Genomic DNA, 68317 nt, shown 5'->3' with positions numbered 1-68317 from the left:
GTCCCCCTGGGCTGGGCAGCGCTGCGGCCACAGCTGGGAGTGCTGTGCCCAGTTGTGGGCCCTTGTGAAGCAGAAAGTCCTTGAGGGGCTGGAGCATGTGCAGAGGAGGACACGGGAGCTGGGGAAGGCTGTGGAGTTCAAGGCCAAGGAGGAGGTGCTGAGGGAGCTTTAGCCTGGACAACGGGAGGCTCGTCAGGGCCCTTCAGGCACACTTCCATAGATCCATAGAGGACAGCGCTCACCCCAAGGCCTGCTTCCCTGCCAAACATCCCCGCTCTGCATCCATGTGCTTTAGCCACCTGAGCAGGTGACACTTCCAATTTGTGGTTTCTTGGCTTGCTAGGAGGAGAAGCCCTGCTCATTTTCTCTCTTCCCAGCAAGCAAAGATGCTTCTGCACAAGCTTTCCTGCCCTTTTCCTGCACCGAATGGGATTCTGATCCACTTTTAGTTTTCCATGTCTGCCGCAGCAATAGCAAAGGCCTTGCTGGCTATTTCCTACTTTTCCATTTCACAGCTTTCAAGAGCTAAAAGCTCCCTTGTGCAGAGGCACTGTGCCTTGCAGATAGCAGCCAGGGAGGACTATCAAATTCCTAGGCAAACAGAGTTCTCTTGAATTAGCCCATTTTAATCTGGCCGGAGTGACTTAGAATGCCATTGCTAAGAAAGCTGATGATTTCTCCTTCAAAGAGGTAGTTGTAGATGCCAGGAGAAAGGAGGTGCTAAACGATAGGTAACGGCCTGTCCCTCATGTTTCTCTCTTGCCACAGATGACAGAAGCAGCAGCAGTCTCCGCCCCGGCTCCCTCTGCTCCTGGAGAAGAAGCCAAAGAGGAGCAAAAGGAGCAAGACGACCACGAGCCTGCAGCTGTGGTCACAGCAGAGCCTGATGCTTCCAAGGGAGTAAGTGCCAGTTGTGGGTGCTGCTGTCTTTAGTGCAAGGCAGAGCTGCAAGTTTCTGAGCAGCCAGCACTTGCTGTTGCTGGCTGAGGATGCTGAGTGCTGGAATCCCGCAGGACGCGGCCATTTCCTGCAGGCAGGGACAGCTAGAAATTGGCCTTTGGCCTGTCACCTTCAGGCACCCAAGAGCTGGGGGCTGCGGCTCAGCTTCTACCTGCTTGGCTCAGTGAAGTTCTGTCTCTGGGCTTCTGCAGGGCCGTGGCCAAGGGCACAGGTGCTCGTGCTGGAGGTCACAGGGCTTTCTTTAATTGTTTTCCCTTTGTGCAAAGGTGTGTTTGGCTTGTGGAAGTGTTCTGCAGTTTTCTGCAGCAGTTCTTCACTTGTACAGTCTCTTTTGGCTTTTGATAAGCTGCAAGAAGATATTTGCGTTGTCCATGAAGCTGGGGTAGGCCATTCTTGTGGGGTGAGGCCAAAGGAAGCAAGTGCCTTGTAGGGAAGGCTTCTTGCCAGGCAAAAAGCAGAAGGGGCGAGTTTCTGTGGATGCGTTTTGGGATGAAGCCTGCAGCGTTGGAAATGGCATTAGTGCCTCGCGTGAGGGTGAAGCTGCAAGTCCTTGACTGCTGTCTTGTGTTGCTGAGAAGAGGAAGGACATCTTGAAATTGTGGCTGTTGTATTTGACATCAAAGGGGCAAGTTTGTGGTGGGGGAGCTGCGTGGGCCCAAAGGACCCAGGGGTGCCGGTCAAGAGCAGCTGAAGGTGGGCCAGCGCGTGGCCAGGGAGCCAAGAAGGCCAAGGGCGTCCTGGCCTGTGTCAGCAAGAGTGGGGCAGCAGGAGCAGGGCAGTGAGCGTCCCCCTGGGCTGGGCAGCGCTGCGGCCACAGCTGGGAGTGCTGTGCCCAGTTGTGGGCCCTTGTGAAGCAGAAAGCCTTGAGGGGCTGGAGCGTGTGCAGAGGAGGACACGGGAGCTGGGGAAGGCTGTGGAGCGCAAGGCCAAGGAGGAGGTGCTGAGGGAGCTTTAGCCTGGACAACGGGAGGCTCGTCAGGGCCCTTCAGGCACACTTCCATAGATCCATAGAGGACAGCGCTCACCCCAAGGCCTGCTTCCCTGCCAAACATCCCCGCTCTGCATCCATGTGCTTTAGCCACCTGAGCAGGTGACACTTCCAACTTGTGGTTTCTTGGCTTGCTAGGAGGAGAAGCCCTGCTCATTTTCTCTCTTCCCAGCAAGCAAAGATGCTTCTGCACAAGCTTTCCCGCCCTTTTCCTGCACCGAATGGGATTCTGATCCACTTTTAGTTTTCCATGTCTGCCGCAGCAAGAGCAAAGGCCTTGCTGGCTATTTCCTACTTTTCCATTTCACAGCTTTCAAGAGCTAAAAGCTCCCTTGTGCAGAGGCACTGTGCCTTGCAGATAGCAGCCATGGAGGACTATCAAATTCCTAGGCAAACAGAGTTCTCTTGAATTAGCCCATTTTAATCTGGCCGGAGTGACTTAGAATGCCGTTGCTAAGAATGCTGATGATTTCTCCTTCAAAGAGGTGGTTGTAGATGCCAGGAGAAAGGAGGTGCTAAACGATAGGTAACGGCCTGTCCCTCATGTTTCTCTCTTGCCACAGATGACAGAAGCAGCAGCAGTCTCTGCCCCGGCTCCCTCTGCTCCTGGAGAAGAAGCCAAAGAGGAGCAAAAGGAGCAAGACGACCACGAGCCTGCAGCTGTGGTCACAGCAGAGCCTGATGCTTCCAAGAGAGTAAGTGCCAGTTGTGGGTGCTGCTGTCTTTAGTGCAAGGCAGAGCTGCAAGTTTCTGAGCAGCCAGCACTTGCTGTTGCTGGCTGAGGATGCTGAGTGCTGGAATCCCGCAGGACGCGGCCATTTCCTGCAGGCAGGGACAGCTAGAAATTGGCCTTTGGCCTGTCACCTTGAGGCACCCAAGAGCTGGGGGCTGCGGCTCAGCTTCTGCCTGCTTGGCTCAGTGAAGCTCTGTCTCTGGGCTTCTGCAGGGCCGTGGCCAAGGGCACAGGTGCTCATGCTGGAGGTCATGGGGCTTTCTTTAGTTGTTTTCCCTTTGTGCAAAGGTGTGTTTGGCTTGTGGAAGTGTTCTGCAGTTTTCTGCAGCAGTTCTTCACTTGTACAGTCTCTTTTGGCTTTTGATAAGCTGCAAGGAGATATTTGCGTTGTCCATGAAGCTGGGGTAGGCTATTCTTGTGGGGTGTGGCCAAAGAAAGCAAGTGCCTCGTTGGGAAGGCTTCTCGTCAGGCAAAAAGCAGAAGGGGCGAGTTTTTGTGGATGCGTTTTGGGATGAAGCCTGCAGCTTTGGAAATGGCATTAGTGCCTCGCGTGGGGGTGAAGCTGCAAGTCCTTGACTGCTGTCTTGTGTTGCTGAGAAGAGGAAGGACATCTTGGAATTGTGGCTGCTGTATTTGAAGTCAAAGGGGCAAGTTTGTGGTGGGGGAGCTGCGTGGGCCCAAAGGACCCAGGGGTGCCGGTCAAGAGCAGCTGAAGGTGGGCCAGCGCGTGGCCAGGGAGCCAAGAAGGCCAAGGGCGTCCTGGCCTGTGTCAGCAAGAGTGGGGCAGCAGGAGCAGGGCAGTGAGCGTCCCCCTGGGCTGGGCAGCGCTGCGGCCACAGCTGGGAGTGCTGTGCCCAGTTGTGGGCCCCTGTGAAGCAGAAAGTCCTGGAGGGGCTGGAGCGTGTGCAGAGGAGGACACGGGAGCTGGGGAAGGCTGTGGAGCGCAAGGCCAAGGAGGAGGTGCTGAGGGAGCTTTAGCCTGGACAACGGGAGGCTCGTCAGGGCCCTTCAGGCACACTTCCATAGATCCATAGAGGACAGCGCTCACCCCAAGGCCTGCTTCCCTGCCAAACATCCCCGCTCTGCATCCATGTGCTTTAGCCACCTGAGCAGGTGACACTTCCAACTTGTGGTTTCTTGGCTTGCTAGGAGGAGAAGCCCTGCTCATTTTCTCTCTTCCCAGCAAGCAAAGATGCTTCTGCACAAGCTTTCCTGCCCTTTTCCTGCACCGAATGGGATTCTGATCCACTTTTAGTTTTCCATGTCTGCCGCAGCAAGAGCAAAGGCCTTGCTGGCTATTTCCTACTTTTCCATTTCACAGCTTTCAAGAGCTAAAAGCTCCCTTGTGCAGAGGCACTGTGCCTTGCAGATAGCAGCCATGGAGGACTATCAAATTCCTAGGCAAACAGAGTTCTCTTGAATTAGCCCATTTTAATCTGGCCGGAGTGACTTAGAATGCCATTGCTAAGAATGCTGATGATTTCTCCTTCAAAGAGGTGGTTGTAGATGCCAGGAGAAAGGAGGTGCTAAACGATAGGTAACGGCCTGTCCCTCATGTTTCTCTCTTGCCACAGATGACAGAAGCAGCAGCAGTCTCTGCCCCGGCTCCCTCTGCTCCTGGAGAAGAAGCCAAAGAGGAGCAAAAGGAGCAAGACGACCACGAGCCTGCAGCTGTGGTCACAGCAGAGCCTGATGCTTCCAAGAGAGTAAGTGCCAGTTGTGGGTGCTGCTGTCTTTAGTGCAAGGCAGAGCTGCAAGTTTCTGAGCAGCCAGCACTTGCTGTTGCTGGCTGAGGATGCTGAGTGCTGGAATCCCGCAGGACGCGGCCATTTCCTGCAGGCAGGGACAGCTAGAAATTGGCCTTTGGCCTGTCACCTTGAGGCACCCAAGAGCTGGGGGCTGCGGCTCAGCTTCTGCCTGCTTGGCTCAGTGAAGCTCTGTCTCTGGGCTTCTGCAGGGCCGTGGCCAAGGGCACAGGTGCTCATGCTGGAGGTCACGGGGCTTTCTTTAGTTGTTTTCCCTTTGTGCAAATGTGTGTTTGGCTTGTGGAAGTGTTCTGCAGTTTTCTGCAGCAGTTCTTCACTTGTACAGTCTCTTTTGGCTTTTGATAAGCTGCAAGGAGATATTTGCGTTGTCCATGAAGCTGGGGTAGGCTATTCTTGTGGGGTGTGGCCAAAGAAAGCAAGTGCCTCGTTGGGAAGGCTTCTTGTCAGGCAAAAAGCAGAAGGGGCGAGTTTTTGTGGATGCGTTTTGGGATGAAGCCTGCAGCTTTGGAAATGGCATTAGTGGCTCGCGTGGGGGTGAAGCTGCAAGTCCTTGACTGCTGTCTTGTGTTGCTGAGAAGAGGAAGGACATCTTGGAATTGTGGCTGCTGTATTTGACGTCAAAGGGGCAAGTTTGTGGTGGGGGAGCTGCGTGGGCCCAAAGGACCCAGGGGTGCCGGTCAAGAGCAGCTGAAGGTGGGCCAGCGTGTGGCCAGGGAGCCAAGAAGGCCAAGGGCGTCCTGGCCTGTGTCAGCAAGAGTGGGGCAGCAGGAGCAGGGCAGTGAGCGTCCCCCTGGGCTGGGCAGCGCTGCGGCCACAGCTGGGAGTGCTGTGCCCAGTTGTGGGCCCCTGTGAAGCAGAAAGTCCTTGAGGGGCTGGAGCGTGTGCAGAGGAGGACACGGGAGCTGGGGAAGGCTGTGGAGCGCAAGGCCAAGGAGGAGGTGCTGAGGGAGCTTTAGCCTGGACAACGGGAGGCTCGTCAGGGCCCTTCAGGCACACTTCCATAGATCCATAGAGGACAGCGCTCACCCCAAGGCCTGCTTCCCTGCCAAACATCCCCGCTCTGCATCCATGTGCTTTAGCCACCTGAGCAGGTGACACTTCCAACTTGTGGTTTCTTGGCTTGCTAGGAGGAGAAGCCCTGCTCATTTTCTCTCTTCCCAGCAAGCAAAGATGCTTCTGCACAAGATTTCCTGCCCTTTTCCTGCACTGAATGGGATTCTGATCCACTTTTAGTTTTCCATGTCTGCCGCAGCAATAGCAAAGGCCTTGCTGGCTATTTCCTACTTTTCCATTTCACAGCTTTCAAGAGCTAAAAGCTCCCTTGTGCAGAGGCACTGTGCCTTGCAGATAGCAGCCATGGAGGACTATCAAATTCCTAGGCAAACAGAGTTCTCTTGAATTAGCCCATTTTAATCTGGCCGGAGTGACTTAGAATGCCATTGCTAAGAATGCTGATGATTTCTCCTTCAAAGAGGTGGTTGTAGATGCCAGGAGAAAGGAGGTGCTAAACGATAGGTAACGGCCTGTCCCTCATGTTTCTCTCTTGCCACAGATGACAGAAGCAGCAGCAGTCTCTGCCCCGGCTCCCTCTGCTCCTGGAGAAGAAGCCAAAGAGGAGCAAAAGGAGCAAGACGACCACGAGCCTGCAGCTGTGGTCACAGCAGAGCCTGATGCTTCCAAGAGAGTAAGTGCCAGTTGTGGGTGCTGCTGTCTTTAGTGCAAGGCAGAGCTGCAAGTTTCTGAGCAGCCAGCACTTGCTGTTGCTGGCTGAGGATGCTGAGTGCTGGAATCCCGCAGGACGCGGCCATTTCCTGCAGGCAGGGACAGCTAGAAATTGGCCTTTGGCCTGTCACCTTCAGGCACCCAAGAGCTGGGGGCTGCGGCTCAGCTTCTGCCTGCTTGGCTCAGTGAAGCTCTGTCTCTGGGCTTCTGCAGGGCTGTGGCCAAGGGCACAGGTGCTCATGCTGGAGGTCACGGGGCTTTCTTTAGTTGTTTTCCCTTTGTGCAAAGGTGTGTTTGGCTTGTGGAAGTGTTCTGCAGTTTTCTGCAGCAGTTCTTCACTTGTACAGTCTCTTTTGGCTTTTGATAAGCTGCAAGGAGATATTTGCGTTGTCCATGAAGCTGGGGTAGGCTATTCTTGTGGGGTGTGGCCAAAGAAAGCAAGTGCCTCGTTGGGAAGGCTTCTCGTCAGGCAAAAAGCAGAAGGGGCGAGTTTTTGTGGATGCGTTTTGGGATGAAGCCTGCAGCTTTGGAAATGGCATTAGTGCCTCGCGTGGGGGTGAAGCTGCAAGTCCTTGACTGCTGTCTTGTGTTGCTGAGAAGAGGAAGGACATCTTGGAATTGTGGCTGCTGTATTTGAAGTCAAAGGGGCAAGTTTGTGGTGGGGGAGCTGCGTGGGCCCAAAGGACCCAGGGGTGCCGGTCAAGAGCAGCTGAAGGTGGGCCAGCGCGTGGCCAGGGAGCCAAGAAGGGCAAGGGCGTCCTGGCCTGTGTCAGCAAGAGTGGGGCAGCAGGAGCAGGGCAGTGAGCGTCCCCCTGGGCTGGGCAGCGCTGCGGCCACAGCTGGGAGTGCTGTGCCCAGTTGTGGGCCCCTGTGAAGCAGAAAGTCCTTGAGGGGCTGGAGCGTGTGCAGAGGAGGACACGGGAGCTGGGGAAGGCTGTGGAGCGCAAGGCCAAGGAGGAGGTGCTGAGGGAGCTTTAGCCTGGACAACGGGAGGCTCGTCAGGGCCCTTCAGGCACACTTCCATAGATCCATAGAGGACAGCGCTCACCCCAAGGCCTGCTTCCCTGCCAAACATCCCCGCTCTGCATCCATGTGCTTTAGCCACCTGAGCAGGTGACACTTCCAACTTGTGGTTTCTTGGCTTGCTAGGAGGAGAAGCCCTGCTCATTTTCTCTCTTCCCAGCAAGCAAAGATGCTTCTGCACAAGCTTTCCCGCCCTTTTCCTGCACCGAATGGGATTCTGATCCACTTTTAGTTTTCCATGTCTGCCGCAGCAAGAGCAAAGGCCTTGCTGGCTATTTCCTACTTTTCCATTTCACAGCTTTCAAGAGCTAAAAGCTCCCTTGTGCAGAGGCACTGTGCCTTGCAGATAGCAGCCATGGAGGACTATCAAATTCCTAGGCAAACAGAGTTCTCTTGAATTAGCCCATTTTAATCTGGCCGGAGTGACTTAGAATGCCATTGCTAAGAATGCTGATGATTTCTCCTTCAAAGAGGTGGTTGTAGATGCCAGGAGAAAGGAGGTGCTAAACGATAGGTAACGGCCTGTCCCTCATGTTTCTCTCTTGCCACAGATGACAGAAGCAGCAGCAGTCTCTGCCCCGGCTCCCTCTGCTCCTGGAGAAGAAGCCAAAGAGGAGCAAAAGGAGCAAGACGACCACGAGCCTGCAGCTGTGGTCACAGCAGAGCCTGATGCTTCCAAGAGAGTAAGTGCCAGTTGTGGGTGCTGCTGTCTTTAGTGCAAGGCAGAGCTGCAAGTTTCTGAGCAGCCAGCACTTGCTGTTGCTGGCTGAGGATGCTGAGTGCTGGAATCCCGCAGGACGCGGCCATTTCCTGCAGGCAGGGACAGCTAGAAATTGGCCTTTGGCCTGTCACCTTGAGGCACCCAAGAGCTGGGGGCTGCGGCTCAGCTTCTGCCTGCTTGGCTCAGTGAAGCTCTGTCTCTGGGCTTCTGCAGGGCCGTGGCCAAGGGCACAGGTGCTCATGCTGGAGGTCACGGGGCTTTCTTTAGTTGTTTTCCCTTTGTGCAAAGGTGTGTTTGGCTTGTGGAAGTGTTCTGCAGTTTTCTGCAGCAGTTCTTCACTTGTACAGTCTCTTTTGGCTTTTGATAAGCTGCAAGGAGATATTTGCGTTGTCCATGAAGCTGGGGTAGGCTATTCTTGTGGGGTGTGGCCAAAGAAAGCAAGTGCCTCGTTGGGAAGGCTTCTCGTCAGGCAAAAAGCAGAAGGGGCGAGTTTTTGTGGATGCGTTTTGGGATGAAGCCTGCAGCTTTGGAAATGGCATTAGTGCCTCGCGTGGGGGTGAAGCTGCAAGTCCTTGACTGCTGTCTTGTGTTGCTGAGAAGAGGAAGGACATCTTGGAATTGTGGCTGCTGTATTTGAAGTCAAAGGGGCAAGTTTGTGGTGGGGGAGCTGCGTGGGCCCAAAGGACCCAGGGGTGCCGGTCAAGAGCAGCTGAAGGTGGGCCAGCGCGTGGCCAGGGAGCCAAGAAGGGCAAGGGCGTCCTGGCCTGTGTCAGCAAGAGTGGGGCAGCAGGAGCAGGGCAGTGAGCGTCCCCCTGGGCTGGGCAGCGCTGCGGCCACAGCTGGGAGTGCTGTGCCCAGTTGTGGGCCCCTGTGAAGCAGAAAGTCCTTGAGGGGCTGGAGCGTGTGCAGAGGAGGACACGGGAGCTGGGGAAGGCTGTGGAGCGCAAGGCCAAGGAGGAGGTGCTGAGGGAGCTTTAGCCTGGACAACGGGAGGCTCGTCAGGGCCCTTCAGGCACACTTCCATAGATCCATAGAGGACAGCGCTCACCCCAAGGCCTGCTTCCCTGCCAAACATCCCCGCTCTGCATCCATGTGCTTTAGCCACCTGAGCAGGTGACACTTCCAACTTGTGGTTTCTTGGCTTGCTAGGAGGAGAAGCCCTGCTCATTTTCTCTCTTCCCAGCAAGCAAAGATGCTTCTGCACAAGCTTTCCCGCCCTTTTCCTGCACCGAATGGGATTCTGATCCACTTTTAGTTTTCCATGTCTGCCGCAGCAAGAGCAAAGGCCTTGCTGGCTATTTCCTACTTTTCCATTTCACAGCTTTCAAGAGCTAAAAGCTCCCTTGTGCAGAGGCACTGTGCCTTGCAGATAGCAGCCATGGAGGACTATCAAATTCCTAGGCAAACAGAGTTCTCTTGAATTAGCCCATTTTAATCTGGCCGGAGTGACTTAGAATGCCATTGCTAAGAATGCTGATGATTTCTCCTTCAAAGAGGTGGTTGTAGATGCCAGGAGAAAGGAGGTGCTAAACGATAGGTAACGGCCTGTCCCTCATGTTTCTCTCTTGCCACAGATGACAGAAGCAGCAGCAGTCTCTGCCCCGGCTCCCTCTGCTCCTGGAGAAGAAGCCAAAGAGGAGCAAAAGGAGCAAGACGACCACGAGCCTGCAGCTGTGGTCACAGCAGAGCCTGATGCTTCCAAGAGAGTAAGTGCCAGTTGTGGGTGGTGCTGTCTTTAGTGCAAGGCAGAGCTGCAAGTTTCTGAGCAGCCAGCACTTGCTGTTGCTGGCTGAGGATGCTGAGTGCTGGAATCCCGCAGGACGCGGCCATTTCCTGCAGGCAGGGACAGCTAGAAATTGGCCTTTGGCCTGTCACCTTGAGGCACCCAAGAGCTGGGGGCTGCGGCTCAGCTTCTGCCTGCTTGGCTCAGTGAAGCTCTGTCTCTGGGCTTCTGCAGGGCCGTGGCCAAGGGCACAGGTGCTCATGCTGGAGGTCACGGGGCTTTCTTTAGTTGTTTTCCCTTTGTGCAAATGTGTGTTTGGCTTGTGGAAGTGTTCTGCAGTTTTCTGCAGCAGTTCTTCACTTGTACAGTCTCTTTTGGCTTTTGATAAGCTGCAAGGAGATATTTGCGTTGTCCATGAAGCTGGGGTAGGCTATTCTTGTGGGGTGTGGCCAAAGAAAGCAAGTGCCTCGTTGGGAAGGCTTCTTGTCAGGCAAAAAGCAGAAGGGGCGAGTTTTTGTGGATGCGTTTTGGGATGAAGCCTGCAGCTTTGGAAATGGCATTAGTGCCTCGCGTGGGGGTGAAGCTGCAAGTCCTTGACTGCTGTCTTGTGTTGCTGAGAAGAGGAAGGACATCTTGGAATTGTGGCTGCTGTATTTGACGTCAAAGGGGCAAGTTTGTGGTGGGGGAGCTGCGTGGGCCCAAAGGACCCAGGGGTGCCGGTCAAGAGCAGCTGAAGGTGGGCCAGCGTGTGGCCAGGGAGCCAAGAAGGCCAAGGGCGTCCTGGCCTGTGTCAGCAAGAGTGGGGCAGCAGGAGCAGGGCAGTGAGCGTCCCCCTGGGCTGGGCAGCGCTGCGGCCACAGCTGGGAGTGCTGTGCCCAGTTGTGGGCCCCTGTGAAGCAGAAAGTCCTTGAGGGGCTGGAGCGTGTGCAGAGGAGGACACGGGAGCTGGGGAAGGCTGTGGAGCGCAAGGCCAAGGAGGAGGTGCTGAGGGAGCTTTAGCCTGGACAACGGGAGGCTCGTCAGGGCCCTTCAGGCACACTTCCATAGATCCATAGAGGACAGCGCTCACCCCAAGGCCTGCTTCCCTGCCAAACATCCCCGCTCTGCATGCAAGGGCTTTAGCCACCTGAGCAGGTGACACTTCCAACTTGTGGTTTCTTGGCTTGCTAGGAGGAGAAGCCCTGCTCATTTTCTCTCTTCCCAGCAAGCAAAGATGCTTCTGCACAAGATTTCCTGCCCTTTTCCTGCACCGAATGGGATTCTGATCCACTTTTAGTTTTCCATGTCTGCCGCAGCAAGAGCAAAGGCCTTGCTGGCTATTTCCTACTTTTCCATTTCACAGCTTTCAAGAGCTAAAAGCTCCCTTGTGCAGAGGCACTGTGCCTTGCAGATAGCAGCCATGGAGGACTATCAAATTCCTAGGCAAACAGAGTTCTCTTGAATTAGCCCATTTTAATCTGGCCGGAGTGACTTAGAATGCCATTGCTAAGAATGCTGATGATTTCTCCTTCAAAGAGGTGGTTGTAGATGCCAGGAGAAAGGAGGTGCTAAACGATAGGTAACGGCCTGTCCCTCATGTTTCTCTCTTGCCACAGATGACAGAAGCAGCAGCAGTCTCTGCCCCGGCTCCCTCTGCTCCTGGAGAAGAAGCCAAAGAGGAGCAAAAGGAGCAAGACGACCACGAGCCTGCAGCTGTGGTCACAGCAGAGCCTGATGCTTCCAAGAGAGTAAGTGCCAGTTGTGGGTGCTGCTGTCTTTAGTGCAAGGCAGAGCTGCAAGTTTCTGAGCAGCCAGCACTTGCTGTTGCTGGCTGAGGATGCTGAGTGCTGGAATCCCGCAGGACGCGGCCATTTCCTGCAGGCAGGGACAGCTAGAAATTGGCCTTTGGCCTATCACCTTCAGGCACCCAAGAGCTGGGGGCTGTGGCTCAGCTTCTGCCTGCTTGGCTCAGTGAAGCTCTGTCTCTGGGCTTCTGCAGGGCTGTGGCCAAGGGCACAGGTGCTCATGCTGGAGGTCACGGGGCTTTCTTTAGTTGTTTTCCCTTTGTGCAAAGGTGTGTTTGGCTTGTGGAAGTGTTCTGCAGTTTTCTGCAGCAGTTCTTCACTTGTACAGTCTCTTTTGGCTTTTGATAAGCTGCAAGGAGATATTTGCGTTGTCCATGAAGCTGGGGTAGGCTATTCTTGTGGGGTGTGGCCAAAGAAAGCAAGTGCCTCGTTGGGAAGGCTTCTCGTCAGGCAAAAAGCAGAAGGGGCGAGTTTTTGTGGATGCGTTTTGGGATGAAGCCTGCAGCTTTGGAAATGGCATTAGTGCCTCGCGTGGGGGTGAAGCTGCAAGTCCTTGACTGCTGTCTTGTGTTGCTGAGAAGAGGAAGGACATCTTGGAATTGTGGCTGCTGTATTTGACGTCAAAGGGGCAAGTTTGTGGTGGGGGAGCTGCGTGGGCCCAAAGGACCCAGGGGTGCCGGTCAAGAGCAGCTGAAGGTGGGCCAGCGCGTGGCCAGGGAGCCAAGAAGGGCAAGGGCGTCCTGGCCTGTGTCAGCAAGAGTGGGGCAGCAGGAGCAGGGCAGTGAGCGTCCCCCTGGGCTGGGCAGCGCTGCGGCCACAGCTGGGAGTGCTGTGCCCAGTTGTGGGCCCCTGTGAAGCAGAAAGTCCTTGAGGGGCTGGAGCGTGTGCAGAGGAGGACGCGGGAGCTGGGGAAGGCTGTGGAGCGCAAGGCCAAGGAGGAGGTGCTGAGGGAGCTTTAGCCTGGACAACGGGAGGCTCGTCAGGGCCCTTCAGGCACACTTCCATAGATCCATAGAGGACAGCGCTCACCCCAAGGCCTGCTTCCCTGCCAAACATCCCCGCTCTGCATCCATGTGCTTTAGCCACCTGAGGAGGTGACACTTCCAACTTGTGGTTTCTTGGCTTGCTAGGAGGAGAAGCCCTGCTCATTTTCTCTCTTCCCAGCAAGCAAAGATGCTTCTGCACAAGCTTTCCTGCCCTTTTCCTGCACCGAATGGGATTCTGATCCACTTTTAGTTTTCCATGTCTGCCGCAGCAAGAGCAAAGGCCTTGCTGGCTATTTCCTACTTTTCCATTTCACAGCTTTCAAGAGCTAAAAGCTCCCTTGTGCAGAGGCACTGTGCCTTGCAGATAGCAGCCATGGAGGACTATCAAATTCCTAGGCAAACAGAGTTCTCTTGAATTAGCCCATTTTAATCTGGCCGGAGTGACTTAGAATGCCATTGCTAAGAATGCTGATGATTTCTCCTTCAAAGAGGTGGTTGTAGATGCCAGGAGAAAGGAGGTGCTAAACGATAGGTAACGGCCTGTCCCTCATGTTTCTCTCTTGCCACAGATGACAGAAGCAGCAGCAGTCTCTGCCCCGGCTCCCTCTGCTCCTGGAGAAGAAGCCAAAGAGGAGCAAAAGGAGCAAGACGACCACGAGCCTGCAGCTGTGGTCACAGCAGAGCCTGATGCTTCCAAGAGAGTAAGTGCCAGTTGTGGGTGCTGCTGTCTTTAGTGCAAGGCAGAGCTGCAAGTTTCTGAGCAGCCAGCACTTGCTGTTGCTGGCTGAGGATGCTGAGTGCTGGAATCCCGCAGGACGCGGCCATTTCCTGCAGGCAGGGACAGCTAGAAATTGGCCTTTGGCCTGTCACCTTCAGGCACCCAAGAGCTGGGGGCTGCGGCTCAGCTTCTGCCTGCTTGGCTCAGTGAAGCTCTGTCTCTGGGCTTCTGCAGGGCCGTGGCCAAGGGCACAGGTGCTCATGCTGGAGGTCACGGGGCTTTCTTTAGTTGTTTTCCCTTTGTGCAAATGTGTGTTTGGCTTGTGGAAGTGTTCTGCAGTTTTCTGCAGCAGTTCTTCACTTGTACAGTCTCTTTTGGCTTTTGATAAGCTGCAAGGAGATATTTGCGTTGTCCATGAAGCTGGGGTAGGCTATTCTTGTGGGGTGTGGCCAAAGAAAGCAAGTGCCTCGTTGGGAAGGCTTCTTGTCAGGCAAAAAGCAGAAGGGGCAAGTTGCTGTGGATGCGTTTTGGGATGAAGCCTGCAGCTTTGGAAATGGCATTAGTGCCTCGCGTGGGGGTGAAGCTGCAAGTCCTTGACTGCTGTCTTGTGTTGCTGAGAAGAGGAAGGACATCTTGGAATTGTGGGTGCTGTATTTGACGTCAAAGGGGCAAGTTTGTGGTGGGGGAGCTGCGTGGGCCCAAAGGACCCAGGGGTGCCGGTCAAGAGCAGCTGAAGGTGGGCCAGCGCGTGGCCAGGGAGCCAAGAAGGGCAAGGGCGTCCTGGCCTGTGTCAGCAAGAGTGGGGCAGCAGGAGCAAGGCAGTGAGCGTCCCCCTGGGCTGGGCAGCACTGCGGCCACAGCTGGGAGTGCTGTGCCCAGTTGTGTGCCCCTGTGAAGCAGAAAGTCCTTGAGGGGCTGGAGCGTGTGCAGAGGAGGACACGGGAGCTGGGGAAGGCTGTGGAGCGCAAGGCCAAGGAGGAGGTGCTGAGGGAGCTTTAGCCTGGACAACGGGAGGCTCGTCAGGGCCCTTCAGGCACACTTCCATAGATCCATAGAGGACAGCGCTCACCCCAAGGCCTGCTTCCCTGCCAAACATCCCCGCTCTGCATCCATGTGCTTTAGCCACCTGAGCAGGTGACACTTCCAACTTGTGGTTTCTTGGCTTGCTAGGAGGAGAAGCCCTGCTCATTTTCTCTCTTCCCAGCAAGCAAAGATGCTTCTGCACAAGCTTTCCTGCCCTTTTCCTGCACCGAATGGGATTCTGATCCACTTTTAGTTTTCCATGTCTGCCGCAGCAATAGCAAAGGCCTTGCTGGCTATTTCCTACTTTTCCATTTCACAGCTTTCAAGAGCTAAAAGCTCCCTTGTGCAGAGGCACTGTGCCTTGCAGATAGCAGCCATGGAGGACTATCAAATTCCTAGGCAAACAGAGTTCTCTTGAATTAGCCCATTTTAATCTGGCCGGAGTGACTTAGAATGCCATTGCTAAGAATGCTGATGATTTCTCCTTCAAAGAGGTGGTTGTAGATGCCAGGAGAAAGGAGGTGCTAAACGATAGGTAACGGCCTGTCCCTCATGTTTCTCTCTTGCCACAGATGACAGAAGCAGCAGCAGTCTCTGCCCCGGCTCCCTCTGCTCCTGGAGAAGAAGCCAAAGAGGAGCAAAAGGAGCAAGACGACCACAAGCCTGCAGCTGTGGTCACAGCAGAGCCTGATGCTTCCAAGAGAGTAAGTGCCAGTTGTGGGTGGTGCTGTCTTTAGTGCAAGGCAGAGCTGCAAGTTTCTGAGCAGCCAGCACTTGCTGTTGTTGGCTGAGGATGCTGAGTGCTGGAATCCCGCAGGACGCGGCCATTTCCTGCAGGCAGGGACAGCTAGAAATTGGCCTTTGGCCTGTCACCTTCAGGCACCCAAGAGCTGGGGGCTGTAGCTCAGCTTCTGCCTGCTTGGCTCAGTGAAGCTCTGTCTCTGGGCTTCTGCAGGGCCGTGGCCAAGGGCACAGGTGCTCATGCTGGAGGTCACGGGGCTTTCTTTAGTTGTTTTCCCTTTGTGCAAAGGTGTGTTTGGCTTGTGGAAGTGTTCTGCAGTTTTCTGCAGCAGTTCTTCACTTGTACAGTCTCTTTTGGCTTTTGATAAGCTGCAAGGAGATATTTGCGTTGTCCATGAAGCTGGGGTAGGCTATTCTTGTGGGGTGAGGCCAAAGGAAGCAAGTGCCTCGTTGGGAAGGCTTCTTGTCAGGCAAAAAGCAGAAGGGGCGAGTTTTTGTGGATGCGTTTTGGGATGAAGCCTGCAGCTTTGGAAATGGCATTAGTGCCTCGCGTGGGGGTGAAGCTGCAAGTCCTTGACTGCTGTCTTGTGTTGCTGAGAAGAGGAAGGACATCTTGGAATTGTGGCTGCTGTATTTGAAGTCAAAGGGGCAAGTTTGTGGTGGGGGAGCTGCGTGGGCCCAAAGGACCCAGGGGTGCCGGTCAAGAGCAGCTGAAGGTGGGCCAGCGCGTGGCCAGGGAGCCAAGAAGGGCAAGGGCGTCCTGGCCTGTGTCAGCAAGAGTGGGGCAGCAGGAGCAGGGCAGTGAGCGTCCCCCTGGGCTGGGCAGCGCTGCGGCCACAGCTGGGAGTGCTGTGCCCAGTTGTGGGCCCCTGTGAAGCAGAAAGTCCTTGAGGGGCTGGAGCGTGTGCAGAGGAGGACACGGGAGCTGGGGAAGGCTGTGGAGCGCAAGGCCAAGGAGGAGGTGCTGAGGGAGCTTTAGCCTGGACAACGGGAGGCTCGTCAGGGCCCTTCAGGCACACTTCCATAGATCCATAGAGGACAGCGCTCACCCCAAGGCCTGCTTCCCTGCCAAACATCCCCGCTCTGCATGCAAGGGCTTTAGCCACCTGAGCAGGTGACACTTCCAACTTGTGGTTTCTTGGCTTGCTAGGAGGAGAAGCCCTGCTCATTTTCTCTCTTCCCAGCAAGCAAAGATGCTTCTGCACAAGATTTCCTGCCCTTTTCCTGCACCGAATGGGATTCTGATCCACTTTTAGTTTTCCATGTCTGCCGCAGCAAGAGCAAAGGCCTTGCTGGCTATTTCCTACTTTTCCATTTCACAGCTTTCAAGAGCTAAAAGCTCCCTTGTGCAGAGGCACTGTGCCTTGCAGATAGCAGCCATGGAGGACTATCAAATTCCTAGGCAAACAGAGTTCTCTTGAATTAGCCCATTTTAATCTGGCCGGAGTGACTTAGAATGCCATTGCTAAGAATGCTGATGATTTCTCCTTCAAAGAGGTGGTTGTAGATGCCAGGAGAAAGGAGGTGCTAAACGATAGGTAACGGCCTGTCCCTCATGTTTCTCTCTTGCCACAGATGACAGAAGCAGCAGCAGTCTCTGCCCCGGCTCCCTCTGCTCCTGGAGAAGAAGCCAAAGAGGAGCAAAAGGAGCAAGACGACCACGAGCCTGCAGCTGTGGTCACAGCAGAGCCTGATGCTTCCAAGAGAGTAAGTGCCAGTTGTGGGTGCTGCTGTCTTTAGTGCAAGGCAGAGCTGCAAGTTTCTGAGCAGCCAGCACTTGCTGTTGCTGGCTGAGGATGCTGAGTGCTGGAATCCCGCAGGACGCGGCCATTTCCTGCAGGCAGGGACAGCTAGAAATTGGCCTTTGGCCTGTCACCTTCAGGCACCCAAGAGCTGGGGGCTGTGGCTCAGCTTCTGCCTGCTTGGCTCAGTGAAGCTCTGTCTCTGGGCTTCTGCAGGGCTGTGGCCAAGGGCACAGGTGCTCATGCTGGAGGTCACGGGGCTTTCTTTAGTTGTTTTCCCTTTGTGCAAAGGTGTGTTTGGCTTGTGGAAGTGTTCTGCAGTTTTCTGCAGCAGTTCTTCACTTGTACAGTCTCTTTTGGCTTTTGATAAGCTGCAAGGAGATATTTGCGTTGTCCATGAAGCTGGGGTAGGCTATTCTTGTGGGGTGTGGCCAAAGAAAGCAAGTGCCTCGTTGGGAAGGCTTCTCGTCAGGCAAAAAGCAGAAGGGGCGAGTTTTTGTGGATGCGTTTTGGGATGAAGCCTGCAGCTTTGGAAATGGCATTAGTGCCTCGCGTGGGGGTGAAGCTGCAAGTCCTTGACTGCTGTCTTGTGTTGCTGAGAAGAGGAAGGACATCTTGGAATTGTGGCTGCTGTATTTGACGTCAAAGGGGCAAGTTTGTGGTGGGGGAGCTGCGTGGGCCCAAAGGACCCAGGGGTGCCGGTCAAGAGCAGCTGAAGGTGGGCCAGCGCGTGGCCAGGGAGCCAAGAAGGGCAAGGGCGTCCTGGCCTGTGTCAGCAAGAGTGGGGCAGCAGGAGCAGGGCAGTGAGCGTCCCCCTGGGCTGGGCAGCGCTGCGGCCACAGCTGGGAGTGCTGTGCCCAGTTGTGGGCCCCTGTGAAGCAGAAAGTCCTTGAGGGGCTGGAGCGTGTGCAGAGGAGGACACGGGAGCTGGGGAAGGCTGTGGAGCGCAAGGCCAAGGAGGAGGTGCTGAGGGAGCTTTAGCCTGGACAACGGGAGGCTCGTCAGGGCCCTTCAGGCACACTTCCATAGATCCATAGAGGACAGCGCTCACCCCAAGGCCTGCTTCCCTGCCAAACATCCCCGCTCTGCATGCAAGGGCTTTAGCCACCTGAGCAGGTGACACTTCCAACTTGTGGTTTCTTGGCTTGCTAGGAGGAGAAGCCCTGCTCATTTTCTCTCTTCCCAGCAAGCAAAGATGCTTCTGCACAAGCTTTCCTGCCCTTTTCCTGCACCGAATGGGATTCTGATCCACTTTTAGTTTTCCATGTCTGCCGCAGCAAGAGCAAAGGCCTTGCTGGCTATTTCCTACTTTTCCATTTCACAGCTTTCAAGAGCTAAAAGCTCCCTTGTGCAGAGGCACTGTGCCTTGCAGATAGCAGCCATGGAGGACTATCAAATTCCTAGGCAAACAGAGTTCTCTTGAATTAGCCCATTTTAATCTGGCCGGAGTGACTTAGAATGCCATTGCTAAGAATGCTGATGATTTCTCCTTCAAAGAGGTGGTTGTAGATGCCAGGAGAAAGGAGGTGCTAAACGATAGGTAACGGCCTGTCCCTCATGTTTCTCTCTTGCCACAGATGACAGAAGCAGCAGCAGTCTCTGCCCCGGCTCCCTCTGCTCCTGGAGAAGAAGCCAAAGAGGAGCAAAAGGAGCAAGACGACCACGAGCCTGCAGCTGTGGTCACAGCAGAGCCTGATGCTTCCAAGAGAGTAAGTGCCAGTTGTGGGTGGTGCTGTCTTTAGTGCAAGGCAGAGCTGCAAGTTTCTGAGCAGCCAGCACTTGCTGTTGCTGGCTGAGGATGCTGAGTGCTGGAATCCCGCAGGACGCGGCCATTTCCTGCAGGCAGGGACAGCTAGAAATTGGCCTTTGGCCTGTCACCTTGAGGCACCCAAGAGCTGGGGGCTGCGGCTCAGCTTCTGCCTGCTTGGCTCAGTGAAGCTCTGTCTCTGGGCTTCTGCAGGGCCGTGGCCAAGGGCACAGGTGCTCATGCTGGAGGTCACGGGGCTTTCTTTAGTTGTTTTCCCTTTGTGCAAAGGTGTGTTTGGCTTGTGGAAGTGTTCTGCAGTTTTCTGCAGCAGTTCTTCACTTGTACAGTCTCTTTTGGCTTTTGATAAGCTGCAAGGAGATATTTGCGTTGTCCATGAAGCTGGGGTAGGCTATTCTTGTGGGGTGTGGCCAAAGAAAGCAAGTGCCTCGTTGGGAAGGCTTCTTGTCAGGCAAAAAGCAGAAGGGGCGAGTTTTTGTGGATGCGTTTTGGGATGAAGCCTGCAGCTTTGGAAATGGCATTAGTGCCTCGCGTGGGGGTGAAGCTGCAAGTCCTTGACTGCTGTCTTGTGTTGCTGAGAAGAGGAAGGACATCTTGGAATTGTGGCTGCTGTATTTGACGTCAAAGGGGCAAGTTTGTGGTGGGGGAGCTGCGTGGGCCCAAAGGACCCAGGGGTGCCGGTCAAGAGCAGCTGAAGGTGGGCCAGCGCGTGGCCAGGGAGCCAAGAAGGCCAAGGGCGTCCTGGCCTGTGTCAGCAAGAGTGGGGCAGCAGGAGCAGGGCAGGGAGCGTCCCCCTGGGCTGGGCAGCGCTGCGGCCACAGCTGGGAGTGCTGTGCCCAGTTGTGGGCCCCTGTGAAGCAGAAAGTCCTTGAGGGGCTGGAGCGTGTGCAGAGGAGGACACGGGAGCTGGGGAAGGCTGTGGAGCGCAAGGCCAAGGAGGAGGTGCTGAGGGAGCTTTAGCCTGGACAACGGGAGGCTCGTCAGGGCCCTTCAGGCACACTTCCATAGATCCATAGAGGACAGCGCTCACCCCAAGGCCTGCTTCCCTGCCAAACATCCCCGCTCTGCATCCATGTGCTTTAGCCACCTGAGCAGGTGACACTTCCAACTTGTGGTTTCTTGGCTTGCTAGGAGGAGAAGCCCTGCTCATTTTCTCTCTTCCCAGCAAGCAAAGATGCTTCTGCACAAGCTTTCCTGCCCTTTTCCTGCACCGAATGGGATTCTGATCCACTTTTAGTTTTCCATGTCTGCCGCAGCAAGAGCAAAGGCCTTGCTGGCTATTTCCTACTTTTCCATTTCACAGCTTTCAAGAGCTAAAAGCTCCCTTGTGCAGAGGCACTGTGCCTTGCAGATAGCAGCCATGGAGGACTATCAAATTCCTAGGCAAACAGAGTTCTCTTGAATTAGCCCATTTTAATCTGGCCGGAGTGACTTAGAATGCCATTGCTAAGAATGCTGATGATTTCTCCTTCAAAGAGGTGGTTGTAGATGCCAGGAGAAAGGAGGTGCTAAACGATAGGTAACGGCCTGTCCCTCATGTTTCTCTCTTGCCACAGATGACAGAAGCAGCAGCAGTCTCTGCCCCGGCTCCCTCTGCTCCTGGAGAAGAAGCCAAAGAGGAGCAAAAGGAGCAAGACGACCACGAGCCTGCAGCTGTGGTCACAGCAGAGCCTGATGCTTCCAAGAGAGTAAGTGCCAGTTGTGGCTGCTGCTGTCTTTAGTGCAAGGCAGAGCTGCAAGTTTCTGAGCAGCCAGCACTTGCTGTTGCTGGCTGAGGATGCTGAGTGCTGGAATCCCGCAGGACGCGGCCGTTTCCTGCAGGCAGGGACAGCTAGAAATTGGCCTTTGGCCTGTCACCTTGAGGCACCCAAGAGCTGGGGGCTGTAGCTCAGCTTCTGCCTGCTTGGCTCAGTGAAGCTCTGTCTCTGGGCTTCTGCAGGGCCGTGGCCAAGGGCACAGGTGCTCATGCTGGAGGTCATGGGGCTTTCTTTAGTTGTTTTCCCTTTGTGCAAAGGTGTGTTTGGCTTGTGGAAGTGTTCTGCAGTTTTCTGCAGCAGTTCTTCACTTGTACAGTCTCTTTTGGCTTTTGATAAGCTGCAAGGAGATATTTGCGTTGTCCATGAAGCTGGGGTAGGCTATTCTTGTGGGGTGAGGCCAAAGGAAGCAAGTGCCTCGTTGGGAAGGCTTCTTGTCAGGCAAAAAGCAGAAGGGGCGAGTTTTTGTGGATGCGTTTTGGGATGAAGCCTGCAGCTTTGGAAATGGCATTAGTGCCTCGCGTGGGGGTGAAGCTGCAAGTCCTTGACTGCTGTCTTGTGTTGCTGAGAAGAGGAAGGACATCTTGGAATTGTGGCTGCTGTATTTGACATCAAAGGGGCAAGTTTGTGGTGGGGGAGCTGCGTGGGCCCAAAGGACCCAGGGGTGCCGGTCAAGAGCAGCTGAAGGTGGGCCAGCGCGTGGCCAGGGAGCCAAGAAGGCCAAGGGCGTCCTGGCCTGTGTCAGCAAGAGTGGGGCAGCAGGAGCAGGGCAGTGAGCGTCCCCCTGGGCTGGGCAGCGCTGCGGCCACAGCTGGGAGTGCTGTGCCCAGTTGTGGGCCCTTGTGAAGCAGAAAGCCTTGAGGGGCTGGAGCGTGTGCAGAGGAGGACACGGGAGCTGGGGAAGGCTGTGGAGCGCAAGGCCAAGGAGGAGGTGCTGAGGGAGCTTTAGCCTGGACAACGGGAGGCTCGTCAGGGCCCTTCAGGCACACTTCCATAGATCCATAGAGGACAGCGCTCACCCCAAGGCCTGCTTCCCTGCCAAACATCCCCGCTCTGCATCCATGTGCTTTAGCCACCTGAGCAGGTGACACTTCCAACTTGTGGTTTCTTGGCTTGCTAGGAGGAGAAGCCCTGCTCATTTTCTCTCTTCCCAGCAAGCAAAGATGCTTCTGCACAAGCTTTCCCGCCCTTTTCCTGCACCGAATGGGATTCTGATCCACTTTTAGTTTTCCATGTCTGCCGCAGCAAGAGCAAAGGCCTTGCTGGCTATTTCCTACTTTTCCATTTCACAGCTTTCAAGAGCTAAAAGCTCCCTTGTGCAGAGGCACTGTGCCTTGCAGATAGCAGCCATGGAGGACTATCAAATTCCTAGGCAAACAGAGTTCTCTTGAATTAGCCCATTTTAATCTGGCCGGAGTGACTTAGAATGCCATTGCTAAGAATGCTGATGATTTCTCCTTCAAAGAGGTGGTTGTAGATGCCAGGAGAAAGGAGGTGCTAAACGATAGGTAACGGCCTGTCCCTCATGTTTCTCTCTTGCCACAGATGACAGAAGCAGCAGCAGTCTCTGCCCCGGCTCCCTCTGCTCCTGGAGAAGAAGCCAAAGAGGAGCAAAAGGAGCAAGACGACCACGAGCCTGCAGCTGTGGTCACAGCAGAGCCTGATGCTTCCAAGAGAGTAAGTGCCAGTTGTGGGTGGTGCTGTCTTTAGTGCAAGGCAGAGCTGCAAGTTTCTGAGCAGCCAGCACTTGCTGTTGCTGGCTGAGGATGCTGAGTGCTGGAATCCCGCAGGACGCGGCCGTTTCCTGCAGGCAGGGACAGCTAGAAATTGGCCTTTGGCCTGTCACCTTGAGGCACCCAAGAGCTGGGGGCTGTAGCTCAGCTTCTGCCTGCTTGGCTCAGTGAAGCTCTGTCTCTGGGCTTCTGCAGGGCCGTGGCCAAGGGCACAGGTGCTCACGCTGGAGGTCACGGGGCTTTCTTTAGTTGTTTTCCCTTTGTGCAAAGGTGTGTTTGGCTTGTGGAAGTGTTCTGCAGTTTTCTGCAGCAGTTCTTCACTTGTACAGTCTCTTTTGGCTTTTGATAAGCTGCAAGGAGATATTTGCGTTGTCCATGAAGCTGGGGTAGGCTATTCTTGTGGGGTGTGGCCAAAGAAAGCAAGTGCCTCGTTGGCAAGGCTTCTTGTCAGGCAAAAAGCAGAAGGGGCGAGTTTTTGTGGATGCGTTTTGGGATGAAGCCTGCAGCTTTGGAAATGGCATTAGTGCCTCGCGTGGGGGTGAAGCTGCAAGTCCTTGACTGCTGTCTTGTGTTGCTGAGAAGAGGAAGGACATCTTGGAATTGTGGCTGCTGTATTTGACGTCAAAGGGGCAAGTTTGTGGTCGGGGAGCTGCGTGGGCCCAAAGGACCCAGGGGTGCCGGTCAAGAGCAGCTGAAGGTGGGCCAGCGCGTGGCCAGGGAGCCAAGAAGGGCAAGGGCGTCCTGGCCTGTGTCAGCAAGAGTGGGGCAGCAGGAGCAGGGCAGTGAGCGTCCCCCTGGGCTGGGCAGCGCTGCGGCCACAGCTGGGAGTGCTGTGCCCAGTTGTGGGCCCCTGTGAAGCAGAAAGTCCTTGAGGGGCTGGAGCGTGTGCAGAGGAGGACACGGGAGCTGGGGAAGGCTGTGGAGCGCAAGGCCAAGGAGGAGGTGCTGAGGGAGCTTTAGCCTGGACAACGGGAGGCTCGTCAGGGCCCTTCAGGCACACTTCCATAGATCCATAGAGGACAGCGCTCACCCCAAGGCCTGCTTCCCTGCCAGACATCCCCGCTCTGCATCCATGTGCTTTAGCCACCTGAGCAGGTGACACTTCCAACTTGTGGTTTCTTGGCTTGCTAGGAGGAGAAGCCCTGCTCATTTTCTCTCTTCCCAGCAAGCAAAGATGCTTCTGCACAAGCTTTCCTGCCCTTTTCCTGCACCGAATGGGATTCTGATCCACTTTTAGTTTTCCATGTCTGCCGCAGCAAGAGCAAAGGCCTTGCTGGCTATTTCCTACTTTTCCATTTCACAGCTTTCAAGAGCTAAAAGCTCCCTTGTGCAGAGGCACTGTGCCTTGCAGATAGCAGCCATGGAGGACTATCAAATTCCTAGGCAAACAGAGTTCTCTTGAATTAGCCCATTTTAATCTGGCCGGAGTGACTTAGAATGCCATTGCTAAGAATGCTGATGATTTCTCCTTCAAAGAGGTGGTTGTAGATGCCAGGAGAAAGGAGGTGCTAAACGATAGGTAACGGCCTGTCCCTCATGTTTCTCTCTTGCCACAGATGACAGAAGCAGCAGCAGTCTCTGCCCCGGCTCCCTCTGCTCCTGGAGAAGAAGCCAAAGAGGAGCAAAAGGAGCAAGACGACCACGAGCCTGCAGCTGTGGTCACAGCAGAGCCTGATGCTTCCAAGAGAGTAAGTGCCAGTTGTGGGTGCTGCTGTCTTTAGTGCAAGGCAGAGCTGCAAGTTTCTGAGCAGCCAGCACTTGCTGTTGCTGGCTGAGGATGCTGAGTGCTGGAATCCCGCAGGACGCGGCCATTTCCTGCAGGCAGGGACAGCTAGAAATTGGCCTTTGGCCTGTCACCTTCAGGCACCCAAGAGCTGGGGGCTGCGGCTCAGCTTCTGCCTGCTTGGCTCAGTGAAGCTCTGTCTCTGGGCTTCTGCAGGGCCGTGGCCAAGGGCACAGGTGCTCATGCTGGAGGTCACGGGGCTTTCTTTAGTTGTTTTCCCTTTGTGCAAAGGTGTGTTTGGCTTGTGGAAGTGTTCTGCAGTTTTCTGCAGCAGTTCTTCACTTGTACAGTCTCTTTTGGCTTTTGATAAGCTGCAAGGAGATATTTGCGTTGTCCATGAAGCTGGGGTAGGCTATTCTTGTGGGGTGTGGCCAAAGAAAGCAAGTGCCTCGTTGGGAAGGCTTCTTGTCAGGCAAAAAGCAGAAGGGGCGAGTTTTTGTGGATGCGTTTTGGGATGAAGCCTGCAGCTTTGGAAATGGCATTAGTGCCTCGCGTGGGGGTGAAGCTGCAAGTCCTTGACTGCTGTCTTGTGTTGCTGAGAAGAGGAAGGACATCTTGGAATTGTGGCTGCTGTATTTGACGTCAAAGGGGCAAGTTTGTGGTGGGGGAGCTGCGTGGGCCCAAAGGACCCAGGGGTGCCGGTCAAGAGCAGCTGAAGGTGGGCCAGCGCGTGGCCAGGGAGCCAAGAAGGCCAAGGGCGTCCTGGCCTGTGTCAGCAAGAGTGGGGCAGCAGGAGCAGGGCAGGGAGCGTCCCCCTGGGCTGGGCAGCGCTGCGGCCACAGCTGGGAGTGCTGTGCCCAGTTGTGGGCCCCTGTGAAGCAGAAAGTCCTTGAGGGGCTGGAGCGTGTGCAGAGGAGGACACGGGAGCTGGGGAAGGCTGTGGAGCGCAAGGCCAAGGAGGAGGTGCTGAGGGAGCTTTAGCCTGGACAACGGGAGGCTCGTCAGGGCCCTTCAGGCACACTTCCATAGATCCATAGAGGACAGCGCTCACCCCAAGGCCTGCTTCCCTGCCAAACATCCCCGCTCTGCATCCATGTGCTTTAGCCACCTGAGCAGGTGACACTTCCAACTTGTGGTTTCTTGGCTTGCTAGGAGGAGAAGCCCTGCTCATTTTCTCTCTTCCCAGCAAGCAAAGATGCTTCTGCACAAGCTTTCCTGCCCTTTTCCTGCACCGAATGGGATTCTGATCCACTTTTAGTTTTCCATGTCTGCCGCAGCAAGAGCAAAGGCCTTGCTGGCTATTTCCTACTTTTCCATTTCACAGCTTTCAAGAGCTAAAAGCTCCCTTGTGCAGAGGCACTGTGCCTTGCAGATAGCAGCCATGGAGGACTATCAAATTCCTAGGCAAACAGAGTTCTCTTGAATTAGCCCATTTTAATCTGGCCGGAGTGACTTAGAATGCCATTGCTAAGAATGCTGATGATTTCTCCTTCAAAGAGGTGGTTGTAGATGCCAGGAGAAAGGAGGTGCTAAACGATAGGTAACGGCCTGTCCCTCATGTTTCTCTCTTGCCACAGATGACAGAAGCAGCAGCAGTCTCTGCCCCGGCTCCCTCTGCTCCTGGAGAAGAAGCCAAAGAGGAGCAAAAGGAGCAAGACGACCACGAGCCTGCAGCTGTGGTCACAGCAGAGCCTGATGCTTCCAAGAGAGTAAGTGCCAGTTGTGGCTGCTGCTGTCTTTAGTGCAAGGCAGAGCTGCAAGTTTCTGAGCAGCCAGCACTTGCTGTTGCTGGCTGAGGATGCTGAGTGCTGGAATCCCGCAGGACGCGGCCATTTCCTGCAGGCAGGGACAGCTAGAAATTGGCCTTTGGCCTGTCACCTTGAGGCACCCAAGAGCTGGGGGCTGTAGCTCAGCTTCTGCCTGCTTGGCTCAGTGAAGCTCTGTCTCTGGGCTTCTGCAGGGCCGTGGCCAAGGGCACAGGTGCTCATGCTGGAGGTCATGGGGCTTTCTTTAGTTGTTTTCCCTTTGTGCAAAGGTGTGTTTGGCTTGTGGAAGTGTTCTGCAGTTTTCTGCAGCAGTTCTTCACTTGTACAGTCTCTTTTGGCTTTTGATAAGCTGCAAGGAGATATTTGCGTTGTCCATGAAGCTGGGGTAGGCTATTCTTGTGGGGTGAGGCCAAAGGAAGCAAGTGCCTCGTTGGGAAGGCTTCTTGTCAGGCAAAAAGCAGAAGGGGCGAGTTTTTGTGGATGCGTTTTGGGATGAAGCCTGCAGCTTTGGAAATGGCATTAGTGCCTCGCGTGGGGGTGAAGCTGCAAGTCCTTGACTGCTGTCTTGTGTTGCTGAGAAGAGGAAGGACATCTTGGAATTGTGGCTGCTGTATTTGACATCAAAGGGGCAAGTTTGTGGTGGGGGAGCTGCGTGGGCCCAAAGGACCCAGGGGTGCCGGTCAAGAGCAGCTGAAGGTGGGCCAGCGCGTGGCCAGGGAGCCAAGAAGGCCAAGGGCGTCCTGGCCTGTGTCAGCAAGAGTGGGGCAGCAGGAGCAGGGCAGTGAGCGTCCCCCTGGGCTGGGCAGCGCTGCGGCCACAGCTGGGAGTGCTGTGCCCAGTTGTGGGCCCTTGTGAAGCAGAAAGCCTTGAGGGGCTGGAGCGTGTGCAGAGGAGGACACGGGAGCTGGGGAAGGCTGTGGAGCGCAAGGCCAAGGAGGAGGTGCTGAGGGAGCTTTAGCCTGGACAACGGGAGGCTCGTCAGGGCCCTTCAGGCACACTTCCATAGATCCATAGAGGACAGCGCTCACCCCAAGGCCTGCTTCCCTGCCAAACATCCCCGCTCTGCATCCATGTGCTTTAGCCACCTGAGCAGGTGACACTTCCAACTTGTGGTTTCTTGGCTTGCTAGGAGGAGAAGCCCTGCTCATTTTCTCTCTTCCCAGCAAGCAAAGATGCTTCTGCACAAGCTTTCCCGCCCTTTTCCTGCACCGAATGGGATTCTGATCCACTTTTAGTTTTCCATGTCTGCCGCAGCAAGAGCAAAGGCCTTGCTGGCTATTTCCTACTTTTCCATTTCACAGCTTTCAAGAGCTAAAAGCTCCCTTGTGCAGAGGCACTGTGCCTTGCAGATAGCAGCCATGGAGGACTATCAAATTCCTAGGCAAACAGAGTTCTCTTGAATTAGCCCATTTTAATCTGGCCGGAGTGACTTAGAATGCCATTGCTAAGAATGCTGATGATTTCTCCTTCAAAGAGGTGGTTGTAGATGCCAGGAGAAAGGAGGTGCTAAACGATAGGTAACGGCCTGTCCCTCATGTTTCTCTCTTGCCACAGATGACAGAAGCAGCAGCAGTCTCTGCCCCGGCTCCCTCTGCTCCTGGAGAAGAAGCCAAAGAGGAGCAAAAGGAGCAAGACGACCACGAGCCTGCAGCTGTGGTCACAGCAGAGCCTGATGCTTCCAAGAGAGTAAGTGCCAGTTGTGGGTGCTGCTGTCTTTAGTGCAAGGCAGAGCTGCAAGTTTCTGAGCAGCCAGCACTTGCTGTTGCTGGCTGAGGATGCTGAGTGCTGGAATCCCGCAGGACGCGGCCGTTTCCTGCAGGCAGGGACAGCTAGAAATTGGCCTTTGGCCTGTCACCTTGAGGCACCCAAGAGCTGGGGGCTGTAGCTCAGCTTCTGCCTGCTTGGCTCAGTGAAGCTCTGTCTCTGGGCTTCTGCAGGGCCGTGGCCAAGGGCACAGGTGCTCACGCTGGAGGTCACGGGGCTTTCTTTAGTTGTTTTCCCTTTGTGCAAAGGTGTGTTTGGCTTGTGGAAGTGTTCTGCAGTTTTCTGCAGCAGTTCTTCACTTGTACAGTCTCTTTTGGCTTTTGATAAGCTGCAAGGAGATATTTGCGTTGTCCATGAAGCTGGGGTAGGCTATTCTTGTGGGGTGTGGCCAAAGAAAGCAAGTGCCTCGTTGGCAAGGCTTCTTGTCAGGCAAAAAGCAGAAGGGGCGAGTTTTTGTGGATGCGTTTTGGGATGAAGCCTGCAGCTTTGGAAATGGCATTAGTGCCTCGCGTGGGGGTGAAGCTGCAAGTCCTTGACTGCTGTCTTGTGTTGCTGAGAAGAGGAAGGACATCTTGGAATTGTGGCTGCTGTATTTGACGTCAAAGGGGCAAGTTTGTGGTCGGGGAGCTGCGTGGGCCCAAAGGACCCAGGGGTGCCGGTCAAGAGCAGCTGAAGGTGGGCCAGCGCGTGGCCAGGGAGCCAAGAAGGGCAAGGGCGTCCTGGCCTGTGTCAGCAAGAGTGGGGCAGCAGGAGCAGGGCAGTGAGCGTCCCCCTGGGCTGGGCAGCGCTGCGGCCACAGCTGGGAGTGCTGTGCCCAGTTGTGGGCCCCTGTGAAGCAGAAAGTCCTTGAGGGGCTGGAGCGTGTGCAGAGGAGGACACGGGAGCTGGGGAAGGCTGTGGAGCGCAAGGCCAAGGAGGAGGTGCTGAGGGAGCTTTAGCCTGGACAACGGGAGGCTCGTCAGGGCCCTTCAGGCACACTTCCATAGATCCATAGAGGACAGCGCTCACCCCAAGGCCTGCTTCCCTGCCAGACATCCCCGCTCTGCATCCATGTGCTTTAGCCACCTGAGCAGGTGACACTTCCAACTTGTGGTTTCTTGGCTTGCTAGGAGGAGAAGCCCTGCTCATTTTCTCTCTTCCCAGCAAGCAAAGATGCTTCTGCACAAGCTTTCCTGCCCTTTTCCTGCACCGAATGGGATTCTGATCCACTTTTAGTTTTCCATGTCTGCCGCAGCAAGAGCAAAGGCCTTGCTGGCTATTTCCTACTTTTCCATTTCACAGCTTTCAAGAGCTAAAAGCTCCCTTGTGCAGAGGCACTGTGCCTTGCAGATAGCAGCCATGGAGGACTATCAAATTCCTAGGCAAACAGAGTTCTCTTGAATTAGCCCATTTTAATCTGGCCGGAGTGACTTAGAATGCCATTGCTAAGAATGCTGATGATTTCTCCTTCAAAGAGGTGGTTGTAGATGCCAGGAGAAAGGAGGTGCTAAACGATAGGTAACGGCCTGTCCCTCATGTTTCTCTCTTGCCACAGATGACAGAAGCAGCAGCAGTCTCTGCCCCGGCTCCCTCTGCTCCTGGAGAAGAAGCCAAAGAGGAGCAAAAGGAGCAAGACGACCACGAGCCTGCAGCTGTGGTCACAGCAGAGCCTGATGCTTCCAAGAGAGTAAGTGCCAGTTGTGGGTGCTGCTGTCTTTAGTGCAAGGCAGAGCTGCAAGTTTCTGAGCAGCCAGCACTTGCTGTTGCTGGCTGAGGATGCTGAGTGCTGGAATCCCGCAGGACGCGGCCATTTCCTGCAGGCAGGGACAGCTAGAAATTGGCCTTTGGCCTGTCACCTTCAGGCACCCAAGAGCTGGGGGCTGCGGCTCAGCTTCTGCCTGCTTGGCTCAGTGAAGCTCTGTCTCTGGGCTTCTGCAGGGCTGTGGCCAAGGGCACAGGTGCTCATGCTGGAGGTCACGGGGCTTTCTTTAGTTGTTTTCCCTTTGTGCAAAGGTGTGTTTGGCTTGTGGAAGTGTTCTGCAGTTTTCTGCAGCAGTTCTTCACTTGTACAGTCTCTTTTGGCTTTTGATAAGCTGCAAGGAGATATTTGCGTTGTCCATGAAGCTGGGGTAGGCTATTCTTGTGGGGTGTGGCCAAAGAAAGCAAGTGCCTCGTTGGGAAGGCTTCTCGTCAGGCAAAAAGCAGAAGGGGCGAGTTTTTGTGGATGCGTTTTGGGATGAAGCCTGCAGCTTTGGAAATGGCATTAGTGCCTCGCGTGGGGGTGAAGCTGCAAGTCCTTGACTGCTGTCTTGTGTTGCTGAGAAGAGGAAGGACATCTTGGAATTGTGGCTGCTGTATTTGACGTCAAAGGGGCAAGTTTGTGGTGGGGGAGCTGCGTGGGCCCAAAGGACCCAGGGGTGCCGGTCAAGAGCAGCTGAAGGTGGGCCAGCGCGTGGCCAGGGAGCCAAGAAGGGCAAGGGCGTCCTGGCCTGTGTCAGCAAGAGTGGGGCAGCAGGAGCAGGGCAGTGAGCGTCCCCCTGGGCTGGGCAGCGCTGCGGCCACAGCTGGGAGTGCTGTGCCCAGTTGTGGGCCCCTGTGAAGCAGAAAGTCCTTGAGGGGCTGGAGCGTGTGCAGAGGAGGACACGGGAGCTGGGGAAGGCTGTGGAGCGCAAGGCCAAGGAGGAGGTGCTGAGGGAGCTTTAGCCTGGACAACGGGAGGCTCGTCAGGGCCCTTCAGGCACACTTCCATAGATCCATAGAGGACAGCGCTCACCCCAAGGCCTGCTTCCCTGCCAAACATCCCCGCTCTGCATGCAAGGGCTTTAGCCACCTGAGCAGGTGACACTTCCAACTTGTGGTTTCTTGGCTTGCTAGGAGGAGAAGCCCTGCTCATTTTCTCTCTTCCCAGCAAGCAAAGATGCTTCTGCACAAGATTTCCTGCCCTTTTCCTGCACCGAATGGGATTCTGATCCACTTTTAGTTTTCCATGTCTGCCGCAGCAAGAGCAAAGGCCTTGCTGGCTATTTCCTACTTTTCCATTTCACAGCTTTCAAGAGCTAAAAGCTCCCTTGTGCAGAGGCACTGTGCCTTGCAGATAGCAGCCATGGAGGACTATCAAATTCCTAGGCAAACAGAGTTCTCTTGAATTAGCCCATTTTAATCTGGCCGGAGTGACTTAGAATGCCATTGCTAAGAATGCTGATGATTTCTCCTTCAAAGAGGTGGTTGTAGATGCCAGGAGAAAGGAGGTGCTAAACGATAGGTAACGGCCTGTCCCTCATGTTTCTCTCTTGCCACAGATGACAGAAGCAGCAGCAGTCTCTGCCCCGGCTCCCTCTGCTCCTGGAGAAGAAGCCAAAGAGGAGCAAAAGGAGCAAGACGACCACGAGCCTGCAGCTGTGGTCACAGCAGAGCCTGATGCTTCCAAGAGAGTAAGTGCCAGTTGTGGGTGCTGCTGTCTTTAGTGCAAGGCAGAGCTGCAAGTTTCTGAGCAGCCAGCACTTGCTGTTGCTGGCTGAGGATGCTGAGTGCTGGAATCCCGCAGGACGCGGCCATTTCCTGCAGGCAGGGACAGCTAGAAATTGGCCTTTGGCCTGTCACCTTCAGGCACCCAAGAGCTGGGGGCTGTGGCTCAGCTTCTGCCTGCTTGGCTCAGTGAAGCTCTGTCTCTGGGCTTCTGCAGGGCTGTGGCCAAGGGCACAGGTGCTCATGCTGGAGGTCACGGGGCTTTCTTTAGTTGTTTTCCCTTTGTGCAAAGGTGTGTTTGGCTTGTGGAAGTGTTCTGCAGTTTTCTGCAGCAGTTCTTCACTTGTACAGTCTCTTTTGGCTTTTGATAAGCTGCAAGGAGATATTTGCGTTGTCCATGAAGCTGGGGTAGGCTATTCTTGTGGGGTGTGGCCAAAGAAAGCAAGTGCCTCGTTGGGAAGGCTTCTCGTCAGGCAAAAAGCAGAAGGGGCGAGTTTTTGTGGATGCGTTTTGGGATGAAGCCTGCAGCTTTGGAAATGGCATTAGTGCCTCGCGTGGGGGTGAAGCTGCAAGTCCTTGACTGCTGTCTTGTGTTGCTGAGAAGAGGAAGGACATCTTGGAATTGTGGCTGCTGTATTTGACGTCAAAGGGGCAAGTTTGTGGTGGGGGAGCTGCGTGGGCCCAAAGGACCCAGGGGTGCCGGTCAAGAGCAGCTGAAGGTGGGCCAGCGCGTGGCCAGGGAGCCAAGAAGGGCAAGGGCGTCCTGGCCTGTGTCAGCAAGAGTGGGGCAGCAGGAGCAGGGCAGTGAGCGTCCCCCTGGGCTGGGCAGCGCTGCGGCCACAGCTGGGAGTGCTGTGCCCAGTTGTGGGCCCCTGTGAAGCAGAAAGTCCTTGAGGGGCTGGAGCGTGTGCAGAGGAGGACACGGGAGCTGGGGAAGGCTGTGGAGCGCAAGGCCAAGGAGGAGGTGCTGAGGGAGCTTTAGCCTGGACAACGGGAGGCTCGTCAGGGCCCTTCAGGCACACTTCCATAGATCCATAGAGGACAGCGCTCACCCCAAGGCCTGCTTCCCTGCCAAACATCCCCGCTCTGCATGCAAGGGCTTTAGCCACCTGAGCAGGTGACACTTCCAACTTGTGGTTTCTTGGCTTGCTAGGAGGAGAAGCCCTGCTCATTTTCTCTCTTCCCAGCAAGCAAAGATGCTTCTGCACAAGATTTCCTGCCCTTTTCCTGCACCGAATGGGATTCTGATCCACTTTTAGTTTTCCATGTCTGCCGCAGCAAGAGCAAAGGCCTTGCTGGCTATTTCCTACTTTTCCATTTCACAGCTTTCAAGAGCTAAAAGCTCCCTTGTGCAGAGGCACTGTGCCTTGCAGATAGCAGCCATGGAGGACTATCAAATTCCTAGGCAAACAGAGTTCTCTTGAATTAGCCCATTTTAATCTGGCCGGAGTGACTTAGAATGCCATTGCTAAGAATGCTGATGATTTCTCCTTCAAAGAGGTGGTTGTAGATGCCAGGAGAAAGGAGGTGCTAAACGATAGGTAACGGCCTGTCCCTCATGTTTCTCTCTTGCCACAGATGACAGAAGCAGCAGCAGTCTCTGCCCCGGCTCCCTCTGCTCCTGGAGAAGAAGCCAAAGAGGAGCAAAAGGAGCAAGACGACCACGAGCCTGCAGCTGTGGTCACAGCAGAGCCTGATGCTTCCAAGAGAGTAAGTGCCAGTTGTGGGTGCTGCTGTCTTTAGTGCAAGGCAGAGCTGCAAGTTTCTGAGCAGCCAGCACTTGCTGTTGCTGGCTGAGGATGCTGAGTGCTGGAATCCCGCAGGACGCGGCCATTTCCTGCAGGCAGGGACAGCTAGAAATTGGCCTTTGGCCTGTCACCTTCAGGCACCCAAGAGCTGGGGGCTGCGGCTCAGCTTCTGCCTGCTTGGCTCAGTGAAGCTCTGTCTCTGGGCTTCTGCAGGGCTGTGGCCAAGGGCACAGGTGCTCATGCTGGAGGTCACGGGGCTTTCTTTAGTTGTTTTCCCTTTGTGCAAAGGTGTGTTTGGCTTGTGGAAGTGTTCTGCAGTTTTCTGCAGCAGTTCTTCACTTGTACAGTCTCTTTTGGCTTTTGATAAGCTGCAAGGAGATATTTGCGTTGTCCATGAAGCTGGGGTAGGCTATTCTTGTGGGGTGTGGCCAAAGAAAGCAAGTGCCTCGTTGGGAAGGCTTCTCGTCAGGCAAAAAGCAGAAGGGGCGAGTTTTTGTGGATGCGTTTTGGGATGAAGCCTGCAGCTTTGGAAATGGCATTAGTGCCTCGCGTGGGGGTGAAGCTGCAAGTCCTTGACTGCTGTCTTGTGTTGCTGAGAAGAGGAAGGACATCTTGGAATTGTGGCTGCTGTATTTGACGTCAAAGGGGCAAGTTTGTGGTGGGGGAGCTGCGTGGGCCCAAAGGACCCAGGGGTGCCGGTCAAGAGCAGCTGAAGGTGGGCCAGCGCGTGGCCAGGGAGCCAAGAAGGGCAAGGGCGTCCTGGCCTGTGTCAGCAAGAGTGGGGCAGCAGGAGCAGGGCAGTGAGCGTCCCCCTGGGCTGGGCAGCGCTGCGGCCACAGCTGGGAGTGCTGTGCCCAGTTGTGGGCCCCTGTGAAGCAGAAAGTCCTTGAGGGGCTGGAGCGTGTGCAGAGGAGGACACGGGAGCTGGGGAAGGCTGTGGAGCGCAAGGCCAAGGAGGAGGTGCTGAGGGAGCTTTAGCCTGGACAACGGGAGGCTCGTCAGGGCCCTTCAGGCACACTTCCATAGATCCATAGAGGACAGCGCTCACCCCAAGGCCTGCTTCCCTGCCAAACATCCCCGCTCTGCATGCAAGGGCTTTAGCCACCTGAGCAGGTGACACTTCCAACTTGTGGTTTCTTGGCTTGCTAGGAGGAGAAGCCCTGCTCATTTTCTCTCTTCCCAGCAAGCAAAGATGCTTCTGCACAAGATTTCCTGCCCTTTTCCTGCACCGAATGGGATTCTGATCCACTTTTAGTTTTCCATGTCTGCCGCAGCAAGAGCAAAGGCCTTGCTGGCTATTTCCTACTTTTCCATTTCACAGCTTTCAAGAGCTAAAAGCTCCCTTGTGCAGAGGCACTGTGCCTTGCAGATAGCAGCCATGGAGGACTATCAAATTCCTAGGCAAACAGAGTTCTCTTGAATTAGCCCATTTTAATCTGGCCGGAGTGACTTAGAATGCCATTGCTAAGAATGCTGATGATTTCTCCTTCAAAGAGGTGGTTGTAGATGCCAGGAGAAAGGAGGTGCTAAACGATAGGTAACGGCCTGTCCCTCATGTTTCTCTCTTGCCACAGATGACAGAAGCAGCAGCAGTCTCTGCCCCGGCTCCCTCTGCTCCTGGAGAAGAAGCCAAAGAGGAGCAAAAGGAGCAAGACGACCACGAGCCTGCAGCTGTGGTCACAGCAGAGCCTGATGCTTCCAAGAGAGTAAGTGCCAGTTGTGGGTGGTGCTGTCTTTAGTGCAAGGCAGAGCTGCAAGTTTCTGAGCAGCCAGCACTTGCTGTTGCTGGCTGAGGATGCTGAGTGCTGGAATCCCGCAGGACGCGGCCATTTCCTGCAGGCAGGGACAGCTAGAAATTGGCCTTTGGCCTGTCACCTTCAGGCACCCAAGAGCTGGGGGCTGCGGCTCAGCTTCTGCCTGCTTGGCTCAGTGAAGCTCTGTCTCTGGGCTTCTGCAGGGCCGTGGCCAAGGGCACAGGTGCTCATGCTGGAGGTCACGGGGCTTTCTTTAGTTGTTTTCCCTTTGTGCAAAGGTGTGTTTGGCTTGTGGAAGTGTTCTGCAGTTTTCTGCAGCAGTTCTTCACTTGTACAGTCTCTTTTGGCTTTTGATAAGCTGCAAGGAGATATTTGCGTTGTCCATGAAGCTGGGGTAGGCTATTCTTGTGGGGTGTGGCCAAAGAAAGCAAGTGCCTCGTTGGGAAGGCTTCTTGTCAGGCAAAAAGCAGAAGGGGCGAGTTTTTGTGGATGCGTTTTGGGATGAAGCCTGCAGCTTTGGAAATGGCATTAGTGCCTCGCGTGGGGGTGAAGCTGCAAGTCCTTGACTGCTGTCTTGTGTTGCTGAGAAGAGGAAGGACATCTTGGAATTGTGGCTGCTGTATTTGACGTCAAAGGGGCAAGTTTGTGGTGGGGGAGCTGCGTGGGCCCAAAGGACCCAGGGGTGCCGGTCAAGAGCAGCTGAAGGTGGGCCAGCGCGTGGCCAGGGAGCCAAGAAGGCCAAGGGCGTCCTGGCCTGTGTCAGCAAGAGTGGGGCAGCAGGAGCAGGGCAGGGAGCGTCCCCCTGGGCTGGGCAGCGCTGCGGCCACAGCTGGGAGTGCTGTGCCCAGTTGTGGGCCCCTGTGAAGCAGAAAGTCCTTGAGGGGCTGGAGCGTGTGCAGAGGAGGACACGGGAGCTGGGGAAGGCTGTGGAGCGCAAGGCCAAGGAGGAGGTGCTGAGGGAGCTTTAGCCTGGACAACGGGAGGCTCGTCAGGGCCCTTCAGGCACACTTCCATAGATCCATAGAGGACAGCGCTCACCCCAAGGCCTGCTTCCCTGCCAAACATCCCCGCTCTGCATCCATGTGCTTTAGCCACCTGAGCAGGTGACACTTCCAACTTGTGGTTTCTTGGCTTGCTAGGAGGAGAAGCCCTGCTCATTTTCTCTCTTCCCAGCAAGCAAAGATGCTTCTGCACAAGCTTTCCTGCCCTTTTCCTGCACCGAATGGGATTCTGATCCACTTTTAGTTTTCCATGTCTGCCGCAGCAAGAGCAAAGGCCTTGCTGGCTATTTCCTACTTTTCCATTTCACAGCTTTCAAGAGCTAAAAGCTCCCTTGTGCAGAGGCACTGTGCCTTGCAGATAGCAGCCATGGAGGACTATCAAATTCCTAGGCAAACAGAGTTCTCTTGAATTAGCCCATTTTAATCTGGCCGGAGTGACTTAGAATGCCATTGCTAAGAATGCTGATGATTTCTCCTTCAAAGAGGTGGTTGTAGATGCCAGGAGAAAGGAGGTGCTAAACGATAGGTAACGGCCTGTCCCTCATGTTTCTCTCTTGCCACAGATGACAGAAGCAGCAGCAGTCTCTGCCCCGGCTCCCTCTGCTCCTGGAGAAGAAGCCAAAGAGGAGCAAAAGGAGCAAGACGACCACGAGCCTGCAGCTGTGGTCACAGCAGAGCCTGATGCTTCCAAGAGAGTAAGTGCCAGTTGTGGCTGCTGCTGTCTTTAGTGCAAGGCAGAGCTGCAAGTTTCTGAGCAGCCAGCACTTGCTGTTGCTGGCTGAGGATGCTGAGTGCTGGAATCCCGCAGGACGCGGCCGTTTCCTGCAGGCAGGGACAGCTAGAAATTGGCCTTTGGCCTGTCACCTTGAGGCACCCAAGAGCTGGGGGCTGTAGCTCAGCTTCTGCCTGCTTGGCTCAGTGAAGCTCTGTCTCTGGGCTTCTGCAGGGCCGTGGCCAAGGGCACAGGTGCTCATGCTGGAGGTCATGGGGCTTTCTTTAGTTGTTTTCCCTTTGTGCAAAGGTGTGTTTGGCTTGTGGAAGTGTTCTGCAGTTTTCTGCAGCAGTTCTTCACTTGTACAGTCTCTTTTGGCTTTTGATAAGCTGCAAGGAGATATTTGCGTTGTCCATGAAGCTGGGGTAGGCTATTCTTGTGGGGTGAGGCCAAAGGAAGCAAGTGCCTCGTTGGGAAGGCTTCTTGTCAGGCAAAAAGCAGAAGGGGCGAGTTTTTGTGGATGCGTTTTGGGATGAAGCCTGCAGCTTTGGAAATGGCATTAGTGCCTCGCGTGGGGGTGAAGCTGCAAGTCCTTGACTGCTGTCTTGTGTTGCTGAGAAGAGGAAGGACATCTTGGAATTGTGGCTGCTGTATTTGACATCAAAGGGGCAAGTTTGTGGTGGGGGAGCTGCGTGGGCCCAAAGGACCCAGGGGTGCCGGTCAAGAGCAGCTGAAGGTGGGCCAGCGCGTGGCCAGGGAGCCAAGAAGGCCAAGGGCGTCCTGGCCTGTGTCAGCAAGAGTGGGGCAGCAGGAGCAGGGCAGTGAGCGTCCCCCTGGGCTGGGCAGCGCTGCGGCCACAGCTGGGAGTGCTGTGCCCAGTTGTGGGCCCTTGTGAAGCAGAAAGCCTTGAGGGGCTGGAGCGTGTGCAGAGGAGGACACGGGAGCTGGGGAAGGCTGTGGAGCGCAAGGCCAAGGAGGAGGTGCTGAGGGAGCTTTAGCCTGGACAACGGGAGGCTCGTCAGGGCCCTTCAGGCACACTTCCATAGATCCATAGAGGACAGCGCTCACCCCAAGGCCTGCTTCCCTGCCAAACATCCCCGCTCTGCATGCAAGGGCTTTAGCCACCTGAGCAGGTGACACTTCCAACTTGTGGTTTCTTGGCTTGCTAGGAGGAGAAGCCCTGCTCATTTTCTCTCTTCCCAGCAAGCAAAGATGCTTCTGCACAAGATTTCCTGCCCTTTTCCTGCACCGAATGGGATTCTGATCCACTTTTAGTTTTCCATGTCTGCCGCAGCAAGAGCAAAGGCCTTGCTGGCTATTTCCTACTTTTCCATTTCACAGCTTTCAAGAGCTAAAAGCTCCCTTGTGCAGAGGCACTGTGCCTTGCAGATAGCAGCCATGGAGGACTATCAAATTCCTAGGCAAACAGAGTTCTCTTGAATTAGCCCATTTTAATCTGGCCGGAGTGACTTAGAATGCCATTGCTAAGAATGCTGATGATTTCTCCTTCAAAGAGGTGGTTGTAGATGCCAGGAGAAAGGAGGTGCTAAACGATAGGTAACGGCCTGTCCCTCATGTTTCTCTCTTGCCACAGATGACAGAAGCAGCAGCAGTCTCTGCCCCGGCTCCCTCTGCTCCTGGAGAAGAAGCCAAAGAGGAGCAAAAGGAGCAAGACGACCACGAGCCTGCAGCTGTGGTCACAGCAGAGCCTGATGCTTCCAAGAGAGTAAGTGCCAGTTGTGGGTGGTGCTGTCTTTAGTGCAAGGCAGAGCTGCAAGTTTCTGAGCAGCCAGCACTTGCTGTTGCTGGCTGAGGATGCTGAGTGCTGGAATCCCGCAGGACGCGGCCGTTTCCTGCAGGCAGGGACAGCTAGAAATTGGCCTTTGGCCTGTCACCTTGAGGCACCCAAGAGCTGGGGGCTGTAGCTCAGCTTCTGCCTGCTTGGCTCAGTGAAGCTCTGTCTCTGGGCTTCTGCAGGGCCGTGGCCAAGGGCACAGGTGCTCACGCTGGAGGTCACGGGGCTTTCTTTAGTTGTTTTCCCTTTGTGCAAAGGTGTGTTTGGCTTGTGGAAGTGTTCTGCAGTTTTCTGCAGCAGTTCTTCACTTGTACAGTCTCTTTTGGCTTTTGATAAGCTGCAAGGAGATATTTGCGTTGTCCATGAAGCTGGGGTAGGCTATTCTTGTGGGGTGTGGCCAAAGAAAGCAAGTGCCTCGTTGGCAAGGCTTCTTGTCAGGCAAAAAGCAGAAGGGGCGAGTTTTTGTGGATGCGTTTTGGGATGAAGCCTGCAGCTTTGGAAATGGCATTAGTGCCTCGCGTGGGGGTGAAGCTGCAAGTCCTTGACTGCTGTCTTGTGTTGCTGAGAAGAGGAAGGACATCTTGGAATTGTGGCTGCTGTATTTGACGTCAAAGGGGCAAGTTTGTGGTCGGGGAGCTGCGTGGGCCCAAAGGACCCAGGGGTGCCGGTCAAGAGCAGCTGAAGGTGGGCCAGCGCGTGGCCAGGGAGCCAAGAAGGGCAAGGGCGTCCTGGCCTGTGTCAGCAAGAGTGGGGCAGCAGGAGCAGGGCAGTGAGCGTCCCCCTGGGCTGGGCAGCGCTGCGGCCACAGCTGGGAGTGCTGTGCCCAGTTGTGGGCCCCTGTGAAGCAGAAAGTCCTTGAGGGGCTGGAGCGTGTGCAGAGGAGGACACGGGAGCTGGGGAAGGCTGTGGAGCGCAAGGCCAAGGAGGAGGTGCTGAGGGAGCTTTAGCCTGGACAACGGGAGGCTCGTCAGGGCCCTTCAGGCACACTTCCATAGATCCATAGAGGACAGCGCTCACCCCAAGGCCTGCTTCCCTGCCAGACATCCCCGCTCTGCATCCATGTGCTTTAGCCACCTGAGCAGGTGACACTTCCAACTTGTGGTTTCTTGGCTTGCTAGGAGGAGAAGCCCTGCTCATTTTCTCTCTTCCCAGCAAGCAAAGATGCTTCTGCACAAGCTTTCCTGCCCTTTTCCTGCACCGAATGGGATTCTGATCCACTTTTAGTTTTCCATGTCTGCCGCAGCAAGAGCAAAGGCCTTGCTGGCTATTTCCTACTTTTCCATTTCACAGCTTTCAAGAGCTAAAAGCTCCCTTGTGCAGAGGCACTGTGCCTTGCAGATAGCAGCCATGGAGGACTATCAAATTCCTAGGCAAACAGAGTTCTCTTGAATTAGCCCATTTTAATCTGGCCGGAGTGACTTAGAATGCCATTGCTAAGAATGCTGATGATTTCTCCTTCAAAGAGGTGGTTGTAGATGCCAGGAGAAAGGAGGTGCTAAACGATAGGTAACGGCCTGTCCCTCATGTTTCTCTCTTGCCACAGATGACAGAAGCAGCAGCAGTCTCTGCCCCGGCTCCCTCTGCTCCTGGAGAAGAAGCCAAAGAGGAGCAAAAGGAGCAAGACGACCACGAGCCTGCAGCTGTGGTCACAGCAGAGCCTGATGCTTCCAAGAGAGTAAGTGCCAGTTGTGGGTGCTGCTGTCTTTAGTGCAAGGCAGAGCTGCAAGTTTCTGAGCAGCCAGCACTTGCTGTTGCTGGCTGAGGATGCTGAGTGCTGGAATCCCGCAGGACGCGGCCATTTCCTGCAGGCAGGGACAGCTAGAAATTGGCCTTTGGCCTGTCACCTTCAGGCACCCAAGAGCTGGGGGCTGCGGCTCAGCTTCTGCCTGCTTGGCTCAGTGAAGCTCTGTCTCTGGGCTTCTGCAGGGCCGTGGCCAAGGGCACAGGTGCTCATGCTGGAGGTCACGGGGCTTTCTTTAGTTGTTTTCCCTTTGTGCAAATGTGTGTTTGGCTTGTGGAAGTGTTCTGCAGTTTTCTGCAGCAGTTCTTCACTTGTACAGTCTCTTTTGGCTTTTGATAAGCTGCAAGGAGATATTTGCGTTGTCCATGAAGCTGGGGTAGGCTATTCTTGTGGGGTGTGGCCAAAGAAAGCAAGTGCCTCGTTGGGAAGGCTTCTTGTCAGGCAAAAAGCAGAAGGGGCGAGTTTTTGTGGATGCGTTTTGGGATGAAGCCTGCAGCTTTGGAAATGGCATTAGTGCCTCGGGTGGGGGTGAAGCTGCAAGTCCTTGACTGCTGTCTTGTGTTGCTGAGAAGAGGAAGGACATCTTGGAATTGTGGCTGCTGTATTTGACGTCAAAGGGGCAAGTTTGTGGTGGGGGAGCTGCGTGGGCCCAAAGGACCCAGGGGTGCCGGTCAAGAGCAGCTGAAGGTGGGCCAGCGCGTGGCCAGGGAGCCAAGAAGGCCAAGGGCGTCCTGGCCTGTGTCAGCAAGAGTGGGGCAGCAGGAGCAGGGCAGTGAGCGTCCCCCTGGGCTGGGCAGCGCTGCGGCCACAGCTGGGAGTGCTGTGCCCAGTTGTGGGCCCCTGTGAAGCAGAAAGTCCTTGAGGGGCTGGAGCGTGTGCAGAGGAGGACACGGGAGCTGGGGAAGGCTGTGGAGCGCAAGGCCAAGGAGGAGGTGCTGAGGGAGCTTTAGCCTGGACAACGGGAGGCTCGTCAGGGCCCTTCAGGCACACTTCCATAGATCCATAGAGGACAGCGCTCACCCCAAGGCCTGCTTCCCTGCCAAACATCCCCGCTCTGCATGCAAGGGCTTTAGCCACCTGAGCAGGTGACACTTCCAACTTGTGGTTTCTTGGCTTGCTAGGAGGAGAAGCCCTGCTCATTTTCTCTCTTCCCAGCAAGCAAAGATGCTTCTGCACAAGATTTCCTGCCCTTTTCCTGCACTGAATGGGATTCTGATCCACTTTTAGTTTTCCATGTCTGCCGCAGCAATAGCAAAGGCCTTGCTGGCTATTTCCTACTTTTCCATTTCACAGCTTTCAAGAGCTAAAAGCTCCCTTGTGCAGAGGCACTGTGCCTTGCAGATAGCAGCCATGGAGGACTATCAAATTCCTAGGCAAACAGAGTTCTCTTGAATTAGCCCATTTTAATCTGGCCGGAGTGACTTAGAATGCCATTGCTAAGAATGCTGATGATTTCTCCTTCAAAGAGGTGGTTGTAGATGCCAGGAGAAAGGAGGTGCTAAACGATAGGTAACGGCCTGTCCCTCATGTTTCTCTCTTGCCACAGATGACAGAAGCAGCAGCAGTCTCTGCCCCGGCTCCCTCTGCTCCTGGAGAAGAAGCCAAAGAGGAGCAAAAGGAGCAAGATGACCACGAGCCTGCAGCTGTGGTCACAGCAGAGCCTGATGCTTCCAAGAGAGTAAGTGCCAGTTGTGGGTGGTGCTGTCTTTAGTGCAAGGCAGAGCTGCAAGTTTCTGAGCAGCCAGCACTTGCTGTTGCTGGCTGAGGATGCTGAGTGCTGGAATCCCGCAGGACGCGGCCATTTCCTGCAGGCAGGGACAGCTAGAAATTGGCCTTTGGCCTGTCACCTTGAGGCACCCAAGAGCTGGGGGCTGCGGCTCAGCTTCTGCCTGCTTGGCTCAGTGAAGCTCTGTCTCTGGGCTTCTGCAGGGCCGTGGCCAAGGGCACAGGTGCTCGTGCTGGAGGTCACGGGGCTTTCTTTAGTTGTTTTCCCTTTGTGCAAAGGTGTGTTTGGCTTGTGGAAGTGTTCTGCAGTTTTCTGCAGCAGTTCTTCACTTGTACAGTCTCTTTTGGCTTTTGATAAGCTGCAAGGAGATATTTGCGTTGTCCATGAAGCTGGGGTAGGCTATTCTTGTGGGGTGTGGCCAAAGAAAGCAAGTGCCTCGTTGGGAAGGCTTCTTGTCAGGCAAAAAGCAGAAGGGGCGAGTTTTTGTGGATGCGTTTTGGGATGAAGCCTGCAGCTTTGGAAATGGCATTAGTGCCTCGCGTGGGGGTGAAGCTGCAAGTCCTTGACTGCTGTCTTGTGTTGCTGAGAAGAGGAAGGACATCTTGGAATTGTGGCTGCTGTATTTGACGTCAAAGGGGCAAGTTTGTGGTGGGGGAGCTGCGTGGGCCCAAAGGACCCAGGGGTGCCGGTCAAGAGCAGCTGAAGGTGGGCCAGCGCGTGGCCAGGGAGCCAAGAATGCCAAGGGTGTCCTGGCCTGTGTCAGCAAGAGTGGGGCAGCAGGAGCAGGGCAGTGAGCGTCCCCCTGGGCTGGGCAGCGCTGCAGGCACAGCTGGGAGTGCTGTGCCCAGTTGTGGGCCCCTGTGAAGCAGAAAGTCCTTGAGGGGCTGGAGCGTGTGCAGAGGAGGACACGGGAGCTGGGGAAGGCTGTGGAGTGCAAGGCCAAGGAGGAGGTGCTGAGGGAGCTTTAGCCTGGACAACGGGAGGCTCGTCAGGGCCCTTCAGGCACACTTCCATAGATCCATATGGGACAGTGCTCACTACAAATGCTATTTCTTCTGCAAATATCCTCTCACAGCATCCAAGTGCTTTTGACACTTTTTTTGGTGACTCTTTCATCTTGTGGTTTCTTCCTTTTTTAGGAGGAGATTTCCTGTTCAGGTTCTCATTTTTCAGCAAGGCCAGGTGGTTTTCCTCCATCTTTTCTGCCCTTTTCCATCACTTGTCAAGATTCTGCTAGGTTTTTCTTTTGTAAGGTGACATTTCTGGAGAATGCATTATATTTGCATGAGAACACATTGTTTGGGGCTGCGAGCTCGGTGCAGAAGGAGCTGTTCTGGTGCCAGGCCAGTCAATAGGGCCTTTCACTTCGCGTTCATATTGACAGTACCTCTGCCTTTTTGCAGCCCAGGGAATCAGTAAATGTGGTGTTTTGAAATTGAGCGGGAAATCAATGCTCTTGCATTCCAGCTGGTCCTCAGAGTTCAGAGGAGCTGGGAGGGGCTGGGCTTTATTTCTGATTACAGCCCCTTTAGCACTCTCAGTGTTGTCAAGTCCAAGAGAAGCACTTGGCCAAGCACAGATGCTGCAAGAATGCCATTCCCAGTGCAATGCTCTGGATCTGGTTGCATTCCTTAAGGACCTAAATGCTCCAGATTCCCCGGGAGTGTGGTTTATTGAAGCAATAGGAGAGCAATCTCAGGATTGCTGCTGATCAGGGCAATGGCTACCAAGTGTGTGTAGCAACAGAAACTATAGTTAAGAGAGATTATAAGAGTGAGTTCTATCTTTCTATCTATCTATCTATCTATCTATCTATCTATCTATCTATCTATCTATCTAATCTATCTATCATTTGCATAATTGAATCTTCTTGGCTCTGGTCCAAAGTAGTTGGAGGTGCAAACTTCACCTAAAGCATCCCTTTCAGGAGAGGATTAGAGACACGTTCTGTTGACCGATTCTGAGCAGGCAGAGCTGTTTCCCCCTCCAGATATGGTGGTTTTTTTCCCCTCAGAGCTGTTTTCCTCCTCCGGCCTCTTCTTCCTGAAGCCCCCAGTTAATTCTTTGATTTTCTGCCTGTCCCAGAGAGGTGGAAGAATTCCATGTTTTAGGTGGTGAAGAGAACATGAACTCCAGAAGTGTCTCTCATAAAGGGTGAGCTCACCCAGGAAGCCACCTGCAGAGGCAGGATGGAGCTGTGGGACTGGGCTGGGTGTCAGTCACTACTGAAAGACAAACAGGACATGGCAGGAGCAGAGGGAGGCCCTCACCAGATCCCTGAGAAATGCCACACCTTCCCTGTCAGCTGCCTGAGAGGCTGTTGGAGCTTCAGCCCCAGATGGCCCCTGATTGTAGTGCCAGGGTCACTTTGGAATCTGTGCCTCCCCACGGGCAGAGAATGACCCAGGAGAGCAGCAGCACAGTGCTCTGGGAACGTGTGAGCCCATCAGTTCTTGAGTCTTAGCCCACAAATGTCCTATGGAAAGTTGAAACCCATCTTCTCTTGCTTTCTGTGCAGATCCTTCCAGAGAAAGAGCAGGAGCAGATTGCCTTATCAGAGATGCCATGCCAGACTCAGGGAGAGCTGAGAGCCCGAGAGCAGGAAGAGCAGCTCAGGCAGCAGGTGGAAGAGCCACAGGAGAATGGCCAGGTAAGCCTGACTCGCCAGGTGTCAGAGGGAAAGGGCAGGAAGAGGGGCATAAAACAGAGCTCTTGGGAGTGAGGAGGCCAGGAGTCCCAGAGGCACTGAAAGCACAGAGCCTTGGAATCTGCAGGGATCAGCACTGGGACAAGAGGGTTCCATTAGAAGCAGGTGTGGGTAGGGAAGCAGAAAGAAGTGGCTGAATAAATGTGATTTTGAGGCTGCAAGAGGAAAAAGCTGAGCCTTATGGCAGCTCCCAGTCACTTGCTCTGCATTTGTGTGTACAGAACATCAAGGCAGAGCCACAAGCAGAGCTGCCCGAAGCTCAGAGTGCCATCACAGAAGTGAAGAAGAGGAACCAGGAAGAGACAAGAAGAATTCAAAAGGAGATGAATCTCCAGCAGCAGAGGGGTGATCAACAAAACCAGGTGACTGAAAGAGTGGCAGTCACTCCACTTGTGAAAGATCCTCTCTCTCGTATTTTAGAGAAATTGAAGGAACAGCTGGACACAGACTTTCAGAAAGCTCACGCTAAGATCATGGCAAGGGAGAAGAGGCAGGAGGAAGAAATTAAAATCATCAGAGAAAAACTTAATCCCCTCCCTCAGGCTCTACAAAAGCAAGTGAGTGAAAGAGGGATAGCCACTGCAGTCACCAAACTGGTGGTTTCTGCCCTTCTGGCCTTCCCAGTGCAGAGCAGCAGGGAGCGGGGTGATGCCTCTGAGTGCCATCCTGCTCTAGTGTGTATCACAGTCACTCGGAAGGACATTTCCTGGTGTGCTGAATCTCAGCTGCTGCCCTGGACAGTGGGACTTGTCCTTTGGCCTTTTGGCCAGCAGTCATCCAAATTGATTCCTGCTGGCCTGTTCCTGCTCTCCTTGTTTCTTGAGGTGTTTTTACAGAGGAATATGGTGACCCAGATGGAGGATTGAAACAAGCTGTCTGTATCCCTTGTAAATCTGTTCTTTCCTCACAGTCAGTGACTCTTGACTGACAGGGACAAGCTGTAGTCTCTGACTGCTTTGTTCTGTTTGACTCGAGGTGCAAGTGTTGACGTCTCACCGGGCAGCCGGCAAAGACTTCCGGCAAATGAGTGGCACTGAAGAGCCCCGAGGCTGGCGTGAGGCACAGGAACTGTCCCCACCTAAGGTGCTACAGGTTGGGCATGACCTGAAGATGGTGCAGGAAAAGAGGACACAGTGGGGGGAGGCCGAACACTTGAACAAGGAGCTGCAAGTGTATCTGAAGCCCTTGGAGGGGGAAAGGAATCCTTGAGAGGAAGTAGAATGGTCATTGTGGCAGTGATCCTTCAGAAAATCCATGAAAATGGACCATGAATCTGGCCATCCACTCAAGTAGAACTAGCCTTTGGTTTTGACCCATCCAGTCTGAGAAGTGGACATCAGAAAAAACCCACTTAAGAGCGCTTCATGTTGCTGACAGCACCTTCCTAAGGGCTTGCATTTGAAATGGAATCTCAGGCTAATCTCTGCCAGCCACCTTTCTGACATAAACTCATTTCTTGTCCCAGATCTACAAGGGCTTTGTCACCAAACCTGATGCAGCAGCAGCATGGTCTAAAGGAGCCTTTGCTCTCCACCCTGAGAAGCGGAGCCGGGGCGGTTTGTTCATCTCCAGTGCTGACCCAGCTGCTGCTCAGCAACAGGAGATCAAGGATGACTCCCTGGAGCTACGGAGTACGTCTGCTGTATTTCTTGTCTGAGGGACAGTCTATTGTGTGCAGATGTCAGCATAGCTGTACCAAATGTTTTTCCTGAGTTTGGTGTCCCAGGGACATTTAGAGACATTTCCCCACAGGAACTGCCGTAGAAAAGCAGTCTCTGTGCTGGCCACCTGTGCTGCAGAGCTGTCTGCCTGGTTGTTGTTGTTACCCAGCCGAACACAAAGGGTTCAAAGCTTCAGGCTCTGGGTCTGTCTTTTGAATCTCCTGGAAGCTGGGATCTCTGCTTTAAAGTGAGCATCTTGCATTTTGTTTCCCTCAGGGAAAATAGTGAACATGGAAAATCCCGTGATGAAATACACGGAACTGGAACATATTGGCAGAGGGTGAGTCCAACCACAGTTACTTCTATATAACCATGGGCCAGGTGTTTTTCTGGTGGAATATCTATCCAGTGTGAAGTCAGAACAGCTGCAAACAGACATCTATCCCCATGTTCAGACACTGGGGATAGATTGTCCCATCTCTCAGTGCTGCTCCGAATTTGTGAGTGTGCCCAGAAGGCATTGTCAGAGACACCTCCATGCTGCCAAGTTCCTGCCTGCAGCAAGGAACAGGACCTGGAAGATTTCCTTGTCTCACAAGTGTGGGACAGTTCTGTGTTAATTTCCTGAGCATTTTTGTATATCTCCAAATCATACAGCCACACTAATAAAAGGGGAAGAAACGTGCTTGCCTGAAACAGCAACCTACTCCCTGATAGCTGTCAGATAACAGTTCTCAGGAACATTTCTTTCCAAAAGATTGCTGAAGGAAATACTCCATGGTCAGGATAAAAACTGCACAGTTTAGAACCTGAAACCCAAGATGAAAGAAGGAGCTCTCCTTAGGAGCTGAGGCAGTAAACGGCAACGCTTCAGGGACAGGCCCAGTGCCCATGCACTTGAGAGGAAAATGCATCATCTGCCTTCGGGCAGAGCCCGCCTGCATCCAGCAGGTTTTAGGCATTTGCAGCAGAGATCTCCTCTGTGGGCTGGCTTTCACTGCAAGATCTAAATGTCTTCTCCTTTCTTTGCTGCTTTTTTGTTTCTAGGACTTTTGGAGATGTTTGCATAGCACTTGACAATGCCACAGGAGAAGAGGTAAATGTCAACATCTCCCGCAGGTCCTCTGGTGTGAGCAGCTGTGGCTGGAGCTTTGAGTAGAGCTGTGCTGAAAAGGCACAAGAAGCACAGACTGCTACCAGCCTGCAAAATACATTTGGGACAGTCTTTGTCCTTCTCAGCTGCCAGAAGGAAGGCAAGGAGGGCAGCAGTTCCTTTCAGAGAAGGATGTGCTCATTTGCTCTCCATTGCTAAAACAAAGGTGGTGCCTTTGAGCATCTCACTGCTCTTTGGGGCTATGGCTTCAGAGTCCTGAATTCTCACTTCTGCTTGCCAGCAAATGCATCTGAAAGTTACTGGTAGTTCCTTAGCCACCTGCAGTGCCGCACTTGGCAACTGCACGTAGGGAGAGATCTGCACGGCATCCCTAAAAGCCCTAAGTCCTGCCCATAGCCCAAGATGTATCCACAGAGTATTAAGGCATGGATTACTTCTTCTGAATCCCAGACAAAGCAGCAGGGAGTGTGCTCAGAGCTTTGTGGGTGATAGTTGAGACACCACAGTTACCAAGTGGACAAGGCAAAACCTCAGTGGCCACGTGTCCTGTAAGTGGCCTCCAAGGGAGCAGAGAAATGGGCTGTTGCAATGTCAGTTCCTAATTACTGCAATGCCCAATCACAAGGCAGTTTGGCACAGCTGGGCTGTGGCATTGCAAAATCACTCGCTCCATGTGCCTTGCGGTCTTGTGCCGCCAACTTCTCAAGTTACTCATTTTCAATGTCATTTTAGGTGGCCATAAAGAAAATAAATCTCCAAGAACTGAGGAAGAAGGAACTAAAAGTCAATGAACTCATGCTCATGAAGCCAAATAAGAATCCCAACCTGGTCAACTATTTAGACAGGTGAGTTGTTGTGAATGTTTGTTTACATATTGCAAACATGCAAGGTAAAATTCCACTTTGTTCACTGGCAGAAAATAGAGCTGTAATTATTGGTTAAATATTACTGCTCTGCTCATCTCCAGTGGATGGGAAGAGAGTGCATCTTGTCTGCATGAGTCTTCCCTGGTACACAGAGTTTGAAAATGATTCAAAAACCTGCATCAGTCATATCTTACTGAATCAATAGCCTGTAAGTTCACAGCCACCACATTGTTTTGGGGCTTGATTTTTTTCAAGAGTCCTCTTACATCCAGATAAACTAACATGGATTTCCCTTGGATTGTGTCCCCTCTTTTCCATTACTTTGCATGCCAGGAAGACTAGGTGCTTATTTCCAGAAACACGCAGTTTGACAGGTTTTTGATCTGTTCCTAACCTGCAGTTTTTACTTGCTGGCAATTGAAGACATCTCCTTTTTTCACAGCTGTGCCTTTCTTCTTGAGACAGATTGCAAACAATGCACAGCCTAGAGGGAATGTCTATTCCTTTAATTCTGTCCTAGTCACAAAGGGACTTGGAAACAAGAATCAATCAAGAAAACAACCTAGCCATGCATGTTTATCTCCATGCTCTTGTTTCCTTCTTTCAGCTACCGTGTGGATGGGCAGCGCTGGCTGGTCATGGAGTACATGGACGGAGGCACTCTGAGCGATGTCATCAGCGAGACCTACCTGTCTGAAGACGAGATGGCAGCCATCAGTCGGGAGGTCAGCAATCCCACCTGTGCTGCCCAGGGCGTGGGCAGGATTGTCTGGGAAACAGGGCTCCAACCTGGAGTGATTTCATGTGCCAAGCTTTGTTTCTGTGTTGCTGGTATGCTATGGGCAAGTAAAAGCCTCTCAAGTGAAATGCCTGCCAGTGCCCCTGCACTCACAGCAGTTAGTTCTTGTACTCATATCTCCTACTGTTGTATTCTTGCTCTGTCTCTTGTATTTGTATTTGCTGTTCTCCACCTTGCCTCCCTAAACTTTTATCTCCAGCCTGTCTGCACTGCATTCCTTGCCTGTAGAAGCAAAGGTGCTGGTGGCAGCATTTGAAATGATCAGCAAAGAAAAAAGACTCATTTCTCTCAGTCCTCAACTGAAAAGGACAGTAGTGCAGCCAAAATGCTCTTTGCTTCAGGAAGGTGACTGTTGTGATACTTCCAAGTCTGTGCTGAGGCCAGCAACAAAACCTTTGTCATGCAGCCTCCCACCCCAAAGTGATCCACTTCACACCAAAGGGAGGGACTTTTTCTTCCTTGGCAAAACCCTCACTTGTCCTCTGCATGGAGAAAGCACATCCACAGCAGCAGCAGCCATGCTGGCTGGTTTGCAGGGGACAGTCTACAACAACAGCAGGTGCTGTTGCTCTTTCAAAAGCTGACATGCCTTTCCTTAGAAAGGTCCTGCTCTGCAAGTGGTGGAGCAGCAAGCTCTTCCTCACAATCGCACTCTGTTCTGCCATTATTCGCCATTCCCCTGCAGAGGCAATCTGTAGAGCTGTTTCCTTTCTTGTGTAATGAAATCACATCGCTAATTTTTGCCCTCCTGTTTCTGTTTTCTCTCTCAGTGCCTGCAAGGCCTGGATTTTCTTCACTCGAACCATGTGATCCACCGAGATGTGAAGAGCAGCAACATCCTTCTCAGAACCGACGGCTCTGTCAAGCTGGGTCAGTGTATTCTTGGTCAGGTGCAGCATTCCAGGGACGTGGGCTGTGGGGCTGCTTTGAGTGACTGCCAGCTCCCCAAAAATGGTGCTGGTGGCAGTGCAGGGAACCCTGCCACAAACTGTGGGCACAGTTGCAACATGCACAGAAGTATGACAAGGAACAAGGAGTCAAGAGTGGCGTTGCTCTGTGTGTGTCCCTTCCAGAGGGAGGGAGATACAATGTAAAGCTTCAGAAAAATAAAAGGCTGGAGGTAGTCTAAAAAATGAGGCTTTTTTTTTGAAGTGGCCAATTCCATATTTCCTTGTCTAAAGCCCTGAGGAAACAGAGCGTGGACAGTTCTCCAGGAGACTCAACAGCACATTCTTAGACTGAGAGTGGGGAATTCTTTGGCTTGATTTCCTAACTTGAGCTGGCTTTCATGGTTTGTTTTTTTCTCCACAGCTGACTCTGGCCTCTTTGTTCAGCTCACCCCTGAGCAGAGTCGACGGAGCTCAGTGGCCAGCATTTCTGGGTGGATGGCGCCTGAAGTGGTGACAGGTCAACCATGTGGCCCCAAAGTGGACATATGGTCTCTTGGAATCGTGGGCATCGAAATGGCGGAAGGAGAAGTTCCTTACTGGAATGAAACTCCTGTTTCGGTAAGGTGCAAATACTCACTGATCCTGCTTGTCTTTCTCACCTGTCCCATGGTCAGTGTGCCATTGGACAAAATCCCATTGCCATCTGCTGGCACCACTTCCACCAAGGTCCCCTTCTGAAAATGTCCCTGCAGCACATCAGCATCTGCTGTCGATTTGGTTGCATCAGAAGGGAAGAGGAAGGTAACCAGTTCAGAAACCTAACCAGTTCAGAAACCTGCCATTTTGGCCTCCAGCCATGCCTGACATTTTTCACTTGCTTTTTGAACAATGTTGGAGCTCTGTCTCTGAAGAAAAGGCATTTTTCAGTGGAATGGTTGGATGTGTGATAAATATCCTTCAAAATGGAGATTGAATCTTCCTAGTTTCAATTTTAGAGAAAAAGAAAAAAGAGAAAAAGTAAATGGAAAAGGAAGAGGAAGAGAAAAGGGAAAAGAAAAAAAGAAAAAGTAAGAGAAAAATGGAAAGGAAGAGGAAAAGGAAGAGAAAATAAAAAGAAAAAAAGGAAAAGGAAAAGGGAAAAAAGACAGAAAAAAAAAGGAAAAGAAAAAGAAAAAAGAATAAAAAGAAAAAGGAGAAAAAACCACCAAAGCAATGCCCAAGCAAGTTCTGCTTGCTTTTCCTTTCATTTACCACAGCACATCAATTTTCTTCCAAACTGTAGCATCTTTTCCCAATCCTGTGGGTCTTCAAAACTTTCAGGCTTTCAAATCATCTGTACATTGTTCAGTCTTGCGTGTGGGTGGCCTGGATAAGTTTAGGATGTGTTTTTCTCCGACTGCAGTTAGAATTGTACACTAAACTCTTGGCTGTTTCTGGGTACTTTAACAAGTTGATGAGCTTGCAGCCAGGTGCCCGGGGCTGGGATCCAACGTGGGCGGTTGACGCCGGTGCTGTGTTCCTTTACCACAGGAGCAGGGCCACCCCTGGCTTGCACAGTTCTAAGGACAGTGAGGACTCCAGCTCCCCACCATGTCCAGTGGCTGAGCTCAGCTGCAAAGAGACAGGATAAAACCCTCTTTGTGACCTCTGGGGGTGTGGGAAAAGTAAAGGAAATTTTCCTCTGGGATGAAGAAGAAAGTAACAAAGTCTCTTTGGTCACCATCTTTTTCAGTGCCACCAGCACAGAGCTGTCACTATTGTGGTGGGCATTTTCATGGAGACTCCCAGGCCTCCTTCCATTGTTATTTCTGTCTATTTTAGATGGATTCTGCATCTGCATTTTTTTCAAGAGGAGAAAAAAAAAAAAAACAACTTGATGATTTTTGTTTCATGGAAGCTGTGCTAAAGGGACCAACAAGCACTGCAAAGATTCCTTTCATGTAATAATCCTTGGAAATAGTATGGATAGAATAAACTCCCCCTTCCAAATAGCCTGTCAGGCTGGTGCGAATCCTCAGAGAAGCAAAACATGCTTTTGCTGATGTAGTTCCCACTAACTAGGTCAGTCAATGAAATCAGCTGCCAAGGCAAGATCTGCTGAATGTTGGAAAAGCTGTGGCTGCATCGGGGTTTGGGTTTTTGGTTGGTAAAGGAAAGTCATCTCTGGGTCTCTCCAGGGCAGTTTCTGCAGAGTGGAGCTTAAACAATGGGATCTGAGAGAGCAGTTACAGATGGGAAAGAAGCAGCTGGAGCCTTATGTTTCCTTTTTCCCCAGCCTCAACTCCTGATAGCCATACGAGGGACACCAAAGCTGCGGCAGCCCAACCGATTCTCGTCTTCCCTGCGTAACTTCCTGAGGCACTGCCTGCGGACAGACGCGGCACGGCGCTGGTCTGCCAAGGAGCTCCTGCAGGTAAAATGCAAAGGGGCTGCAGGTGAAAGAGTGTCTGAGGGATGGGCTCCTGCTCCACTGAAGTGCAAGGCATCAGATGAGCCTCCTTCCTCCCAACCTCCACTCCTGATGTTGTTCAAATGAAAACGGTGAGGAATTCTAGTCTGGGCTAGGCTGGGCTGGCAGGGCCCTGTGAAGGTCATCTGGTCCAAGTGTCCTGCAAAGAGCAGGGAGAGATCAGGTTGTTCAGAGCCCCTTCCCACCTGACCTGGAATGTTTGCCCTATCCCTACCCAGGATGGGGCACCTACCAGCTCTAAGGACAACCTGTGCCAGTGTGGCACCATGCTCCAAGTAAACAAGTTCTTCCTTAGATCTAATCTGACTCAATTCCCATTTTATATTATAAATATTATCCCATGTCCTATTGCAACGGAGCCTGTTAAAAAAGGTATTTCCTACTTCCTGAGAATCCCCTTTGAAGTACTGGAACTCAGCAATGAAGTCTCCCTGGGGCCAGTTCTCCTCCAGGCTGAATAGCTCCAGGTCTCTCAGCCTGTCCTCAGAGGAGAGGTGCTCTGTCCTCTGTTTCTGTCACCCTGTTTTGTAATTTGGTGGGGTGCTCCTTTTTATCGAATGGCAAAAGAACTGAAGTAGAGCAATGCAGGGTACACAGTCATGAAATGGTGGTGGAGGAACCCAAGGAAGCCAGTCCTGGCAGAGCAGTCTGGAGAGATTTGGCTGTGGGCAGGAGGGGCTGTGTGGGGGCTCACTGTGAGCCTCTGAGGGGCCCTGGTTTCTGCCCCCCACCCCACCCTTAGAGGTTTCTGGCACGCAGACAGGGGCAGCTGAGAGGGACTTGTCCCAGCCCCATCTGCTGCCTGGCACGCTCAGGCAGAGGGGAACTGGCCCAGGCTTACTGCCAGGCTGTGTGGCAGAGAGGGAACTGCAGCAGCCAGCGCCACTCGGCTGGCCCTGCTGGGAAGGAAGGTGCCATCCAGCACAGGAGGGGCAGGGCATGCAAAGGTAGACACTGCTCTGTCTCCCTGTGGAAATTAGCACGGTGCCTGTCTCTCAAAGACAGGGACCTATGTGGGTCATTGGAGTTTCCTGAAAGGAAGAAACCCCAGGGACAGAAAGCACCATTTCTAGAGCACGGGCAGGGCAAAAATCCCAGCTAGATGGAGAAACCAGAATAAAGGGATAAGTGGGATTCTGGGCCAGGTTTGCCTGTGATGGCAAGGTTCTGCACAGGATGACAGGGGAGCAGATGTCCCCGTCACTCCTCTTTCTGGGTCTTTCTAAGTACCAGAGGAATCCTGATTGAGTCTGTGAAGCACTGAGCTTGGAAAGTCATGATTCACTGTTCTTTGTTGTTTGTTTTTTTTTTTTTTCCTGTGGACAGCATCCATTTGTAACATCAGCCAAGCCAGCGTCCACCCTGGTACCACTCATCAACTCAGTGAAGAAGGAGAAGAAGAAGAAGACAAGAATCTAACAGTCAAGATATTTTTGCCATAACCAAGTTAGAGTAGGATTGTAGAGTAGGACTCTAGAGTAGGATTATTGAGTTGTTTTGTAGTATAGGTTTATAGAGTAGGATTGGAATTAAATAAAGTTTCTGAAGCATCAACTCATTTGGAAGATTCCCCTCCTTCTGACCCCTTCAGAAAACTCAACATTTCCTTCTGAATTGCCAGGTGTTTTTGATTGGTGCTAAGACACGCTTATGGCTTCTTTGGTATGGTTTGTAAGTGGAGAAGGCTCTTCTTCATTCATCCTCTCCAGACCACACTGCCTTTGGAATACGGCCCACTGGTCCCTTTTGGCACATCTGGGGCACTTCTAGTTGAGGCAGAAATGGCAATGGCATCTGCAGGAAAAACCAAAGGGGGAGTGGGGAAGCCAAACCATCCTGTGCAGATGCAGGCCTTCAGCTGTGACTCCAGAGCATTTGGGCGCCTGCCACTTGGATTTGTATCCCTAAGTGCAATGTCTCTGGCTGGAGGAGAGCCTTGCTCAGCTGAGAAAGCAGCAAGATCAGAGAGGGTGCTCTGAAAGGTCTCCTGCGGTGCAGAGCTGTCAGCGACTGTGAGGTGAGAGCGGGCCCGGCCTTGCCCGGGCTGGAGCCGCAGCAGAGCCCCGGCAGAGCCCGGAGCAGCCTGAGCCTCGGCAGAGGCAGGCTGCCAGGAGGCCCTTGTAGCTGCAGGAGGCAGCAGCCCGGCCCTGCGTGCCTCTTCCTGGTGTCATGAATGAGGTGCCATATGTCAAGTTCAATAAACTGCAAGATTTAAACTTTAGCAGCAATTTTAATTGAGGTATAAAAAAATATAAAATAATATTAAAATCAAATATAATGAAGTAGTTACAAATAGAAATTTGGCAGTGGTTCTGATAAAGCATAAACAAAACCAAGCGGGGGACAGGGAGGACCTCTCACCCTGCCGCACGTACAAAAGGCAAAAGAATCCAAGCACAACTTTTATACTGTATGCTAATACATATTCATCAATAGTTCCTGTAAATCTCCTCCCAGTTTTGATTCTTGAAGTCTAAGTCACCATATTACACAGCGCATGTTCCCGTTGTTGCTGGGGGGTCTTCTGGACTCTTCAGGGGTCTTCTTGGATGAAGGCCGATGGTCTTCCTGGCTGTCCTCTGAATAACCTGGCAGGTTGCGCATGCACATGGAGCTTGGTGTTATATAAGTAAGCATTATGTTCGTGTTTTGGGTTCTCTATCTGGAATTATATCAACTGCTTTGTCTTCAAGGCTGTTCTTGCCTAAGAAGAAGTTGCCTGGACTTTTATTTGTCTCAATGTCGATTCCACTCTTGGAGGTTTTCCCAACTTTGTCCTTCCCAAGGCCGTTTGTGCTAAAATATCTCAATACTCTATCCTGGATCTTATGAACATCTGCGAACATCTGTTTTGTGATGCTAATGACATATCGCTTTCCCCTATTACTTTTTAACAAATATTTTCTAAAATATCAATATAGTTACAGTTATTAGCACAAATCATCTTCATTTATCACATCTCTATCTGGCTGTGTTTGAAGGTAGACGGTCAAAGCAAACTCCCTTGGTTCCTCCCTGAGCCCTGCCCAAGAGGAGGATGAAACCAGATGTGCCCGCACTAGAAGTTATGGTAGCTTGTTTATTCAACAGTATAAAATCTGGGCCCTCTCACAGCAAAGTTGGCAGCCTGGCCTGAGGGTGGGCGAACCACATAGGAATTCCCCGTTACTGGGAGTGCTTCTCCAATCCTTTGGTGTGACAGGGCATCCCCAGCTGACGTGTGTGTCAGGACAATGGTCAAGTATTAGGGTAACTGGTGATGTGTCTTTCTTCATCCCTACAGGCAATCTTTTGTAGCAATAATCGGGTGCATTGCTTAGCTTATCCTTCTGTACTTCTTTGCTGCTTTGCCCTACAGGAAATGGCACTTCTTCCTTAAGTTGGTGTGGGTGTATTTGGTGCTGACCCTGCCAGCAAGCCATTCCCTTCAGAATTGGACTCGGTGGATCCCTTCCAACACAGAACGCTCTGTGATTCTGTGATCACTTCTACAAAGTTTGCTCAGAATGACTTTCAGCTAAAACACTTGAAATTATTTGCTGAAATTAGAGTTGGTAGATAGTTCTTGTTGGTAAACAATGGAGGGAGAGAACAGCTTCATGTGGTTTTTTTGGGGTGTTGCTCCAATTTTGTGGGTTCCTCCCTCCATTTTGGGATATCGCACCTCCGTTTTGGGGGTCTCCACCCAGCGATTTTGGCTTCCACTCCTTCCACTTTGGGGCCCCCCTTTAATTGTGTGCACCTTATCCCCATGTTCCACATATGCCCAGCGTCCCCAGTGTGCACTGAATGGCCAGCAAGGGACTGGGGAATGCTGGGACCCACAGTGATGTCAGCCATCCCTCCTGGTTACACACAGGACTCCTCGGCCCTTTTTGGGCTGCCCTGGAGTGCCAAGGCCACGGTGAGGAAATGTCTTTGCTGCCATGCTGTGCAGGATCTTGCTTGGCTCATTATGGCCTCATGTCCCCTGTGAAAAGAAGTGATACAGCACCAGCACCAATCTGTGTTATCTCTAACTGGAAACAGCTATTCTGAAACAGTCTACAACAGCATTTCAGTTTACATAACACATTATGTTTCTTACTCCATCATGTCACATGATTAATTTGGGTGAACTAAGTTTTTTCCTAACCTATTTCTGTGTTTGAAAAAAAAAGACCTTGATATTAAGGACATACGTTTCCCTCATAGCATCAGGTATTACTCCTTTCCTATTAATGAAGTCTTTGAAGATATCCAGTTCATGCCACAAAACATCTTGATCTTCCTTGTTGCTGTCAGGGATTAATGAATATATAAATCCAGCAAAGTTATCACACTTGTTCCACAGTGCCTTTAAAGTACATTAACTGATGGCAACAGTTCTAATTGTTAATATTTATTGTACCTTGATTACGTAAGTCATTACAAGGTAAAGAGTTCCTCTGGCATTTTATTAACTAAAACTGCTTGCAAGTTAAGCATGCATACACTCACTGGTCTCATATGGTCTCAGTCTCTGCAGATTTCCAAATTACATCGCTCACATTAGTTCTTGCTGGATGACCAGGGCACTGTAGTATGGAGCCAACACACTTCCATACTCTTCCAAGGCATTTAAAGCAGAAAATATTGCACCTATCCTTTCAGATGCTGTCTGCTAAGCCTCACAGTTGGCCAGTTCTCACAGTTTTTAAACTAAGCCTCACAGTTGGCCAGTTCTCACAATTTTTAAACTAAGCCTCACAGTTGGCCAGTTCTCACAATTTTTAAATTAATCTCCCACTTCTAGTCTAATCTAGATAACACTTTATCTTTTGTTCTCATCTTAGATGCATGCTGCACACACTAGCTTTCTTTCTGGATCAGAAATTCACCCATTCCTTATCTTCTCCCTGCTCATTTTGAACAATTTTTGGTTTGGTTGAATTGAATTTTTCCTGCTATCTTTTCCTTCTGGGCATCAGCTGTAGTTAACTTTTTTGTATTTGTACCAGTCCCAAGAAAACCTGGTGCAGTGGTTTCTGACTTCCCCTGATAACAAAGCAAAGAATGTGAATTGCAGATGGCAAAACCCCCACATTTAAAAGACAAACTATGCTGTGCAGCAGAAAGTACAATTCCGCCTGAAGCATCCCTGGTGGGAGGGGTATGTGGTGCCTAGAAAGTTGTGAAGAGAACAAGGAAGGAGGGCAAGGAGTGAGAGTTCTGTACTGCTGTGAGTAGCAAAATAGATTTGATATTTCTCAAAAGAAATTTTAAAAAAGTTTGTATATTTTCTGTTTAAGACTGGGGGCTTTAACTGTCAATCCGTTGGGTATTTCTCTTCTTATGCAAGTTAAATAAATCTTTCGTTTTTCAATATAATTTATAATGCACAATATAAATTTTTCCATAATGCCCTGATTTCTAAATTCAAATAAGCATATACAAGACAGTCAATGCCAACGTTAATAACAATGCTGTAGCACTACTAGCTGCACTTAATCTCCAACATTGATATACCTAAAATCAGACATCTCTGAAAGATGAGCAGGAGACACCTGATTTCCAGAGATGCCGGACTTTTCAGAGTTTTCACCAAATCAACAGGACACCTAAGTTCTTCTGATCTCTGAAAGTCAAGTCTACCTCAAATCAGATGTTGAACAATAGAAAAAGAAAAGCACTGTAAACCTCTCCAAATTTACCTAGAAGTGGTTTTGCAGTAGAAAACAGCTGAAGTCACTGCATAAAAAGATGCCAAATGACCAAAATCAACTGACCAAAAAAATGGAAGAACTTCCTTCTAGATAACATTCAGCCCTAGCATTTTCAATTAACCTCTTTCAAAACCCACTAACAAAACAGTAAGTTAATTTGCAAGCAGAAGTTTTAATTTAGTAACATTCCTTTGAGCAAGGTAGCCAGGGTGTGCAATGCAGAACTTTCTCAGCATCCAGAGCCCAACTGTCCAGAATACCATCTCTTTCAATGTCCTAAATACTACATCCAGCCCTTTTCACACTCTTGCTAAAAAGTTCCCTGTTGCTCCAAGAGGTTCTCGGTTAATAGACATGTCAGGGTTATCCGAGTGACACTGTCACCCAGCACAGATGGGTTCTCTTGGGGATATTGGCAGAGTGAGGATAGCACTAAACCATAGGTACAATTCAAACTTTGTTTTCTTCACAGGATGTTATGATTGATACAGAAGAGAATTTATTATTAGAATGGCACAGGATTTCTACAAGCAGAGTCAACATAGTACAATCTGTAACTAGCACGGTAGGGAATTTATAATACAATTTAACTTATAATTTCTCATCACCTGAATCTCTGCAGCTCAGGTCAGATCCCAATCCATGGTTTGCTGTATCAGTATTACAATGACAATCTCGAGGGGCTGGGGAGCCAGAAGTTGCAGGGGCTGCCTGGGAAGTCAGAGCAGGGCCTGGCAGCCAGGACCACCCAGCCATGGCAGCCAGATCAGCCCAGGGTATCAGACACTTCCCTGGGACAACAAAGGGCAAGCTGGGACACGGGACCAGGGTGGAGCTGGCTTGGCCACCAGGCACTCACATAACGTGACTTTGCACACGTATACCAAGCTACTAAGATGCAGGTATACTCAGATCTGAATCTGTGCCTAGCCTATATAAAGCATGCCCAGGTAATATAAGGGCTAAATAGAAGTAATTTCCTATGTAAACCTACTTTTTCTATTTTTTTTTTTTTTTTTTTTTTTTTTTTTTTTTTTTTTTTTGGGAAATGAAATTAAAAACATAATTTATTTTCTATAATGCAACTTACAAAACACATATTTTTTGATGTTGCTGTAAGATAGATGGGAGAGTTAGGTATTCTAATTGCTGCCACTGCTTAGGTATTCAGACTGAAGATCTTTATGGGCACTATGATTAAAAGCAATGCCTGATGGTGTCAAAGGAGAGATTATACCATGTTTCAGTTGGCTTCAGATAAAGACTATCTTTGTTTACTAACCTTCATTGTAAAAAGATTTTTAAGATTTTAAGTAACAGACATATAATGTGAGTTCAAATTAATGTTATATAAAACATCACTGTGTACAGCAAACTGCATCTGCTGCTAACAGAGTAATGGTTTAGCTAGGAAATTGCTAGGTTAAATTCTCATCAAAATCTTGTGTCTGAAGTCAGTGTATTACCCTCTTCACATTAGTTTGTTTAGATCCACTTCTCATCACAGATCTATGATTTAAAGCTCCATCTAGAAATATAAGTCTTGTGCAGCCTTTGCTGTGGAATTCTTAGCAAGTAGAGCTGTTTGAAAACTCTTACAACAGTATATTCAAAAGAATTTTTTTTCAATCTAGGATTAAAAATACTTTAGAGAGAATATTAGTTTTTAGATAGAATATTAATGCCTCTTTTGAGAAGCTTCCTAATAATTTTTCACCTTTATAAATGCTCAACCACCTTGTAAAACTGTTCTGAAAAGTGTACTTTTTTGTCATGATGATGATTAGTAGAAATGAGAACAGATTTGCCCCTTTTTCCAAAAATATCCTAAACTGCTCTCCTACGCAGACAGGTTCCTATTCCTGGATCTTACATAAGGATCCACATTTTGGATACAGAAAGTTAGAAGTTCATTTCCTCATTTCTTGTATATACATGTAAACAAAGATATTGAATAGTCCCACTATTTTTTTGCCAAAGTATGTTATTTGAAGCTGTATTTCTGTTAACAAAATACCACTTTGGTCAAAAAAAGTGGGGGCACATGTCAAGATAAATGGTCTTTTTGTAGACTGTGACTAGGAAGTAACCTCAAAACCTTTTGCTGCAAGCTACTGATGACTGCGATAGGTACATGTGTTCTGTGCTCCAGAAAATTTCTGCAACATAGGTTTTGTTTTCATCAAAATATTTCAGTGAAACAGTATTCTAGTAGGAAATTACATTCTGGATAAATTAATCTCCCTAGGGAGCACATCAGTTCCCGTTTCAGCAAAGACACAAGCACATGAATGACGGGGATGAAATCCTTCTGCCTTCAGTCTACTCCTAAGCTCACAAGACATGGGATCCCTGCAGTTTTCATGCTGCCTTGATAACATGTTGTAGACACAGAAAGATCTGCTAGCACAGGATCATTCAACTCTCCCTCCTGTCCTCTGTCATTTGCTCACCCTGGAAACTATAGTTTCTCGGTTTAGGAGTGAGGAGTAGTGGAGAAAGCTGTGGGAAGACCTGGGGCATATCTGACCCTGTTGGGAATCACGCTCTTCCCAGCCTTCGTCCTGGAGTCGTTGCTGAACTCTCTGGATGCCTTGAGGGCACTGAAGGGTTGCGGCTCAGTTCAGTTCAGCAGTGATGTGGGAAATGGATTTGTAGAGACAAAGACCAAGTTCTGCACTGTGGCAAGTGAGCACCTGAGAGAGGTTGTTTTACAAGGACAGAACTGATCAAAAGGCTTTTTCCTTGATGTCTCAAAAATCAATAAGAACTGAAGTAAGGGAAGTGGAAAAGACAGAGAAGTAAGGAATGATGTGTCAGTAGATGATAGGAGAGGTTCCAGAAATGGGGCAGAGGCAATCACCCGCATCAGCAGCCAAAGGTCTGGGGAACTATCAATGGATCAGTGTATCCAGGAGTGTGCAGTAGAGCAAGAAATGCCCATTTTCACTGCAGTTAATTTATTAAACAAATATCTCTCAATAGAATTTGACATCAGTCTTACTTCCCTAAATGTGTATAAATACATAACTTACTTCATGGCAACATTAATGATCACAGCAGCCAACAGCTGTCTGCTTACAAATTTACTATAATGCTTAAACCCCTACATACTGGAATTCCTTTTTTTTTTTTTTTTCAAATAATCAAGGAACTGAAAAGAGAACTAAATCTTGTGCTCTTTCATTAACTTGGTCTTGAAGAATTGGCTCACCAGTGATCCTTGCATCATATTTCAACAGCTAAGAAGTCTTACAGCACTTAAAATCTTTAAAAAATCCCAAACAAACAAAAACCAGAAAGACTAATTATTTTGCAGCCAAACCTGACACAATCGAACACAGTACAGAATTGATAATACTGTTTCACTAACTTCCTTTGCAGTTCTTTTTCTGGTAGAACTGGCATCTTTTGTGGAACATAAAGAGTGTTTACAAGAGAGAAAATGTTCTGCAAACTGAAAAGAAGTCAGCAGAAGTGCCTCTAGGGAGGGTAAAATAAGAATACCTAATTGTATTTAAACGTGCAGATGTATTTTTGCATAAAACTGTGCTGCTTCTTAATTCCTCTTATAAAAAATACATGGGTATTTGGACATACGTTAATACGAGGAAATCATTCTTATTCCAGGGGTTATTTGTTTTGAGTCAACATTAGCCAGAAGGTATTTCTGAGGCCAATCATGAAAACGGAATTTTTAAATCCTTACAGATTGTTATTTTTAATATGAAAAACCACAGCTAGTGATTTTTATTAAGAGAATACGTATAAAGAATAAAAACTCCATGTCTAAGAGCCTGGGTAAGCACAATTCTTTGCTTATTCATATGCTGAGTGCAGACTGCAACTCAGTATTTAGCAGGGCTGCAGCAGGCAGTGCGTGCCTGACCACACTCTCCTCTTTTTTCACCCTTCTAATAGCATTGGACAGTCAAAAAAGCAGTGAAGAAGAAAGGCATGTATTAAGGAATTTGTTATGCAGGATGCACTCAGGCTTGACGCCAGTCTCAGCCATGTAGATGAGACTTAACCCAACAGTTAGTTATCTCTGTGCCCTGCTGTATTTACAGGATTGCAAACTGAGAGCAGAATTGAACCTGAGGAATCATTTTTCAGAATCATGGGGCTTTTTGTCTATAGGAAGGCAAGATGATGCTGTTAAGAGGCAAAAACTGTTAAGAGATCTGGGTTCATAATTAAAGATTTCTGATGTGACTCTTTCAAATTAGTTATGAACTCTCATTTTTTACTCTTGATACCAAGGATGATAAGAGTAATGCTCATCTTATTCAGCTGAAGTGTTTAATTTTCCATAACAACTGTGATCTGCTTTGCGGTGGCAGTACTGAATGTCACAAAAACAGCTATGAGGACCTAGCATTATGTACTTTGATTGAAGATACACAGTCAGATAGCTGAACTGAAAACTGAAAAAAAATTTAAAAATAACCTTAGAACAGATCAATTGTTCCGCTCCAGTGTGATCTCTCAGTGCAGAATTATGCTGAAGTTAGTCTTGTAAAAGCTTTGGTAGAGGTGGCTTAAGAGCTGTTTTTCAGTCAGCTGCATCAGACAGTGAGTGTTTATCTTCTATTTATTTAATTGCTCACTTCAGTTCACAACTGAGGATGTTTGTTCAAACGGAGGAGTAGTTTGTTCTTCTTCCAAGTACTCTCCTTCTGACCGATGATGTTTCCAAAGCAGCAGCCTTCAATCCCGAGCCCTGCGTCAAGCCCAAGAGGATTGGGTTTAGTTTCTACCTCGTGTCCTCAGCGTGGAGTCAAAGGACAGCAGGAAAAGACGATCCAAAACCAAGGGCAAGTAACACTTTACAGAGTGAGGAGGCTGAGGGCCGAGATGACCCTCGCCACAGCTACGTTTAATACCATGCAATTAAAGCACGTAATTTATGACCGGACAGGGCACCAGTGCCACGTTTTGGCCACAGCCATACACATACCTCGGTACTAGGCAGGCTTGGCCCTACCGTCGGGAAAAGAGCCAATTTCCTTCCCTTCGGCCCGACGGGGCTGTGGGTGACTCCACGCAGGCCCCGCCCGCCGCCAGCGCCGCCCCTCGGGCCGAGCAGCTGCGGCCCCCGATCCGTGTGGGGCCGTGTGGGGCCGTGTCGGGGCCATGTCGCGACACAGGCGGGTTCTGCGGCGGCAGCCCGGCGGGGCTGCGGGGGACTGGGCTGCCGGCGCCGCGGGGCGCGCCCGGGCCGAGGCCCTCAGGGAGGTCGGCGTGGACGAGGTGGTGGAAATGGCGGTGCAGCTCGCCCTGGAGCGGTTCCGGAGCGGGGACGAGGCGGGTGCGCGGCACAGCCCGGCCCGGGGGCAGCCTGCGGCTGTTGGGAGGGCGCTGGCAGCGGGTCAGGGAGGGGATCCTGCCCCTCTGCCCGGCCCTAGTGAGGCACGGCTGGGGTGCTGTGTCCGGCTCTGGGCTCCCCAGCACAGAGACAGGGAGCCACTGCAGGGGTCCGGCAGAGACCACCGAGATGAGATGAGAGGTCTGGAGCATCTCTTATCAGGAGAGGTGTGGGAGTTGGTCCTGTTAAGCCTAGAGGAGACCGAGAGGGGATCTCACTAATGCATACGAAGATCTTCAAGATGAGTCCCAGGAAGGCGGTGCAGACTTTTTGGTGACAGGACAAGGAGCAGTGGCCATAACTTAAAACACAAGAAGTTCCACCTGAACATGAGGGAGAACTTCTTTCCTTTGAGAGTGGCAGAGCACTGAAACTGCTGCCCAGGGAAAGTGCTGAGTTTGCCCCTCTGGAGACATCCCAAACCCTAGATGTGTTCCTCTGTCAGCTGCTCCAGGTGACCCTGCAGGGGGTTGCACTGGCTGGTCTCCCTTCCAATCCTAGCAATTCTGTGGTTCTGTAACACTGAGTTGTCAAGATTAGTGCCTGTTGCATTGTTACTATTTTCTCATTATTATTTATCATTCTAGAGATGGAATTTCCTTCTAGTTTCACTAGTACTGAAAGAGCATTTGTTCACCGTCTCTGTCAGTCTCTTGGACTGGTATCTAAAAGCAAAGGGTGAGTCAGGGTACAATTTTCAGTTTTTTGGTGCAGACCAATAGAATTTCAAGACTAATGATAACCTGACTGATGTTTTCAACATACTCAACTGTGTTGCAAGGAATAGTATTAGAGAAAAAAGTGTAAAAGAGAAATGAGCATCTGTGTTCATTGCTGTATGCATGCTTGGAAAAGCTTGTGACATGCCTTTTGGGACAGCTTGCTTTTATACTTTGTGGATTTAATGGCTCCATTAAAAAAGCTTCTCACTGTGATTTCTGTTTCTTTTTTCCCAAAGATTTTGCATAGCATCTCCTACCTTGACAGATCAAAGTCAACCTAGAGTAGGTTCCTTTTTCCTAAAATATGTTTTCTTCTCCCGCCGACAGAAAAGGAGCCAATCGCTACCTGACTGTAAGGAAGAAGGATGTATCAGAGGCACACGCAGGCATGACTTGTGGCTTGGCTCTCCGTACGAAACACGCTGTTCGGAGTCTGATTCAGCGCTTTCCCGTCACAAATAAGGAAGGCACGGAACTCCTGCCAAGGACAGAGCGAGGAAATGCCTGTGCTGTTGAATCTGGTACGTTGGGTGTGTGTTCTGCTTTGGGCTTGTCCATCGCCACCACTTGGAAAAACCACCTGCAGCCCAAAGACAAAAGAAACCTCTTTGTGTTCTGTCCCCTCTCGTGTCCTAACAGACACCTTCTTGCAAACGCATTAATTTTCCTTACTTTTAAGGTCTTTTGGAACTGGTGCTGTGAGGAACTTGGGAAGTCATATCATGCACATGGTGATGTCCACCTTGTGTTGTGTTACTTTAGAATCTTTGAGGCAGTTCCAGCCAAACCGTTTTGGAAGCACATTTTGAAATGTGGCTCCATAAAAGTTCTGTGAGGTGGGATTGAAGAGTCAGTGTTCCCCTGCTGCTGTAAGAGCACCCATATGAGAAAATGAAGTTGTCTGTTCTGCTTGTAGAAATTAATGTCCTTGATAAGTGAAGAATTTTAATTTTTATTTCTTCATCTCTACAAAATAGATTTGGTCCTTAAGAGACTACTGTCCAGACTTCTTGATTTCTTGAATATGGAAGAGTTCACTGAAAGACAAACTTCTGATAAAATGTTGGGTTTTTTTTTTAAAAAAAGCAAGGTTTTAATCTAGATTATTGCTTTAGCAGCTACAAGTGGAAGAGTTACAGTGTGTTTCTGTGTGCAGAGATGGGTGTAGTGAACAGAAAACACTTGTACCAATATGCCTTGTTTAATGGCATGGTTCTGATAGGTGGTGTCTGTTCTTGAAGTGCTTCCTTTGCTGTTCTTTCCAATTGTTTCAGTTGTTTAATAGGATTGTTTAATGAACAGAGGGAAGCTATAATGCAAGGACTGAAATGCAATGTCTTAGGAATGTAAGGGATAAGTTAATGAGCAGTGTAATATTTGCCTTTCTCTGCATCTCAAGAATGTATTTTTAGTTCTCCCGATCTCTTAGTCTGTGTTTGTCTTGGTACAAGAGAGCTTGAAATTTAGTATATGAATCTGTTACTGACATTAAATATGTATAATTGAGTTTACAGCAAGCTTTTCATTCTTCTGGAAGATAATTCTCAAGGAATTAGAGAGTAGCACTTGCAATGATGGATGTGAAGTAGCTGCCTCAGAAGATGTGCCCGTTTGTTGGCTACTTATGCACTGCTTTGTAACACATCACACTGCTGTGTGGGGGCCAGGACTCTTGATACAGCATGCTTGCATTAGTATGATTTCAGGCAAAGGCGTGGAATAGCTTCAAGGCTTACCCCTGGAAGTGTGTATTTCTAGGGAGAACTGCAGGTGTGAAATGTGGGCGCAGATAGAAGGGCCACCAAAATCCACCGGGCTGTGTTCTCTGGTTTAGTTTCTGTTTCTCCTTTTGCTCTTTGTGGGCTTTTTTGACTTGGAGCAATGCTCTGGAAGAGTCTGGTTTTGTTCAAAATACCTATGAAAGTAATAACTGTTTTGAAAGATATTTATTTCAAGCACTGCAGGAGGACATGTTGCTATAAATATGACTTCTAAATGCGTGATGGGTTTGTCACTTTACCCACAGGGATGCATCAAAAGTCAGCAATGTTAATTTTTCAGTACAGTTTTTGAGCAGTGTTTTTGTGACCTTCCTCTGTATCTGCATAAATAAACTTTTACCTTGTCTTCACAGAAAACAAAGAAGTAAACAAGATAACTTTTCGACTTAATGATGGTATCCCCCAGGTCCCAGTGAAAAGAGGGGAATCAGAGTTTGATTCCTTCAGGCAGTCACTACCAGTTCTTGAAAAACAGGAAGAAATTGTCCAAATAATAAAGGACAATAAAATTGTTTTGATCATAGGAGAGACTGGATCAGGAAAAACTACACAAGTATGTTTCTTTAATTAAATAAAAACTAGAACAGTATTTATGACAATTGTGTAATATTTGTGATATGGGATATTTTGATGCTATTTTAAGGCTTTTCTTTTCCTGTATGATTGAAAATCTTGTTCCAATTCACTTTCTTGCTTTTGAAACACTAAGCCAGTAGATAGGTACTAAAAGCAAAAATGATTCCTCACAATTTTCTGGTTGATACAATTTTTTCATTAAACAATACAAAATATTGAAGGGAAAGTGATGTTTGTATAGGCCTTTATCTTCTAAGGTAGTTCTGTTCTTAGTACCCAGAATATTTTTTGTGTTAAAATGAGAGATTATCTACAGGAGTTTTTTTTTAGATTTCTCTGAAGCAGGAGGGAGACACTGCAAGTTTTTTCTTTAAAAAAAGCCTAAAGAGTTTATACGGAGAAATTTATTTTCCACTACTTCAGGTATGCTTGCCATGATAATCCTAATGAAAAGTCTTTTGCAATGTGTAATACTGAGATGCAGTTAAATTGTTTCCCTGTGCTAACTAAGCTGTGACTGTCTCAAAAAGTAAATTTGAACCACTTCTTTACAGATTCCTCAATTTATCCTTGATGACTGCTGCAAGAATGGAACTGCCTGTTGTGTGTTCTGTACTCAGCCCAGACGTTTAGCAGCTGTTGCTGTGGCTGAAAGAGTGGCAGCAGAAAGAAGAGAGAAGATTGGCCAGACAATTGGTTACCAGATCCGGTTAGAAAGCAGGTACTAATGGTATTTCTGAGTGCCAGTTGATCTTGTGTTGGTCTTGTGCATCTTGTGCACAGGTAAACTGCAGTGTGTTTGGGTTGCAGCCTCCCAGGTGGGATATGTTACTGCAGGTAAGGAATACGTAAGAGGGAAAAGGATGGCTTTCTTGATGTGTTTTGCAGTTTCATGTAGTAGGTTGTCTTGTAGAACTGAATCTCAGGTATTTTCTGTTGACTTCTTCTGCGGAGTGTATGCAAGGAAATCTTTGTCTGATTTTCAGATCAAGTCTACACTTTCTTTTTTATTTTTTTTTCTTCCCCCCTCTCTACTTGTAACAAGTGTGGATCCAAAAGTTCCGCAAGCTTTGAAGGTAGGTGTGAAGACCAGCATGCTCTAAGAAATGTTATGTAGTGTGAGTTGATAGGAGTCATAAAAGGGAAAACAACAAAATTGGAAAGTGACTGATGGAGATGAGCATTATTGATCAGTCTAGTTTGGGCTAAATTTACTCTTCTTCAGCTTCTGTGTTTAAAACATGAAGTGAAGTAAAAGTAGAGATTTCAATATCACTTGATGAATTTGTCTGTAAAGCAGAGCATGAATGGATTGTGTGGGGTTTTTACATCTTTGCACCGTGTAGCCAAATGACATCTCAGGGAAGGGCCAGCAGTTGGGATATGAGTGACCAGAAGATGGCAAAAGGTTGTGTTGCTTGAGTGAACAAAGATAACACACAGCTGATGAAAATGAATGTGCTTGAACAACAAAGCCGCAGTAAGAATTCAAATGTGTGTACGAAAGCTCACAAGGATATAAAGAGATTAGAAGAGCTGGTGAAGATGTATCACAAATCAGCTGGATAATTAATATATGGAAGTACTATGCTGGCAGAAGAAGAGCAAAGTCAGGTGAAAATGGAAGAATTGCTGGAAGCAGTGCAGGAAATCCATCTTGAGAGGAATCACTACAATTGCTGCAGAGAAACACTAAAAGGGAGAAATAACAATATTTTGAGCTGTGGACAAAAAAAAATCTGGAATGGAGATGTTTAGAGGTGTTTATAGTAAGACAGAAGTATAATTTTTAAGGTTTTCTTTTAGGATGGCAGTACCAGAGGGAGTAGTGACAATTGCTGTTTTTATTGGGACAGCTTCTCTCAGTATAGAATTGTAACATTTCAGTAGTTTGACCTTCTGAAGGAGCAGAGGATGAAGCAGATGACTTTGTGATTTAGTCAGCTGTACTGTATTGTGTCCTCAAGGCAAGGCTTTGGGAGCTGTGGGGAGGCTTCTGTGAGGAGGTGCCAGAAGCCTCTCCCGTGTGTGACAGAGCCGGTGCCAGCCAAGACAGACCTGCCTGTGGCCGAGGCTGAGCCCATCTGTGATGGTGGCAGTGCCTCTGGGACAGTGGGGAACAGGGGAGGAAAACCTGCACAACAGAGGCAGCAGTTCAAGAAGAGCAGTGAGAGCAAGCAGAATTTCTTCACGCTTCTCTTTTACTTCCTTATTTATTAAAATCTGAATCTTATTTTTTCAATTAATCCGTTGTCCAAAGTTTTGGGGCGCAAGCACTACAAATTGTTAGGAAATGTGTGGGAAAAGGCACCGGTTAAAAACAAGTGGAGTGCAGGAGTCTTTTGGGGAGAGAACTGTAATTCCTCTTGTGGTCAGCAGCTGCTTTAATTTTTGATCCGTGGAAAATTTTGATCCTGCCTTTAAATGGTGCAAAGCCCCTGAGCTGTCTGTGTGATGTGTTCCATAGGGTTTCTCCAAAGACACTGGTAACATTCTGCACTAATGACATGCTCCTTGGCACGCTGATGGCAGGAGACAGCACCCTCTCCACCGTGACCCATGTTATTGTGGTGAGCATCCTGTGGTCTTTCATGTGGGGTGGGGCAATATGTATTGCCTTGGA

At 51.0% G+C, this 68317-nt stretch overlaps 1 protein-coding gene and 2 long non-coding RNA genes across 3 annotated transcripts; all 3 read left to right on the top strand.

Annotated features, from left to right (window-relative positions):
* Positions 1 to 45304: 45304 nt before the first annotated feature.
* Positions 45305 to 46509, top strand: LOC128822565 (uncharacterized). The gene is made up of 3 exons (XR_008441492.1): positions 45305 to 45394; positions 45516 to 45764; positions 46472 to 46509. It is a non-coding gene; the product is annotated as an uncharacterized LOC128822565 (long non-coding RNA).
* Positions 46510 to 51141: 4632 nt separating this feature from the next.
* On the top strand, positions 51142 to 53117 carry LOC128822562 (uncharacterized). Its single transcript, XR_008441489.1, has 2 exons — positions 51142 to 51506; positions 52890 to 53117. It is a non-coding gene; the product is annotated as an uncharacterized LOC128822562 (long non-coding RNA).
* Positions 53118 to 62362: 9245 nt separating this feature from the next.
* On the top strand, positions 62363 to 63464 carry LOC128822560 (3'-5' RNA helicase YTHDC2-like). Its single transcript, XM_054004311.1, has 2 exons — positions 62363 to 62558; positions 63203 to 63464. The coding sequence occupies exons 1-2, from the start codon at positions 62384 to 62386 to the stop codon at positions 63295 to 63297; spliced, it is 270 nt and encodes an 89-aa protein (XP_053860286.1). The 5' UTR covers positions 62363 to 62383; the 3' UTR covers positions 63298 to 63464.
* The last annotated feature ends 4853 nt before the right edge of the window (positions 63465 to 68317 follow it).

Source organism: Vidua macroura, chromosome Z (genome assembly GCF_024509145.1).
Source record: "Vidua macroura isolate BioBank_ID:100142 chromosome Z, ASM2450914v1, whole genome shotgun sequence".
Classification (NCBI taxonomy): Eukaryota; Metazoa; Chordata; class Aves; order Passeriformes; family Viduidae; genus Vidua; species Vidua macroura.
The sequence above is the reverse complement of the archived record's forward strand: the minus strand, read 5'-3'. Positions and strand labels throughout refer to the sequence as shown.

What these genes read in the sequence shown, in the direction of transcription:
- LOC128822560 (XM_054004311.1), top strand. Translation starts at nt 62,384, where the DNA reads ATGTCGCGACACAGGCGGGTTCTGCGGCGGCAGCCCGGCGGGGCTGCG. An exon ending in CCGGAGCGGGGACGAGGCGG is followed by an intron (nt 62,559 to 63,202) that starts GTGCGCGGCACA and finishes TTATCATTCTAG; the next exon opens with AGATGGAATTTCCTTCTAGT.